This window comes from Populus euphratica, unplaced genomic scaffold, assembly GCF_000495115.2.
Source record: "Populus euphratica unplaced genomic scaffold, PopEup_1.0 scaffold22.1, whole genome shotgun sequence".
NCBI classification, from domain to species: domain Eukaryota; kingdom Viridiplantae; phylum Streptophyta; class Magnoliopsida; order Malpighiales; family Salicaceae; genus Populus; species Populus euphratica.
Genome location: NW_011499863.1, coordinates 608,832 through 679,269, shown reverse-complemented (window position 1 = coordinate 679,269; position 70,438 = coordinate 608,832). Strand labels below are relative to the sequence as shown.

The window sequence follows — 70,438 nt, the reverse complement described above, 5'->3', positions numbered from 1 at the left end:
GTAAAAAACAGGTTTTCGTTGTATAATTTTATTTCTTGTTATCTTCTTTTTCATTATAAATAGTGCATGTTGTCCAAAAATAAACAATGTTATTTTAGCCTTAATTTGTATTATTATATATTTTTCATGGCTGATTTTTATGTTATTTTTTAACTTCATTTCAATTTCTAATTATCATTTTTTGTTTTAAAAAATAGTTTGGCATCATCATGAAGTGCAAACACCACCAAAGATAGTTAGCACTAAAATTTTATTAATTAGTTTGAGAATTGATTCTTAATATGAAAATATTAAAATACTTACAAGGAATAAAATATTACGTGTTTAGTTATAGAAAATCCAATAATCTTGAGATGGTTGGTTATTCAAATTTAGATTTAAAAAAAAATATTTGGATATCTGTTGGAGGAACACTCTCGTGAAAAAGTGTGAAGTAATCTATTATTGATGCATCCACTTTGAAAGTTAAATTTATAGAATGCTTTAAAGTCACAGTCGAGGTGAATTGATTGCAAAACTTTATTTCAGGATTTAAAATAATCAATATTATCACCAGGCCACTAAAAAATTATTGTAATACTTTCACAACTATCTTCTTTTCTGAAAAAACAACAAGTATGTAAAGGATACAAAATATATAGAATTAAAATACTTTGTTGTTAAACAAAAATACAAAAGTAAGAGATGTCAATTTAATGCAAAAGCACTAATATTATAATTCTTAATCCGTTAATGAAAGGACATTATTATTGATATTATGTTGTAATTTTATGATGAACATGTATTCTATACTCTAAGCTCATTTATGAAGATATTTATAATATTTTATGTTTTTTATTTATTATACATTATTGAATTAATATAATGATAACAATAATTTTGTTGGCTAAGACATTATTGTTATTGTTAGACCAATTATATACTTCTCTTCCAAATCATGTTAAGTAAATAATAATATTGTCGTGCATGAAAAGGACTATGTTAAATCAATGACTTACATTCCCAATGACTCTTATTAGTTATTAGTTCTCTTTCTTAATTATGATATGTAATGCAATCAATGCATGGAAAGTTTTAATATTACTCTATGTGTAATATGCTAGTATTATACATAAAGCTAAAATATATGGAGTTCTCTGTTCACATAAATATTATTCACTCTCTCACATTTTCCAGTTAATTATAACGGTGCGATATTTGCAATTTTTTATTTTTTTCTCAAACTTTTTATTTTGCACAATTGAGTCTTTTTGAACCAAATTAAAGCCTAAATGCAATTTTTTTATAGGGAATAATTGAATTAAAAAAAAAACTAAAGTAAAAAAAAAAAGGTAACATGAGTGGTGCAATTTTTTTATAGGGAATAATTGAATTGAAAAAAAGAAAACTAAAGTAAAAAAAAAAAAGGTAACATGAGTGATGGATTGAAAATTTTTATTACAAATTCATTTCAATTCCACATTGTTTTTAGCTATTAAAAGACTAGTTTCTTGAATTATATAAAATTAAATTTTGGTGTTGAACTTCATTTTACTTATTTTTTAATTATTTTTTGGTTGAATGAAAAAGAGGAAACTGTTGGATTCCAATATAGAAAGAAAAAATATTTGTTACCGAGGAATCTGGCTACAAAAAAAAAAAAAATTCTCATTTGTTACCGAGGAATCTGGCTACAAAAATAGTTTTTTTTTCTTAAATTGTTCCATATGATGAGAAGAGTTAAGATTAGATGTTTTATTTTACCTTGAAAACTCTAAAAAATCAAATCTAAAATCTGGATTTTTGTTTAAGGTGGATTTTAGGTTTTATGGCGATTATTTTTTTACTTTTTTTAATGTGGACTGGCTTAATAAAGTCTTTAAGGGGTTTTCTAGGTTTTTTGGGTAAAAATAGGTTAAAATGAGTTTCTAGATAAAAAAACTAAGGATCCTATTTTTTCAATTACCAAAGAAATTGAATTTTAGAAATGAACAGATAATGCATTGTTTGCTGCTGCATGCAACACGTCAATTTTTTATCTTCTAATGCATAGGGTAGATAATGTGGCTTCTGCCCCATTCAACTTAAAAAATATAGGCCTACATGTTTGGATCTAACCTTGCAAGGCTACACGCGAGTTATTGCTTGATTAAGTTAGATGTTAGGCCTAACCTACCAGAACTAGTAACGCCTAACTTAATTTTTTTCTTATTATTTTCAAAAAATAATGTATTGTTGATATTTTTTTAAATAAGTTTTGGGTTTATATTTTAATTAGTTTATGATAATTTTGTAATGATAGTCTGTATGTTTAATTTTTAAAGACGTAGGAATAATTCATCTATAATTTTTTCTTAATTTTATATACATTATTTTTTTTATATACATTGATTTGTTTATAATTTTTTCCATTCGTGCAACCTCAAAAAAAAATTTAATTTAATTTTTATATATGTTTTGGTTTCTATTATAAATTTTTGTGTTTTTCTATTACAAATTTATTTTGAAAAAGAAATTCATTAAAAATAATAAAGTAAATTTCTTATGTTGCGATGTTAAATATTTTGATCTTTATTTGTTGCTTAATTTTTTACAGCATCTCAATATTAGGTTGGTGTTTTATTTGCGATCGTATATTTTTTTATCATATAATTAAATAAAAAATATATTTGAAAAAAATTATAATCTCACTAGAATCCATGACCCTGTTTACAAGTTTAGCGTGCGAGCTTGAGTTACTTGATTCATAGGTTTAACGAGTTCACCCATTAAACAAATAAGTTTTTTTGGTTTGTGGTCTATTGTTTGTTTTTCATAGTTCTTCCTTGATTTTATTTTTGAATATTAGATTGATTGGAAAATAAACTGCATAATTTATTTATTTTTGATTTTTTAGGATTATCTTTGTCTTAAATAAGTTTTTATTTTTAGATTGATGTTCAGTTCTATGACCATCTATTTTTATTATATAATTAAAAAAATAATTAAATTTAATATAATCCATGACACAATTTGCTTGGAGACATGGATTAATAATTAAATATATTTTTTTTTTTGAAAAATTTATCTAATTTATGGTAAGGCATGGATTAATAACTAGTATTTATTAAACCACGAAGAAATACGATATCATTGAGCTAAGTGCAGCTCTTAAATGGTTTAGTAAACATTAATGTTAAAATTTTATTGGTCACTACAAGGAGATGTTATTAAATGAAATATAGCAAAAAAAATTATAAATTACAAACAATAAATAATTTCCAAAATCTATATCCATAATAAACATTAAAGAAATAATTTTAGGATAGAATATATATATATATGAAAAGTAAGGGGTGCAATGATAGGTGGAATGTGCCGAAGCCTTATCGGAATTGTTTCTTGCAAACCCTAATTTTTTTTTTTAAAGACTAAATAAAAGTAGATGTTAATTTAGTTTGAAAAGTAAAAGGAGAGTGAAAGCGAATGGCTTTTAACTGATACAACGTGAAAAGACTTTCTTTTGTGTTAAAGAAAAAATAAATAAATCCACTTTGAGGATTTATATTAAACCACCACATAGTCAATAGCATGTTTTTTTATTGTTTAAGTTTCAACTTTGTGGATTAAAAAGAATTTTGGCAAGAGTATTACATTTTTTTTTCTAGGGGCCACAACTCTTATATGTATATTAGTGATTTGATTCGTATTTAACCATGGGTTGAATAATATTTTTCCTTTGGTAAAAAAAATAAATATATAATATTTTCTTACTTTATTTTTTAATATAAAAATTATCAATCATAAATTGAAATAGTTAGACACACATCTAGTTAATTAAATCAATATTTGATATTGCAACACTGGATATGTACTCAGATATGTTTTACAACTATATTTCTTATAATAAAGTTTTTATTTACTTTAATGATTATCCATAATAATAAAAGGTAAAAAAAAAATCATTAATGAAAGATAATTGAATAAAACCATAAATTTCAACTATAAAACAACTCAATGTTGAATGGATAAAAAAATAATTTAATATTGAAGAATAAAATCAAAAATCAAAAATTAATTTTTAAAAAATCAAAGCAAATTCAATAAGGAACAACAAATAAAAATAATTGAAACAATCTAAATTATTTTCAAAATTAGTGATAAATTCTATAAAAAACAAGCAAATAAAAATAACAGAATTCAATGTCCAATTGAATAAATGATAAAGCTTGAAACTAAAAAACATGAGTTTTTTTAAATTAAGACAGCCTAAAAAACCTTCTAAACTTGAGTTAATTTCTAAAACTCGCAACTCATGAAATCCTAGACTCGGGCTTTATCAAGAAGGTCAAATCCAAGCTAAATTAATGTTAAATAATAAAATAAAAAAAATAAATCTAAAAACAATTAACATGAAAAAAATAATAATCAAAAAAATGAAGATCAAATTATATTGAAAAGAAAACCTAAGGAGGACAAAATTATATAAAAAAAATCAATCTAAACATTATCTCAAACAAAACAAATAGCTATCAAAAAAATAATAACCAAATTTGAAAGATTAAAAAATTTAAAATTAGGTGAAATTGAAAAAAGAATTCTAATTTTTTAAATTAATTAAAATAAAACAAACAATAATAAAAAATGATATTTACCAATCTAGAAAATTATTGGTCATATAAGTCACCTCACAATAAAAAGAAGGCCGAGATGAAACCAATACCACCACAAAAGACGGTGTTTATCCACCAAACAACCTCGTGCTACCATGTAAATTGCATGCTTTAATAATATATATATATATATATATATATATATATATAAAATTTCAAAATTGCCATTAACCCATCTTGATAATAACAACAAAAAAACCAAAGTGAAATGACAACAATACCCTAGACATAAGCTATAGAAATTTCCACTTTTAAAGGCATGCAAGTCATTTCATTGTTCTTGAGAAATTAAAAAAAAAAATGATCTTGTATGGAAGCCTTGCCAAATTTTGAATCTAAGATACAATGATTATTTTACCATGCATTAAAAAGTAAAAAATCTTAATTATCCCCTTTAAATTTGGAAATGACAAATGTATCCCTGTGAGATTACCGAGTTACCCTTAATATGTTTTATTTTTTTGGGCCAAAAGGTACTTTTATTATGGACATATACAAAGTTAAAAAAAAAAAAAGCCACTAGTTTTCTCTGTATTTTTCATTTCGATCCCTTATCTTCCAATATCACCCATCTCCTAACAAATTAACCTAAATTGACTTGCAATTTGATCCAACAAATGCTAAATAAAAAAAACAAAATAAAAAACTCTATAAACAATGAGTCCATAATGTTTTGTGTGGATATTCATAATGCATTTTGCACAATAAATTTTCCATGTCATTTAGATTTTCTTATAATTACTTTATACATCTGAAAGAGTTAGGGTATCAACTCACCTCCTCCTTCACTATTCATATAAGAGGTGACTTTTTTATGTTTTTTTTAATTTTCATCATTTATTTTTTATTTTTATTTTTCAAATTTTTTTATTTTGAATGTCTCTATAAATTATTTATGTTGATGCTCAATTTTACAAGCATATAATTTTATTATTGTATAATTAGGTTAAAAAAAACAAAGTTATTAAATTTAGTGAAATCCATAACAGATTTAAAGAGTTAAGTTACGAAACTCAAATCAATTCAATATATTATTATCTTAATATTAGAAGGAAAAAAATCATCTTGAAAATTTTTAAAACCAAACTATATTTTTTTATCAATTATTTTGGTTGTCTTGGGACCTGTTAAGTTAATTGGGTTATATCAGAATAACTCTTACACAATTTAATTTTAAACTCAGATTAAATAAAAACCCAAATAATAAGATTTCAAAGTTAAACTGTTGAAACAAGTTTAATATCAATGTTAAATAATTTACCATAACATGGACGTATTTATTACATATATTTATTTATTTTGTTTGAGCCGGAGCACAGCATTACCTTGTAAACTAGTATACTCTTGAATAAATTAAAATGTAATTAGGAGCCAGCACAAAAATTTTTAGAGTGCTCCACGACTAACTACTAATAATTATATTGTAGGTCCACTTGGAAGATAAAAATGGACGATGGAAGAAAAAAATAATAAGAATATTTCTTTATAGATTCTCTCTCTCTCTTGTTCCTCTTTTATTCTTTGTCTCTATCTCTCTTGTAGAACAAATATCATAATCCCGGAGTCCTCTAAAATCCCTCATCATCGTCCTCTTGCGCAACCTCTTATCTCCACCCATGGGTGCTGACTATCACATTCAGAAAGACATGACTAATTTGTGTTTTTTTCCTTTTTCTACATAAATCTTTCTGTAGGAAAATGAATAAATATCGCACTCATGTTAAGACTTGAGAGCATTCCTCGTCGTACGGAAGAAGAGAAACTGGAAAACTAGAGAACCCGGTCGGTCACTTTCACCATGCATGCTTTTCCAGCCCAAGTGGGCTAAAAAGGGAAGCTCGCGTGCTGGATCAAGCTGACCACTGGCACAGGCAAGATGGCAAGCTCTTGAAAGCAAATTCCTTTACCACTTTTGTAGACTCTATGGCCTTGAGTTTTGACTTGAAACACTCATTCCATGCACACTCCCACACAATACGTTATATTTTTAATATCACCTCATCCCAAGATGGGAGTTGGAGATCCCTCCTTTTTCTTTTAAAAAATGTCATTGCTTTTAATTGCCAATATTTAACTTCTTAATCCGATTTTCACCATGAACTTTTCATAAAAAAAAAAATTCAATTTGGGTCAATTTTGAAAATGCCAATCATTTAATGTGAGTCATTATTAAAAAAAAATTACTGAAAAGAGAGAAGGTTTTATTGTAGCCCTGGATTCATTGGTAATGTAGATTGGAATAATAATATTATTATTTTGTCTTTCTCAACTAAAACAAAAAGGCCTTGGTCATAAAGGTAGGAAGGTAATTTTGTTTTTTCTACAATGAAATGACTAAAATATTAAATAATGTTGAACTAACTTGCCGACATTGTTTAAATTTTATTTTTTTTTGTATTGAATTCAAATTATCTTAAGCTTTCATCTAGGGGATTTTTGGTCTTGGCATTTTTTTTTTATGGAGATGGATCAAGAGTAATTTGATAATTTAGTATATATAAAAATATTATTCATATTAAAAATTAATGATGTATATTGTTCACACGAAAGGATACAGATATATTCATACTTTTTAGATGATATATGTAATTTTTTCTGGTAGACAAATATCAGTTTTTACAATGACATATGAAATTTCACAATGGTTTTTGGGTGATTAGTGTGATCAATATCCCCTTGGTTTATCGACGGTTGCCATTTTCTTCTTCTTCTTTGTTCTCTCTTCCTTAATTTCCACGCATAGCACTGTAAATTTTTAAAATAGCTCTTGAATTTATTTTTCATTCAGAATTGGTCCGTGTTTTTATTATTATTATATGTTTAATTTTAAATAATTCATAAAATTTGAATCTTCTTTCAGTTTTATCATTTTTGACTTTTGTTATTTGTCATATTTTATCCTTTTTTTCTTGTTATTTTTTAATTATTATTTTATTTGGATTTGTTTTTCAATTACATCCCTCAATATTTTATTTTTATATCAAATTTAATTCTTATTTTTTTATTTTATATCCTTTTTTTATTGAAACTTTGTTCTCGATTTAATCCATCGATATTTTGTCGATCAAGAATTTGGATTCATAATTTTTTTTGGGTTTGTCTTCTATGGAATAGTTTTATCCTTAGACCTCGAGTCACAAGTTCAAAAGGTTAATATAGGCTGATTTAGGTCTTTTTTAAAAGATTTGTTTACAATTTATTTTCTTTATTTCATCATTCTATGAAATTTTATTGATTTCATGTGCTGGATCAATGGTTAATTTAGGTTGACTCATCTCAAATTTGTTATATTCGAATTATCTACTCTCTTTTTTCAGGTCAGATTTTTTTATTTGAAATAATTTTTAAAATTAATTTTTTTATGATTTAATCCTCTTTTGGGTTTTTTTCCTTATTAGATTTGATCTACATTCTTGATTACTATTCTTTATTTTGGAAATTTTTTTAATTGATATCTTTTTTTTATCTCATCCTTAAATATTAAATTGATTAGAAATTCAGCTTCTTAATTAAGTCTGGATCCAAGATTTTATGAATTACAATTTCATTATCTTTAAGTTTTTTCCCTATGAGATTTGATTTTTATTTTTTATTGTTATTTTTTTTTACTTTGGCAAATGTATTAAATTGAGATTTGATTTTCTATTTCATTATCGCTTCTTGATTAAACGCGAGATTAGAATTTTCATGAGTTGTGAATTTTGGAGATTAACCTATTTTAGAAGGTTCACCTTGATTTGCTTAGTTTTTTATTTTTTGAGTTCATAATTTTTTCAATTTCATCCTTTTGAATTTTTTCAATTTGATATTGGGTTTTGTTATTTTTATTTATTTTTTTCTATTAAATCCCTCACTAATTTTAAAAATTAGTAAATTTATTCAACTCGGTTATCTTGGTTGTTTTTATTTGTCATTTCTTATTGAATTTATTTTGATAATTTTTTAAAATTGATTTTTTATATCATCCTTTAATATTAAATTAATTGAGAGTATTTTTTTTCTAGTTTCATCCTTCAAAGTTGAAGTTTTTTTTATATTGGGTTATAAGTTGTAGAGATTGGTTGGTTTGTATGGTTTGCTAGTTGTTTTTTTGTTTTTTTTTTAATTGACTTTTCATCTTTCTACATTGAATTTGTTCGAAATTAAATTTTATTTTTTGTTTTTTGTAAGTTTATATCAATCTCATGACTTCACTTGCATATTTAACATCCTTCTACGTTGAAATTGTACCATTTTTTTGCTCAATCAAGTCCATGCCTCAAGTTGTATTTTTTTTTTAATTCCTCTGAAATATGCATGTGTTGCCCAACATATATTTTTTAACCAATAAAATATTTAGGCTAATGGTGTAGCGCGGCTCACAAATCTAGTTTAGTCACTGAGTGTATCTTTTATATCGTGGTATAATTTTAAAAAAATAAGTTTAGAAAAATATTTGTAGTTGTAATTTAAAAAATACATGTTTTGTTTCGTTTAAATTGTTGTGAGATATATTTTTGAAAAGCATTTTTTTATGAATGAAAAACAAATTATTTTAGCGGTTTGAAATGCAAACTATACAGAGAATGAAATGCAAAAAATAAGAGTTATATACTGACCAGATAAATTTTTCTTTATGATCGGGTAAAAAACAAAACATCATTACCAAACACACCTTAAGCCTCCACCACAACAACATGATAGATGGAAGATTATGATAAGACCGTAAAAGGAGTAATGGAAGAGAGAGAGAGAGAGAGAGAGAGAGAGAGAGAGAGAGAGAGAGAGAGAGAGAGAGAGAGAGAGAGAGAGAGAGAGAGAGAGAGAGAGAGAGAGAGAGAGAGAGAGAGAGAGAGAGAGAGAGAGAGAGAGAGAGAGAGAGAGAGAGAGAGAGAGACTCAAAGCATCAAAGTGATAGTAAAGGTAGTCAATCAATGGAATCGATATCGTACAGAAACATGCGTCGAAATAGCAGTCAAAAAGCTGATAAAAAAATGGCCATGTTTTTTTCCTTACTTTAGTTAATTAAATTATATTTACCATCATTGCGAGGAAGAAGTGCAATTATTATCGCCATATGGGTTTCTGGACTTGTCATGAGAATCACACTGGAACAATTATGAGATCCTCTTCTTTTACACGCAAGCAAAGACATTGTTTAGTGGTATTTACGAAGAGAGACAGTGTTCGACACAAAAGCAAGTGTCAGCAGAACAATTTCATAAATTCAAAGGTTATACTACATTAATTATATTTAGAAAGGCTACTACTAATAAAGTGTCCCATTTCTAACAAATACGCAGGACATAATTTCCTTGGCTTGCTGTTATACATTGATGATTTTGGTTTTAATCTACAATTTGAAGCTAGAACTTAAAAGTACTCAAAATGACTAGGGATCTGATATGGTTCTTGTCTCTCTTTCTTGCTCAACATTGGTATGTGAGCTCTACTCCTGAACCTGCAAAGATCACTAGGAGACTCTGGTGGCTTGACTGACCTGATCAAAGCCCAGTTCACACCTTTGAAGAACTCGTGCCTCTTGATTTCAACAGACCCCTTTAAGCTCCCAATTCTCCTTTTGGGATTCTTCACTAGAAGCTTGCCTACAAGGTCTTGAAGTTTCAACATCTCTTCAAATTCTTTGCTGCTATTTACACCTATTCTTGGAAAGGTTAAGGGCTGTTTAAGTATGTTAATCAAGGTTTTTTCGTTGTTTTCACCTTTGAAGGGTGTTCTTCCATATAACATCTCGTACAAGAACACCCCAAGAGTCCACCAATCCACCGCACTTCCATGGCCCTGCCCTGATATCACCTCTGGTGCTAAATACTCGTGGGTCCCAACAAAGGACTTTGATCTAGCGCTGATGGGCTCAGCTACCAATTCTGTGTCAACTTCTTCGTCATAACCTTGGCGATCAATTTGTTCTCTAATTGTAGTTGTGATTCTAGGTTTCCTTTTCTTGTTGGAAGATGAGAAACAAGATAGGACAGGGTGTAAAGGTGTAGCGCAAAAGGTTAAGGGTGCGAAACTAGTGGTTTCATTCTTGTGAAGAACAATGGCTTCCAAGCTTGGTTTAGACCTTAAAAGCTTTGGGACAACATCACATTTGAAAGAAAGATCAAAATCTGAAAGCATAATGTGACCGTCTTCTCTGACAAGAACATTCTCCGGTTTAAGATCTCTGTAAACAATTCCCATCATGTGTAGATATTCCAGGGCCAAGAGAGTCTCGGCAGCATAAAACCTGTAGATGATAGTCATAATCATATTCAGGACAACGGGCTACATTAAGGAAAAATGAGAAAGAAAAACCTGAAAAATTACTACTTACTTAGCAGATGAGATGCTAAAGCGCTTCCATGGCTGGCGTTGTCTTGCAGCATACAAATCTCCACCAGGACAGTACTCAGTAACCAAGCAAGAGTAATGAGAAGCCTCAAACTCTGCATAAAGAGTAGGCAAAAAAGGATGATCAAGCATGCCCAGAATTTCTTTCTCCATCTCAGCTCTCTGCAGCTTGTTCCGTATAGCAAGTGCCTCTTTATCCACCACTTTCATGGCATAAAAGCATTGTGGCAAACCCACCACAGGGTTCCTTATCTGGCAAAGATAGACATTGCCTATATCTCCACTGCCTAGACGGCGTAGAAGACGAAAATGGTCGAGACCAACTCGGCCTGTTGCCCTTTGAAGCCGCTTTATGGCCTGCCATGCGGCTTGGTTAGCCTTGTGTGGCTTCATGCGGGCAGTGCTGCAGATTGAGGCAGTATCAGCTACAGATGAAGAAATAGAGATAGAACTTCGACGGCTACCGAAGCTGAGGTTGCTCATCCAGCTCCGGCTAGAGTCAGGTACAGTGGTGGAGGAGGAGCTGCTATCATAGTCGGGGAGGGGCTCATCTCTAGTTGCTTTGGTAGTCATTGTTTGTTGGTGAAGAAAATACTTCTGGTGATGCAGGAAGCAGCACTTCCTTCAATATATATAGCTGTATAAAAAAGCAAGAGGCAGGTACACAAAGCACCCGTGCCTTTATTGATTACCACCTCTAGTCATCAAAGAGTAGGTGAAATCCTGGTTTGAGCTCAGGAAAAGAAAGCAAGATGACTTTACCTTAATTTGGAACTAGTAAACAGGTCTCGACAACTCTAACTGTGGAGTGGCCAAATAAAAGGAAATAAAAGTAATGCCTTTTTTCCCTCTTCTTTTTGTCTTTTCTTTAGAAAAATTGAAATCTGTGAAAGAATATTTATTATAATGTCAGGCGTACAAAAAATAATTTTATGAAAATCACTTTATAAATTTCCATATTTATTTATGTTTAGAAAAGTTACTTAATAAAAAATAATTTTTAGTTAAAAAATATAATATTAAAGATAATATTTGAAATTGTAGTTATAGTTACATTTTAAAACATTTTTATTTGAAAATACATGATAATAATAGTTTTTAAAAAATTAGTTTTAACATCAGCATATAAAATAATTAAAAAATACTAAAATATAATTCTAAATAAATTATTTTTTTAAATCACAAAACATGATTTTAACCTCAAAAATAAAAAATTCTAAAAAATAAATAAAAATAATATTATCTTTTCAATATATGAGGAGGAACAATAATTTCTCCTCTTCAATTAGTTCTTATCTTATTAACCAATTATATTTCATTTTAGTGATTTAACTATTGTCATTGTTGGTGACGTATTACGGATTCCTATTTTAATCTATCAACACATTGAAGGAGCATATGGTAAAAAAATGATACTATTTTTTTAATTTTTTTAATCTAAAAATGAAAATGTAGAGTGTCTGCATAATCTATTTTACTTTATTTACATAGAAAGTTCGATCAAGTACATGAAGGATATATTATTTTTATAATAAAATAGAGAACATCATGTATTTGGCATGAAAAACTTTTTTTCTTTCAAGAAACCGTCGAAATACCATTGTCTTAGGCAATAGTTTTTCCTTATGATTTTTTGCAAAACTTGTCTTCAATTGAAACTCTCTTTTATGTGTTTATGTTTTTTTTTCTAATATAAAAACACATTTTCTTATTCATAATTTCAGAAATTATTATAATTTTAAAAATAAATTTCAATAAAAAAATAGGTATTCTCATTTTTTATATGATTGTATATGAAAATAAAGAAATAATTAATTTGAGAGAATGCATGAAAGATTCACAATTAAAAAAAAAAACAAACAAACTTGCAAATGCATAGCTTAGGATGTTAGGTTCTCCTGAATATTTTAAAAAAATACGATGGCCAACACTTAGCTATTACTTAGTTAATGCAAGTTTGAAAATATAATTACAGTTATTTTTCAAGATATTTTTGAGTCTTTTACTTATTTGATGGGATTTAAACTTCATGCCTCTCTAGATTTGAGTCTTTTACCTGCATAACTCATATATATATATATATATATATATATATATATATAATTTTTAATTTTCTAATAATGTTAATGAATATAATTTTTTTATAAATAAAACATAATTTTAAAATAAAATAATATTTTAAAAAACATTTTTATTATAATAACAAGATATAAAGCAATCAACAAGAACACATGTGAGAAATGACAAAAGAGAACCCATCAACAAGAACACGAGATGATTTTGAGTCCTGGACTTGCATAATTCATAAAAAAAACATGTATTTCTTCTTTTTCTTTTTTATCATTTTCTCCCTTCCTTTTATTGCCCCACTTTCCTCTTTGCAAAATCTTATCGTTTTCACTTTTTGTTTTTTGTTGCTATCTCAGACAGCAGGCTCTATAATTTTTTTTTTTAATGTGAGTTTTTAAATCAATTTATATATCCCTCGACTAATTTTATGAATTTTAAAATTAATAATTATATAAATTTTTAATAATATTAAAATAATTTAATTTATAATTATTAAAAAATAAATTTAAAATTAAACTAATTAAACTACCACTCAAATTTTACTCTGCCGTTGAGTGGCAAATATATAGAAAAACTCAAAGCTCCATCACTTGCCCCTTGCATCGTCCCCCACTCTATCAACACACACCTCCTCAAAAGAAAAGATTCCATCAACAGAGCACTTCTATATATCTCCTTGAAAAAAGCATAGAAAATAATTTTATTAATATCAAATCATACAAAAAAAATACTCTGTAAAAAAAAAAAGACGTAATAAAAATTTCACTCACAAACAGGGATTAACTAAATTAGGACTTTTCTTCCAAAAAAACATAACCAAACAAATCTCTTGCAATCATGGATACCATACCTCATTGATGAAAATTCCTGGTCTTCTAATAATGTCAACGAATATAAATTCATTTAAAAAAAAATAAGATAAAATCTCAGAATTCTTATTTTAATGACCATATTTCCCAAATATTGTGACATAAAACCCAAAGAGAGAATTGTATTTAGAAATTATATATATAAAGATCAAGCTATATTATAGTAGAAAATATACAAATAAATGAGAAAAATCTCATTCATAGAAGCAAAAATAATAAAAATCAATAACACAAAGGGTTGTGGCCAGCTAAAATTAGTTACTATTTTTCAAAAATAACTTAACTAATTAGATGTTAAATTTATTATTTAATAGTTATGAATTTGATCCTTTTAAAATTATTAAAAGTTTATATAATTATTAATTTTAAAGTCGATTTATATAATAATTAATTTTAAAATTTATAAAATTAATTAAAATATATGTAAACTAATATAAATATCTATATTAATAATAAAAATTAGCTAATGTCCGCTCAAATCAAGGCTTAAAATAAGAGTTTTTGCGAGAGAAAATAATAAAAAAAGAGTTCTTATTCCAAATCTATAATTCAATACGATCAATATTTTATTCCACATCACTTTTCAGTGCTTCTGAAAATATTTTTTTGTCCCATCAGAGATACGCACGTCTCAGGCATCCCTTGTCGAGCAAGGAAACATGGAGGGGATTGTAAACTCTTCGATGGCTTGGCGCAGAATGCAGCGAAGACAGGGGGGAATCACTGCAGGATTGCTCAGCACTGCCCTGCTTCCACATCAAAACATTAATTAATATATATTGTTCTACGACAAAGCACTGGATTGCATAAATTTCAAAAACTGTACACTTCCATAAATGTAACATCACGATGACATTACTATTACGTTACAATTACAGTTATAATCGCATTGCAAGACAAACTAAAAGAGTTGTTGGTTTTATTATACATCCACTACTGAAATATTAATAGATACTTATTTATCGATGGAAATAATAATGAAAAATTTTTGTGGGTAATTTTGAATGTAAATAGTAATGGAAAATGTTTTGTTGGTAATTTTTTATAAATTTCTTAATAGAATAAAAAATAAAAATTTCATCCACAATTCTATTAAAAATTCAACACGTTAATATTTTACATTGAAATTACTAATATACATTTTGTTAACAAATTCAAATGAATTAAAATCCAATAATCCCCCCTTCCTCTTTTCTTCTTCTTCTTCTTCTTACAATAAATGTTGACATTTAAACTCATTTAAATGTCAACATCCCTTAACTCTTGGTTCAATTTCTTGTGAAGCTATGCTACAAGAAGTAAACAAATTTATTATTTTTTAACCTATTTTTATTTTAGGTTAATTTATTAAAATATTTTTTTATAGTATTTGTAGGTTACTTATATATTTAAGTGTTTTATAGCTTTTTTCTAGAGAATTTTATTGTATTAATATATGATTTATATGTTAAATTTTGTTTGAAAATTAAAGAAAAATGATTTTATTTGTCATTTGTTTTGTAACTTGGGTGTTATAATTGAAGAAATAAAATCAATTTTTTGGTAATTTTTTTTTTTATGGTAGTAACAGTCAACCAAACCAATTTTTTGAGCAATGAAGTTATTCCATCATTCTAACATTTCCCTTTATTATTAATAGTAATGGTGGACTGGTTTAATTCTATCTATAATTTGATCAATTGGTTAATTCTATAATTTTTACATTTTTCTTATTGATTGATCAATTGATTAACCGGTTCCATCAATTAATTGAGACAGTAGTGAATTTCATTATTCAATCCATCAAATAATTAATCAATTAAATTTATAAATCCAGTCAGTTGACTAGTTTGAGTAAAATCAAATATTTTGATCATTTAAATTTTGAACTTTTACCAAATTATCAATAACTCTCATGATCCTATTTTTTATTTTTGCACATGAAATAATTCATCACTTAAATCTTTTATTTTTTTATTTTAATTTAGATTACACTTTTAATTATAAAAATTAATATTTAAATTTAATTTTTTTACATGCCGGTTTTTCAAGTAAGCTAGGTCTCTACATCATTGTCAAGGCTTGAAAAATATGACTAAAATCTTGTGATTCGTGGCTATTAGTATTAGGATCAGAAATTGTTTGTTTTTATGGTAAAAATTATATTTTATAAAATATTAAAAATATTTTTAATTAAAATTAATTCTAAAAATATCTTAAAATTATATTAGAACTATAGCATATTTGTTTTTGTGATAAAAATTATATTTTATAAAATATTAAAAATATTTTTAATTAAATTTAATTTTAAAAATATTTTAAAATTATATTAGAACCGTGTTTGTTTTTTATGGTAGAAATTATATTTTATAATTTTTATAATTTTTTTATTATTTTCATGTGTTGATATCAAAATAAATTTTAAAAAATAAAAAATATATTATTTTTATATATTTTCAAATAAAAAAATTTAAAATATAATTATTACAATGAAAAACACTACATTAATAGCAGAGTCAGCCAAATTAAAAACTACATATGGAGCATATTTCTCAGCTCACTTTTTTTTTACCATCTAGGCCACTAATGATTAATATTTAGAATTACGTTGATGAAGAATTAATAAAAAACTATCAAATAAAGAATAATAGAGTTCTTTTTAATCAATAGCTCTGGACTCATTCATTAAAGATTAAGCACAGTTCCAACACAGATTGTTCGGACGTCTTTTCATTATCTAAACTCAAAAATAAATATATGCATGATATTAAATATTAAGATATAAAAATTAAATTACAAAATTCTATTCAACTAAATCTTTAAAATTAGTTGAAATATTAATATATATATATATATATATATTTTATCAATCAAAACCTCTTCCTAGACTATACAACCTTCTTCCAAAGCAAATGATTTTTGAGTGTAGATAATAATATCTATAGAAATAAATCTTATATATTGTATAATAAAATCAAGTATTATATGAATAGATATATAGGAATCAAAATCTGTCAATCACTTATGTTATGCTTTTTTACATCTGAGGTCTTTCTATTTCTTCATCTGACTTAAATTCTTTATGTAACATTTAGGTTGAATGATTCTATAAAATTAAATTGATATTTCTAATATATTAGAGGTAATATAGGAGATATCTTTATTTTTCTCTCCATGAAATTTTAAAATTCTCACTGATTAACTTTTAATTTGCTACAACTATCAAATAAAATGTGAATAACCTGTTTCTTGTTCTTTGAAACAAGAAGCTTGTATAGTACATATAAGTATTGAAGTTGTTTGTTTTTGTATTTTAAAAATATTTTTTTTATTTAAATTAATATATTTTTAATATTTTTAAATAATTTTGATGTATAGATATAAAAATATTTTTTAAAAAATAAAAATAATTATTAATGTATATTTTAACATAAAAAATAATGTGAAAAACCACCGCACCGGACTAATTCTATATTTTGTTTTACGTAGTAAAAAATAGCGTGAACATGGCGATAGGAAGCAAAATCTGATCTGGCAGTATCAGTGAATAAAGTGCAATCTCTTCACTCTCAGAGTCCACTCTCAAGAACCCAGATCGCAGAGCACGAAAATCGCCAATCGTTTTAGACCCAGGTTCTGAAAATGGGCGGTAAGTTCAAAGAATCCTCTTCAAGCATCATTTCTTTTGTAACGATTGTAGTTGTGTTGCCATTGATTGAAATTATTATTTCTCAATTCACAGGCAAAGAATCGTCAGATAGTTCTAGTTCTAGTCCCAGTTTATGGTTGGCTCCAGACCCTAGTAAAAGATGGGGAGAGATTTTCTTTCTTTGTTATACGCCTTTTTGGCTCACTCTTTGTTTGGGAATTGTGATTCCTTGCAAGCTGTACGAGGTAATCAATTTAGGTCCTCTTGCTCTGCTCTTGGATCTTGAGAGAATTATAGGAAATTGCGGTTTAAGACAGTTTTAAGCAATGCTACTGCTGTTTGAGTGATGGGCTCTTAACTGAGTTGTTGGTGATGAGAAAACTGAAGTAAAAAGTTTTGAATTGATCGGAGATGAGTGTTAGTAGTTGGGTTTATGTTAAATTTTCATGAAATGAGAAAAAGAAGCTACTTTGGACACAATTGTGTATGCTCCAGAATAGGATCTGTACTTTAGTTTTAGAAGGTTTTACAATATTACGTTTTGATTATAGCTGAGTTGTCAGTACAACTTCTGATACATTTTGAGGGTTTTTTTTTTATTTGATCTCATTTAAATTTTGCATAAATAATATAATTGAATCTGCGTAGGTGAAGCCAATTTGTCTGCTTCGAAGCTTAATTTAGTTTAGTTGAGCTGAGCTGAGCTTAATCAGATTCTGCTTAAGCTTGACTAGTTTGGTGATGGATTTTTCATTTTTTCTCTCCTTTTGATCATTCTCAATTTGATGCACAAATAAGCTTATGATCCACAACCCAGTTGAAGTAACATTATTGTAAAAGTATAGTTGTTGTTACTGGCAGAGCTTTACAGAATTGGAATACTTGCTCCTGGGTTTGATCTCAGCTGTTCCTTCTTTCTTGATACCAATGATGTTTGTCGGTAAGGTAAATTTCTTAAGTATGTTATTTCCATTTTTTGTATCTTTTCCTTCCTTCAAATGTTTTTATAATCTTGTCTGAAGGTTTCATGTATTTTATTCATCTTTTTTTTTTTCTTTTCTTTTTGCATCTCCATTCTGTACCACTGGTTTTTCTTTTTCAAAAAATAATATAGATTTGGAGCGCTTTTGCAGGCTGATAGCAAATTGTGTTGGAAGGACTGTTATTGGGTCAAGGTAAGTGCTCACTATAACGTTTCAATTATGATTATCAAACATGAAACCTGATATCTTGGTTCTTAATTTATTTAATAATGCTTCTTTCTCACTGTTTTTTCCTTCATTTATAATTGTTCTGAAAAGGTATGTTACGCCTACTTTTATCCAATTTCTTTGGATATTCCTAACCCCCCCACTACTTCTTCCATTTTCTAACTATTTCAGAAAAGTCCTTTTTTTCATTTTTTTTGCATCCCAGTTCTGTGGATATTTCTAACCCCTCCACTACTTTCTGTTGAATTTCATCTGCTTATGCAGATTTAGTTTAGCTTCTTCCTGTTAATTAGGCTGTGTATACCCTAATCACTCTCTCTGTACTTATAGAATGGCATTCTAGTGTTAACATTCACCTGTCTTTTGGTGAGATCGCCTGTTGTAGTTGGTGAATAAAACACTGTGAGGTTTCACCTTCCTAGATTGTAGGGCATTGTGAATTCAAACTTCATTAGTTTGCCCCATAAACCTGAATGGGATTTGCAGTCCCTTGCAACCTTGAGGATGAATTTTTTAATGTGATTCTATGTCTGGTTAATAATATGGTTTGAGGGCAGATTCTAAAACATGAATACTGACCATAGATTGTTTGAGCTGCTAATATGCTGTATAAAATTTCATGGGGAGGTATCCGTTGACAATTGATGGTACATATCTACTGTTTTGTTGTAACATTTTCCTCCATTCTCTTTGCTTTTGAATATGCTGGTGAAATTTTCACCAGCTTTACAACATGTGTGGAAATCTGTTGATGGATGTGAACTTGGACTCTACCCTTATGTTCACGCTACATTTTAAATGTTGGCTATCGCAGAAATCCAGTTGTATTTGTATCTGGTTTTTATAAAGCTTGACTTGAAAGGAGGTTCAAGGTTCTTAGCCTAAACTCTAAACTTGATGTTTTGACAGGCCAGTCTATGGATAATCATTTTTAGCTATGTTGGAAATTACTTCTGGACCCACTATTTTTTCACAGTTTTGGGAGCTTCTTATACATTTCCATCTTGGAAGATGAATAATGTAAGCCACGAAGCAAAAAGTTCTTATTGATCCACTTACTGTACAGTCCGCTGACTTTCATCCATTATTCTCTGTAGGTACCACATACAACCTTCCTTCTGACACATGTTTGCTTCCTGTTTTATCACGTTACCTCAAACATGACAATTCGCAGACTACGGCATGCTGTTGCTGACTTGCCAGATTATCTTCGATGGGCTGCTGAGGGTGCATGGATTTTGGCTCTTTCATACTTCATAGCATACCTGGAGACTTTAGCTGTTTCTAATGTGGGTGGTAAAATGATTCTGTGTCTATTGTTATTTTCAATATGTTTGTTTAACCATGCATAAATAACTTACAATGCTGGCTAATGAACGTTTAAGGCAAGATAAAGTGGCACTCTGTTTTAAATTGTTGAATATTCAGGATTGTCTTTCTTAATCATATTATGGTGCTTTCTATGGGACCTTCTTCGATGCTATTCAGAAGCTAGTTCAGCATTAGTTAACCTCTAGTTCGGATTTAAGAAGCCATTATATTCCCAAGTGAAAATTCTAGTTCTGATGAGTTTGTGGCAGTTCATAACTTAGATGCCTGCTCCACTGAGGCCCTTTCTAGCTGTCTTTGGAAGCTGACTCCAATTTGAATGGTATTAAGTCAAGTCTGCTATCTGTTCATAAGCAGATGTTTTGGTTCTGAATGGTTTTGTGACATTTCAGAACTTTAGATGCTGTATCATCACATTATCAGACTCCATGATGTGTGAACTGGGCCTATAAAAAGCTAATGGTATAATTTACGGGAAAAGCTGATGATTTCAACTGTCATACTCATACCTTAGCTTCATCTACAAGGTTGTAATTTGCAATTCACATTTGTGCAATTCTGTCTTACAATCCTTTTTGTGCTGCAGAAGTCATGACATTTTTTTTATGTTACTGTCAATTGATTGCTAATGTTGCAGTCGTGGCATAGCAACTGGTTACTAATTTGTGAATTAAAGTGGTGATAATGATGTGTTATTGGAAATGTGCAGTTCCCTTACTATGAGTTTGTGGACCGGGCTTCAATGTACAAAGTAGGTTCCTTGTTTTATGCCATCTACTTCTTTGTAAGCTTCCCAATGTTTGTGAGGTAAGCAGCCAACCTTCAGTTAGTTTGGTTATATGTGTGGTTCTACAAATTATATTTTTGTTGTGGTATATGCTTGATAATGGGTAATGCAAACATGCTAATCATGTAGTAATTGTTTTCTGTTGAGTGATATTTCACATATTGATATGCTTCAGCTAACAGTGCATTTTGTAAACTACTCTTACATTGTGCTTGTATGTAAGCACTATCATGTTCTCGTGACTCATTAATGATGTATTTATTGTTTTAGAAAATTGCAATGCATTGTTTCTTTCAATCACTCATGTTATCTGAAAAACAAGACGATTACAGAACATCAGATTAGAAGAATCATAGAATATGAAATAATTGAAGTGATTTTATAAATGTGGTTGGATCAAAAGAATCATTACAGCTTCTAGTTTTCTCCCATGCTGAAGATCTTTAACTCTTGTATGGGGAATTGAATGATTTACAGGATTGATGAGAAGCCTGGTGATCTATGGGAGTTACCAAGAGTGGCTGTTGATTCCCTGGGTGCTGCAATGCTGGTTACAATAATACTTGACTTGTGGCGAATCTTTTTGGGGCCTATTGTTCCACTTCCAGAAACAAAACAATGCCTTCAACAGGGACTACCCTGGTTTCCTGGACATGCCACTCAAACATAACAAACTACATGGAAACCCTGGAAGGTAGCCACAGAGGCAACTCCTAAACATGGAATTTCTTGTACTTGATGTTGTAACATTAGCTGTACTTTATATCATGCCAATGTTTCGTTTCCATTTTATGGACATCTAATCCGAAGCATAAACTAAAGATTGAAAGGGTACATTTTGTAATTCATGATATCGCCTGTGACCCTGGGTGGCAACTTGTTTGTTAGATCCTGACAAAGAAAGAGTTCTGTTTTGCGAAAATCTCTGCGCCCCTTCTTTTTGGGGGTTCGTTCTTTCTGATCTTTGATTGTGAGAAGGAATTGGCTTATGGTAAGAAATAAACACGAAAATGGCTGAACTATATTCGATTATGTTTGTAGGCATCATCAGACACTAACTGTTCCCCTGTCGTCAAGATAGGAAACGTTTCGCAGCCCGTATTTTTTGGTGGGATCGAGTGTGTTGTGTTAAACACACGAGTGCAGTCCTTGAAAAACATCGTGGTGCGGTCTGTAATCCTTTACTCTCTAGTTGTTTCAATGTTTGCTTCTGTTGATTTAAAAAGGGAAGGTGTGGTTTGGGATCGTGCCTCCAGAGAGTTACTTGGATTGTTATTTAGATCCAAAAAGTTGATGCTATACTTCTCTCATCACAGCTGCTTCTGCAGAGCATTTAGTTATTAATGGTTGAAGTGCCAGATGTGCAAACTTGTGCCAAGTCCGTGTGCTTTATGTGACTGAGCTGCACGATGTACATATGCACGTGATAGTGAGGCATTGAAAGTTCTGTTATTGTGCTTTCTAATTCTCAGAGAAAAGCAGATTTAGCTGTCACATATCTGTGTGTGAGAATTTTATTGAATTGCATGATTTAGAAATATGAATTCTATATTCATTGAATCTAAATTAGTTAATTCAAATTGAATGTGTATAATTTAGTATATGACTAGTTAAAGAGCGAGTTAAATAAATAAATAAATGATTAATATACAAAAAAATATTTAGATTATAGAAAATTATTTGATATTATTATTAAATTTAGTCCGGTGAATCACCTTCCAATTCTATTTTTTATCTAAATTAAATTTAAAATTAAATCATATAATAATTAACTTTACCTTATTTAGTCGATTTAGCCTATTCAAATGCATCATCATTGACTAGTAAAAAAAAAAAAAGTCTTAAAAATGAAATTGAGATGAAAAAGATGAAATTTATAAAAAAAAAAAATTGATTTAATGTCTTGCCTAGCTGAGGTTTATAATTAAAATATATAAAAATTATCTTGACATGACCATGTTAATTTGGTTAGTACAAAGATAATTTAACAATTGATAAAAAAATTTAGGGATGAAATTAAAAAAAATGAAATAGATAAAAAAAATATTTAACTTGATTTTTTATTTAATTCGGGTTTGAAATTAAACTATATAGAAGTTGTTTCGATAAAATACAACTTGAGTAATTATTAAAAAAATAAAATTAAAAGAAGAGAAAGGAAAATAAAAGGAAAATGGGTTGACTTAAAAAAAATTAAAAAAAATAGAAAGAGGGAGCTTCACTAACTTAAAAAAAATATATAATAGATTTGAAACTAGTTTAAAGGCTAACGCAACGAGCCATATTATTATTTTTTTAACAAAACAAAAAATATGTCGAGGCTTTGGAGGTTAATTGATTTTTTTCAATTAATATTTATTTTTTAATTTTATTTTTTAAAATTAAATTAATTACACTTGATGATTTATTTTAATTTGTTTTTCATGAGATTATTTTAGTCTCATGATTTAAATTGTAAGTTTTTTTAGTTAATATTTTTTTTAATTTTATCCTTTAATATTGAATTGATTATAAATTAGATTTCATGACTTATTTAGAGGGTGTTTAAATGGAAGGTAGCTTGTGCTTTTTTAAATAAAAAGCATATTTTATAACGTTTAGAGATGTGGTTTGTATTTAAAAGGTATTGTACCTCTGATAAAAAGCTATCACACCTCCAAACCAAACATTTTTAGGTTTGCTTTTTATAAAATTATTCTAGTTTTATAACCTGGGCAAACTCGGATTGTTTTATTGTGTTTTGTTTTAAGATTTTTTTTAATTTTATCATTTAACAGTAAATTTATTAAAAACTAGAATTTATAATTTGTTTTTATTTACTTTTTATAGAGTTATCACAATTTTATGATTTTAATCATGAATTTGACAAATTAATTCGGGTTGATTAATGTTATTTTTTATGTTTATTTTACATGATATTATCTCAATCTTATGATTCATGTTACATATTTAATAGGTTAATTAAAATTAATTTGTTATTTGTTTTTTTAATTTTATTATTCATTAATGATTTGCTTTGAATTAAATTTTATAATTTATTTTAATTTATTTTATATAGAATTATTATAATCTTATAATTCAAATTATAAATTTAAAAAATTTACCCGAATGGATGCAGTTATCTAATCTACACTATACAAATTAAATTCTTAAAGAAAAACCCAACATTAACGAGAGTTCAGAGTATGTTTTAAAAATACAACGGTCAACCATAAATTATAGGGTTTCAAAATAACAAAAAAACATATCAAGGGATCACTGTATTGGGAACCCAAGGACTAAACGATATTTTGTAGAAGGGTGTGGATTATATAGGAAGGCACGTGCGAGTGTTTATCTCGCAATCCAGTTTTTTTTTTTTTTATATAGAAAAAAACAAAAATAAAATAAATGAAATAAAATGATAAGAGAAGAAGATATTTATTATTTCTCAACCTTACAAAAGGAAACTATCTCCTGCACTGCTCCCTCACTAGCTAGCTCAAATTTCCCGCTACAAGAAGAAGAGCCTAGCCTCAACTCAACCGCTCTCTCCATAAAATCTAGGGTTTCACTTCTTGCAGTTAGGGCTTCTCGGAGGTTTTTCTCTCTACTGCACTTCTCATAAACTTCTCAAAAACATGGCAGCTGCTTTCAGTGCTCTCTCCCTCTCTCCGTACACTCTCGTATGCCGCCATAACTCTACCAAACATTCCATTTCCTGCTCTACTGCCTCTCCTACTACCACTACTATAGGTCTGATTTCTTTCCTTTTCTCTCTCTTTTTTGAAATAATTAACAGTTATCTCTTCTTTTTAATTCCTTTTTGTGGTTATTTATTTAGGCAGTAGAGGAACGAAAGCGCCGCCGCGGCATAAGAGGAGTGGAAGAATGGAAGGGGCAGGGAAAAGTATGGAAGATTCGGTGAAAAGAAAAATGGAGCAGTTTTATGAAGGTTCTGATGGTCCGCCGTTGCGAATTGTTCCAATTGGTGGCTTGGGTGAGATTGGGATGAATTGTATGCTTGTTGGGAATTATGATCGATATATTTTAATTGATGCCGGTGTTATGTTTCCTGAGTAAGTATTCTGCTGCATTTCGGAGGATGCTTTAAACAATATATGATCATTTTTTGAATGCTTAATTGACAATGGAATTGAATGCATTTTGTTAAACATGCGACTGAAAAATGCTTCTTTCTGATTTGATGACTCTATATTGTTTGTGTGATGCTATGCTCAGTTATGATGAGCTTGGAGTGCAAAAGATTATACCTGATACCACATTTATCAGAAGATGGAGACACAAAATTGAAGCAGTTATTATAACACATGGCCATGAAGATCACATTGGCGCGTTGCCTTGGGTAAAGCTTCCTTCGACTTCTCACAAGTGTCATGTTGACCTTGCCCTTCCAGATTAAATTACTGTTTATATGACCTTTTTAACTATATCAAAGTTTGTGCTATTGACATTTGAGTTGTAGTTCTTAATAGGGCATAGTTGAATAGATAGTTAGATTCAATTAGGGTGAGCCAATACACTAATTGCTGCTTAGTTAATGTAGCCTTCGGCATATGGCTGCAAAGCTTGGCTGAAAAATGAATGGTAACTCTTGGCATCTTTGTTAATGCTTCGGATAGGCTGAGTCTAGGATCTTTGATAATTAGCATTTGATGCAGTTTTTTACATAAGGGACCTTGCCTGTAGCCTGCCTAAGGATTGAGGGATTGTCTCGGTACTGTTCCAATGCTAGTTGCAGTACATCTATAGTACATGTTGACATTAGTGTGCTATTAGATGAATGTGTTTATTAGTTGAGTACATTCCCTATGACCACTGTGTTGTATATCTTGAGCTTGATATATTGATATGATGGTATCAGATGGTGTGCCATGGGATAAGTGATGTTCACTGAGCTAGTATGGCTGGCACTTCATCGATCAAATGTGTTATTGATGACGATGCCATGAATTGTGATGGTGGAGGTGGTGGCAATGAATTGTTTCGATCCACAGTTTGACTGGATTTTAACTACAGGAGGTTAAAAAGAATTACTAGAAGAGAATTGATTTGATACATGGATAAGCAAAAATAAAATCTGAAATCATTTAAGGGATATGAAAAGAGGGTACATTATGACCCAGATAGATGGTGTCTACGTCACATGTTTAGAAGGAAAAGAAGCAACATTTTGTTTCTCTTGAAATAGTATTTAGCATGTGTGCCAATACTTTTTTAGATGGCAAGATGAAAAAGAAATGTGAGATTATTTTTTGCCAGGAACTTTAGCTAAGCAAGCTTAGTTAAAATGCTGAACCTTAGCAACTTTGGGAACCAGATTTGGACGATCAATTTTGCTATAAGTGTGAGGGATGCACTTAGGAAACATGAATCTAAACTTAGTTTAAGGCTTTAATAGTAAGTGGTGTTTGCTGATTCAATATTTATTGGAAAGGTGCAGCTATCTGAGCTGTATCATTTGGTTATTGTTGTAAATTGTTAGTCATGTTTTGATATAGGTATTTTGCTGTGGCGTTTTCACTCATGATAATTCTCTTACTGTCTAAACAGGTTATTCCAGCTTTGGATCATCACACTCCAATTTATGCATCATCCTTTACAATGGAGGTATTTTGTTGTGGTTCTTACTTATACATGTGCTGAAAATAAAACTTAATTTGGTTGGCTTAAGCATGCATGCATAAATAAATATGTACATGAACATGCATTGAAATGCACCTTCGTGAACTGAAGTATCCCAATATTGCTTATGGGGACTAACAAAATAGCTCATAGTATAAAGTGCTGACCTTTTATTTTTCAGTAGATTGATACTAACCACACAGTCATACTCTTTGTCAATTTCAAGTGGCGTTTTAAAATTTTTGCACACTTGCATGGCAGCTCTCTAGACTATCTTCTCTGTGTTTTATGTGATGGCAAGTCACATTTTGTAGTTCTGAGTCTCCAAGTGCTTCCAAAATGATTTTATGACAGCTCATCAAGAAACGTTTAAAGGAGAATGGGATCTTTGTTCCATCAAGACTTAAGGTGTTTAAAACGAAAAGGAAATTTGCAGCTGGGCCTTTTGAAATAGAGCCTATCAGGGTGACCCATTCTATTCCAGATTGTTGTGGACTGGTCCTTCGCTGTGCTGATGGTACAATTCTTCACACTGGGGACTGGAAGGTAAGTTTGCTTATAGATGCATTTTGTTTTTCCATCTCTCAAAGAGTTTGTAAGCTTTAGAAGAGGTTTATATTCTACAGATTGATGAGTCACCATTGGATGGAAAAGTTTTTGATCGGGAAACTTTAGAGGAACTCTCAAAAGAAGGAGTTACATTGGTAAGTCTCCAAGATTATGGAGTTTGTTACCATATTGACGTGGTTGTACATGGGAACTTAATTGGTTTCATTTTATGGAACAGATAGTGGTTTGTGTGGGAATGGAGAGAAGCTGAGGTGTAAATTATGTCATTTCTTTCATTATATAATGCTATGGCAGTTTTGGACTTTGTTTTGGAATGCTTTAGTCTCATGAAGAGTGGTTTTTTTTTTAAAAAAAAGGTCAACTTTCAAGACTTCATGGAGATGGTGTGCATGACACCTACATGTTTGATATTTTATGTCCAAAGACGTCTGTTCCCTGCAGCGTGGATAAATGATTCCATTAGGTAGAATTGAGAAAAAAGAGTTCAATCTGGAAAAAGTTAGCACTTTCAACATTTTGATGATGAGCATACATTTTATTCTGGACAAAAATTTAAAGGAACGAAACTGCAGTGACAGTATTGGTAGGGTAGTTGCTTTAGCCATCTTGTTTAAGCTTAGACATAGTATGATTTTTTTTGGGCAGAATATTTTTTAATTACAGTTCTGAGGTTGAACATTTGTATCTGACGCCTTATATTTTTTGTTTTGGTATTCATTTGAGTTTCTCATGTTATTTTCTCTTTTTCAATAATGTTTAATCTGAATTATCTATGATGCTGATTTTACCCACGGCTTCATCATGAATGCAACTTAAGGTTTTAATAATGCACTCCTCTGCTCAGATGATGAGTGACTCAACAAATGTACTGTCACCTGGAAGGACACTTAGTGAAAGTGTGGTAGCTGATGCATTATTGAGACGTATTTCAGCTGCTAAAGGAAGGATTATCACTACTCAATTTGCATCAAATATACACCGTCTTGGAAGTGTGAAAGCAGCTGCTGATTTGACCGGTAGAAAGATGGTATGATTTTCTATTCTTAGAACTAATATTATCACCTTGGTCTTCAAGTGGAATTTGACTCGCAGTTTTGATACTTTAATCATTTTATCAGGTCTTCGTTGGCATGTCATTGAGGACATATTTGGATGCGGCGTGGAAGGATGGAAAGGCACTGATTGATCCATCCACTCTGGTAATTTCTTTGCATAAATATCTGATGTGTTTCTTCTCTAAGAATTCTAAATTTCAAAGCATATCTTCCACCTCGCTCGCTCCTGTAGACCTTGTGATAACTTCTGCTGAACACTTCTGAAATTATATAGGTTAAAATGGAAGATATTGATGCTTATGCCCCAAAGGATCTGCTAATTGTCACAACTGGATCACAAGTAAGTTAATCAGCTGCCTGATTCCATTTCTGTTGTATCAATTAGCTGGTATGTTGCTGTTGTGTCAGGCAGAGCCTCGTGCAGCACTCAATCTTGCGTCATATGGAAGCAGTCATGCCTTAAAACTGAAAAAGGAAGATGTTATTCTGTATTCAGCCAAGGTATTATGATATATAATATGCCTGGCTTCATCTTTTAACGAAAATTTACTCACAAGTCGATTTCTGATTTGTTTAACTAGATGTGTTTTGTTGAATTCATAAGTCACTTTATCACTTAATAACTCAGGCATTATTCCTTTTAATCTTTGCTTTATTTCAAACTTTCCTTCAGTAATCCCTGTATGCTAAGATTATGTAGTTGGAGGTGATTTATGGTTTTTTACAGGGTGTATAATAAACCAAGATGTGATGTTAATGATTGAATCTCACAGAACTTCGGATTCTCTCATTATCTAATGATGTCCATGATATTTATGTGTTAGAAGTACCAAAAATGTTGCATAACCTGATGGAAATTTTATAAGTGGTTTTTATATTATGGAAGATGGCCAGCAATGGCGCTCCATTTTGTTCTCATTTCTTTCTTTTTTTCTTCAGAATTGATGATTGCATTTGGTTGTTTGAATTTGAACTACTCGCTTCAGAATTGATGATTGCATTTGGTTGTTCATGTTTATACTTTGAATTTGAACTACTCAAATTAAGTGGACTTTTGATTTTACACTCAACTATGCATGATATTCCTCTATCTTATGATATTTCTGCCACAGGAGTATTTCATAATTTTCTACCTCTGTTTTCCTTTTTTGTAAGGTTCTAAAGTTTAATGCTTAGGTATATGGTCATAATGCTAATCATTTTTGTAGTTTCTTGCTGAAACTACTTCCAATTAGTAGATATGTTTTCAGTTTATATTTTATTTTTCAGGTAATCCCTGGCAATGAATCTAGGGTAATGAAAATGATGAATCGCATATCAGAGATTGGCTCAACTATAGTAATTGGTAAGAATGAGCTGCTTCACACGTCTGGTCATGGGTATCGTGGAGAACTGGTGAGATCTCATTTGCCTCTCCTCAGAATCTCACTTATATGTTATTTTTCAGTTATTATCTTTCTATACCTTGTACTCCATGTGATGGTTCTGTGCCAAGAGTGGAAAAAGAAAAGAACCTTCACATACTGACTCATTGTATGAAGGTTATTTCTTCCTGTTATTTTTTGTTACCTTTTTGTTTTGTCATTGTTATATGGAGAACCATGTCGAAGTGCTGTGAATATTAATTACCTGTTCAATTCTATATTTATTGTTATTTTTGTCAAATTTCTGGAAAGTTGATCTAAACATTGACTTCATTTCTTCAGGAGGAAGTGCTTAAAATTGTGAAGCCACAACATTTTCTTCCCATACATGGAGAACTTTTGTTTTTGAAAGAACATGAACTGCTTGGGAAATCAACTGGCATTCGGCACACTACTGTGAGTTTAGTCTTTACATTTGTTTGGTAATACAACTGTGAGTTTAGTCTTTGCATTCTTTTGGTAATTAGTATGCATAAGATGATCTTGAAGTTCACTATGTTTGCCACAATCTGATGCATTTCGTGAGAGTGTAGAATCTTTCAGGATAAGGAATCATTCTTTCTAATGATACAGGATAAAATGGTTGCTATCCTATAGGTGTTTTAGAAGATCAATAGTATACATGTAGAGAGGCTGGAGAGCATTATTGTTCTAATCGTGTTGCTTTTCTCTTGTGTTCTGTCAGGGATCATTCTCCTTATATACTTATGTATCCTTTCTTGATAAATTTTCCTCGCTATAAACAAAATGTTAGCAATATGGACAACTGATACTCTTTATTTCTTACTCTATTGTATCCTGTTAATTATATGAATCCAGCCAATTTCCATGTAAATGAGAACGGATCAACTCTTCGGATGTTCTGCCCACAACACATAACCTCACTGAAAGTGTTTTGTAGGTGGGTGTTGCATGGTTTAACTTGAAAATCTATTAATGACTATTCCATCACAACAGGAGAAGACTGCTATGTCTAACGGCATTGGCTGATGACACACATATGATAGATTTATTGTACACATGACATTATATGCAATCTTGTTTTGTTGTTATTCTGCAAATGCTTCTAGTTGCAGACTATGTATTGGCTTGGTAAAAGTTACAAGCACTCTATAATTCTGTCAGGTTATCAAGAACGGAGAGATGCTTGGGGTTTCTCACTTGAGGAACAGAAGAGTTCTATCCAATGGTTTTGTCTCCCTTGGGAAGGAAAATTTGCAGGTTGGTTGTGCTAATGGTTTTATTTAATCAATTATTGGAATTTAATTGAGAGACATTCCAAGAAATCTCGTCTGGTAGTGCAGTTGATGTACAATGATGGGGATAAGGCATTTGGCACATCAACTGAGCTTTGTGTTGATGAGAGAATGAGAATTGCAACAGATGGTATTGTAGTGGTCAGGTAGATTTTGCATATTCTGAAATGACATCTTGACATTCTCCACGTGGCACTAATCTTTGTTATTACCGTAATGATTTCTTGACATTTCTATGTTACAGCATGGAAATTTTACGCCCTCAAAATGCAGATGGGCTAGTTGAAAATAGCTTAAAAGGTAAAATTAAAATCACAACACGCTGCCTATGGCTGGACAAAGGGAAGCTTTTGGATGCACTCCACAAAGCTGCCCATGCTGCACTTTCAAGCTGTCCAGTGAATTGTCCTTTAGCTCACATGGAAAGAACAGTATCTGAGTTGTTGAGAAAGATGGTAAGGAAGTATAGTGGTAAAAGGCCAGAAGTCATTGCCATTGCCATGGAGAACCCAGCGGCTGTTCTTTCTGATGAACTCAATGCGAAGTTATCTGGCAATTCACATGTTGGCCTTGGCATATCAGCATTGAGAAAAATGGCTGACGGGCATAAAAAAAAAATTCAGGTGGACAGGAAGCAACCTGAGGGATATGGCTATGCACATTTAGAGAAAACATCAACACAAAATTCAGAAGGTCCTCATATCTCTGCATCTCTGTGTTTTCATTGAGCGTGTGTGTGTGTGGGGTCAGGTGGTGGATGGGTGGCCATTTTATGATTAGCCATACATGAGCACATATGAGAAAACTAGTGTGGGTGCATGACTCACATCTTAAGGCTTGAGGATTTTTTTTGTGGGTGCATGACTCACATCTTAAGGCTTGGGGATTTTTTTTCCATCTCATGCCAATAAGCCAGTAAATGACTGGTATACAAAAAACAAACAACAATAAAGTTAAGGCTGCATTTGGAAACTGGGCAAGCTGATTGTTTTGGGTGCTCAAGCTTGCTTGTGCTTGAAAAAAAAAAAAAAAAAAAACAGAGCTTGAGCCTGGCTTGAGATGTTGGAGTCACAACTCACAAAGCTACAGAACTTCAATGTTAAAAAACTATAGACAAAAATGGTGATCATTTTCTCAATCTTAATATAATTTTGGATACATCTGACTTCCAAGTTTCAGTTGACAAAGGCAGGTTTCTCCAGTGTGAGAGCCCCCCGCTTGTATCTATGTTGTTACAGTATCACATCTAAGTGGGAAGAGGAAGTCCACGAACGAATTATTCCCTCTTCCCCTTTGTCTTGGTCTCTGATGCAGGCTTCTTCTATATTGTGTGTTCATGAGCTCTGCTAGTTTACATATCTTAGCTAAACTTAACGTGCTTTCAGTATCTGTTCTTGATGAGCCTCAAGATCATCTAGCTTATCACCAGACTAGATTTTACTGAACTAAACTTAGAACTGTTCATGACTGACATGATTGGTTTGGTGATTTAGAAGCAACTTCACATTCTCTGTTGTCATAGTTTAGGACCACTAGTTTATTTGCATATGATCTCAATAGCTTCTTGGTGTTGTGATTCAAACTCAATTTCTCTCATTATAAACTATAAGATCATTTCCTCTTGATTGGGTGAGGCATCTTTGTATCCTTCTCCAGTTATGTTACGCAGGCGAGTTTTTCTTTGGAAATGCATAGTGCCAGCGGCTCAGCATGCATATATATTGTGTTTTGACCTTTGCTTAATTTCTATGTTCTTGCAAGCAGAAGTATTTTTCTAAAGCTTGGGATTTTAAAACCAGTACACTTAGTGGTGTTCTTTTTTCCCCACATTGTAATCATGCAGTTGATGGTTTTGAATTTGAAAGAGAGCTATCTAAAGAAGAGGAGACTTCTTCAAGTCCTAGCTTAGCTGAAGGACATTCCTCCGACTCTGAAAATCAAGATGATTTCAGGAAATCATTCATTCCACCATCCCCAGTCAATGAATTGGTAAAAAGTGGTGAAAACTTGGTTCCACCATGGGAGCATGTAAATGAGCTCAAGGAAGATGGTATCATAAGCAGTGATGATGACTCGTTGGAAAATCAAAATTCTAGGTCGAAGCGTTCCAAACCTGTAAAACGGAACAAATGGAAACCTGAGGAGGTTAAGAGTCTTATTAAAATGCGTGGGGAATTGCATAGTAGATTTCAAGTTGTAAGAGGTAGAATGGCTCTGTGGGAAGAGATATCTGCTAACTTGATGGCTGATGGGATCAATCATAGTCCAGGACAGTGCAAATATTTATGGACATCTCTTGCTAAAAAATATAAGGTTTGTTCCTCCATTTCGTACATTTAAAATTTTGGTATTGCATTTTGATCTCTGTTTATTATTGTGGATTGAAGCTCGTATCTGCATGTGAATACCTCTGCTAGTATAGATTTTTGCCACAAGTAATCTGTTTTCCCGGACCAATGGCACCCAAAAATGGAAATCCAGATCATTGCAGGGGTGCTATCTGAATTTCACTAAGTGCAGTCATCTGTTCATCCTTCCTTTATCATGTTGCTTAGTGACAACCATTGCTAAAATGAACAGGAAAGCAAGAGTGACAAGAAAAGCCAAAAAAGTTGGCCCTATTTCGAAGACATGGATAATATTTTATCTGATTCAGAGACAATGGCAACAAAATGATTGGAAGAGGGGGGGAATAGTGCATTGAGTTTTCTGGAAGAGCTTTCAGCAGCCTCTTGTTCAAGCGAAGCAAGGCGATGAAGACCACAGTTGGTCGACTAGAATAATCACTGTCAGGGATTTGCAGTTATAATGCAAGCAGGAAATCGAGCTGTTCTGAAGCGTCATGACCGATGTGCAAACTATCTGATCAGAGAGGCTCGCAATGACAAACAAGAAATGAAATGGTTTTGTAGCCACAAGCTCCTCCAAAAATTGGTTAGCAGATATACTAAAGAAGAGGGACTGTGATATTTTTTACTTTGGAGGACGTTTAGCATTTTGTAAGATTTGATGCAACTCGACTGTTAAATTGCTTATTAGCCAAACTTACACAGGTTTAAATATCCCAGAAGTTTCTCACAGCTTCTGGGTGTCTTTTTGCCGGTTTCTTTTATTCAACTGAAAGAATTTAGCTCCTGTTCACTCCTTTTCTTCCTTTTTATTTCTGTACTCTTGAAAGTTCTGGTGCAAGAAAGCAATAGTTATAGATTCACAAGTGGCACAAAAGTTGAGAGCTAAGGGTGATGTCTGGTTCCTTACCAAGATTTTCTTAAGAAAAAACATTCCCCGCACAACTCGCAGATGAATGGTTCGAGTTCAGAAGTTATTCTTTGACCATGCAAGTTTAAATATAGATTTTTTTGTTTTTTTTTGTAGGGGGGAAGCACTATTAATTTATTGGCCTCAAGAACTGCAAAAAATCCTGACTAATTCAACCCTTTTACAGGCAAGAGACAAACGAGAAGCATGGTTACAAACCATCAATTAGTATGCAAAGTTACGAGTAATTAGTAGCAAACCGATATGGATCGACTAATGGTTTTAACTTAATTAGACTAATTGCAGACTTTCCATGGTAATTTTTAGGAGTTAACCACCTAAAATAGCCTCCGACTTGTGTGGTTTCCTCATTTTAATCAAAACCCTACCCCATTTCAGGTTTATATAACAAGCTCCCTTCCAAATCCTTCAACCACTTCATCATCTTTGTTTTGTCCTGCAGAGTTTCTCTATTGATCTGTCCTAGAGAGAAAATCTGCTATATTCTTCGTATAAGCAAAAATGGCACGCAAACTCATTGTTCTCGCTCTTGTCTTTGTCACCATTGTTGGGTTGGCTGCAGCTGCAGCACCTGCTCCTTCCACAACTGACATTCCTCCAGCCACCATTGTTGGGTTGGCTGCAGCTGCATCACCTGCTCCTTCCACAACTGACTTTCCTCCAGCTGCAGCCCCTGCTCCTTCCACAACTGACTTTACTGCAGCTGAGGCACCTTTAAGCAATGATTTTATCGGTACTGATGACGGTGGTGCGGCTAGTGCACCTTCTGCTGATGGTACCACAGTTGTTCCAGGACCAATGGGGAGCGCTGCAGTAGCTGAGGGTCCTTCTGAAAAAGATGGTGCCGCCACCCTCAAGTTCTCTGCCGTTGCTGGAGTTGCCGCTGTTGCTGGCTGCTTCTTCTTCTTCTAGGCTAGCTAACTATAAATCCAATAAATTCCTCATCCAAGCTTGATTTGTCCTATTTCGAGGGCACATCTTCGATTGTTTGAGTAGTTTTGTTTATTAAATTACAGTTACGTTTCATGGTTTTTATGGGCATTCCACGCCTCCATATTTTTTTGTCTGAATAAAGTGTTTCTAGTAAGAGTAATTTGTTGTGGTTAAATACAAGTTCTTTCGATATGCCAAGGAAGAAAGAGTGTTTCATGTCCATCTCATTAAATTAAAAAGAGTTTAATTTCACATCAATTTTGTGTTGGAAGTACGACAAATAATGTTTTTTAAAATGTTTAATTTTTTAAAATATATCAAAATAATATATTTTTATATTTTAAAATTAATTTAACATAAAAATTAAAAATTTTCAAAAACAGCAAGGCTTGCAGTTGAATTTGGATCATTGATAATCTTCCTAGCATGTCGAGCAACCATCGTAGTCTATGGCTTCTGGAGTGTCCTACGTTAAAAGCCAAAGCTATATCATTTGCTGAGAACTGGATTTTCGAAAGCTCCAATTATCCGATATGGATTATTTTATACAATATTCAAAACAAGAGTATTTCTTGATCTCATTGTACGAAAAGCATTTGAAGATGAATGTTTTTGGATTTGTCTAAAGGGCACTTGAGAAACTTCCTTGTAGGGTTTGCATCGAAAGAACTTAATTAAGAAAATTCCTTGTAATGTTGGATCGAAAAGAGAGGAACACTTTGCTCTTCCACAAAGTTCAACGGTTATATTGTTCTCCTCTAGATCTTTTTACAGTTTTTTTTTCTTTTTCCGAGTTCTTAAAGAGTCTTGGATGGCCGTTCTTTATAATACTTTCAAGGGGTTTGACGTAGTTAAATATTAATTCCCAGAATTGATCCTTTCTTGATCTCTTCTATGGATTTTGGAACAACTTTAAAGACTTGTTCATGTTCTTTGATACAAACAATCAATTAAGGGCACTATTAAATTGTTGTGCACAAACTTTATATATGCTAATTTTCACCCTAAACACTGTAAAATTCTTTAAAAAAGCACAAAAAATTAATTTATAATGCATTTACTGGTCAACCCATATCTATACTTATCAAACCCAACAAACAGTCGGCCCAATCAGGGGGTAGGGTTCTAAGTTTCGTGGGTCAACCCGGGTCACCTAGAGTTAATCCAGAAAAATTAAAAAAATATTTTAATATTTTATATTTTATATGAAAATATTAAGAAAAAAATCCATATGAATTTAGGTTATACATATTGTAAATAATAACGTTTAAAAGAGTATTTAAAATAAAATTATCTCATATTAAAAATATATTATATTATGCTTTTAAATTAAAATATTTAAATCAAAATTTTCTTTTATCTTACATTGAAAAAATATAATTTTTTTCTTGTAAACATGGAGTATATATATTAAAGGGTTTTAAATCACACCTCGAAAAGATATTATGTTATCATTTTAAGTTAAAATATTTAAACCAAAATTTTTTTTTAGTAAACATGTAATATATATACTAAAGGGTTTTAAATTTCACGTTGAAAAGATATTGTGTTATACTTTTATGTTGAAGTATTTAAACTAAAAAAATAATTTTTTTCTTGTGAATATAGAGTATATATATAAAATGACTTCGAATCTCATATTAAAAAATAACTTTTTCTTAAGAACATGTAATTATATATACTAATGGGATTGAAATCCCACATTTAAAAAACATAACCTTTTTTTTGTGTGAACATTGAATATATATATTAAAAAACTTTAAATCTCACATTAAAAAAATATTATGTTATCATTTTAAGTTAAAATATTTAAATCAAAAAAGTTTTTATTTTATATTAAAAAACATAATTTTTTTCTTATGAACATAGAGTATAGATACATAAGAGCTTCAAATCCCACATTAATTTTTTTTTTTTGAAACATAGAATATATATATTAAAAAATTTCAAATCTTATATTAAAAAAATAAAACTTTTTTCTTGACAACATTGAGTATATATACTAAAAAATTTCAAATCTCACATTAAAAAAATAAAATATTTTTCTAATATTTATAAAGTGAGCTTTAAAAAATATTAATAACTAAAAAAATAAGGATGTAAGAGAAAAACCACATTTGAAAAGAAAAAAACATCGGATCATGAGTTAACCGGATTATTGCACCAACCAGTCTTTTAACAAGCCCTAACTATTTTAGCCACCTAGTTGACCGGGTCTTAGATTTACCTGTCAGGCCAGTCCGGGTTTAATAATTATACCCATACTAATTTGAATACAAAAATCAATTATAATAGGGTATTCTACTTAGTGATCTCTTCTATGGATTTTGGAACAACTTCAGAGACTTGTTCATGTTCTTCGATACAAACAATCAATTAAGGGCACTAAATTGTTGTGCACAAACTTTATACATGCTAATTTTCACCCTAAACACTGTAAAATTCTTTAAAAAAACATAAAAAATTAATTTTTAATGTATTTACTGGTGAACCCATATCCATAGTTATCAAACCCAGTAAGAAGTTGGTCCGATCAAGGGCAAGGTTCTGAGTTTCATGGGTCAACTCGAGTTATCTTGGATCAATCCAGAAAAATTAAAAAAATATTTAAATATTTTATATTTTATATAAAAATATTAAGAAAAACATCCATATGAATTTAGGTTATACATGTTGTAAATAATAAAGTTTAAGAATATTTAAAAAAAAAAATCATCTCATATTATGTTATGCTTTTAAGTTGAAGTATTTAAATCAAATTTTTTTTTTTATCCCACATTGAAAAAACATAATTTTTTTTGTGAGCATGAAATATATATACTAAAGAGTTTCAAATCCCATCTTGAAAAGATATTATGTTATTATTTTAAGTTAAAGTATTTAAACCAAAAATTTTTTTAATAAACATGAAATATATATACTAAAGAGTTTTAAATTCCACGTTGAAAAGATATTATGTTATAATTTTATGTTAAAGTATTTAAACCAAATTTTTTTTTATCCACATTGAAAAAATATAATTTTTTTCTTATGAACATAGAATATGTGTACAAAATGACTTCAAATCTCACATTAAAAAATAACTTTTTTCTTAAGAACATGTGATTATATATATTAATGAGATTGAAATTCCACATTTAAAAAACATAACCTTTTTTTTGTGAACATTAAATATATATACTAAAAAACTTTAAATCTTACATTAAAAAAATATTATGTTATCATTTTAAGTTAAAATATTTAAACCAAAAAGTTTTTTATTTTATATTAAAAAAACATAATTTTTTTCTTATAAACATAGAGTATAGATATATAAGAGCTTTAAATCCCATATTAAAAAAATATTTTTTTTAGAAACATAGAATATATATACTAAAGAATTTCAAATCTTATATTAAAAAACAAAATTTTTTTCTTGACAACATTGAGTATATATACTAAAAGATTTCAAATCTCACATTAAAAAAATAAAATATTTTTCTAATATTTATAAAGTGAGCTTTAAAAAATATTAATAACTTAAAAAAAAAAAAGGTTGTAAGAGAAAAACTACATTTGAAAAGAAAAAAACATCGGGTCATGAGTCAACCGGATTATTGCACCAACTAATCTTTTAATAAATCCTAACTATTCCAACCATCTAGTTAACCGGGTCTTAAATTTACCTATTAGATCAGTTAGGGTATTCTGCTTAATAAAACCAATAATCCTCCTAAATGAAACATCAACAATATTATATAATTATTAAAATCAATCTAATCTATTAAATATTGATTAATTTTTAATTAATTAGTTGATTAGGCTAAACTCAACCAAGTTAATACCAATTTTTTTACAAAAAAACAAATCGAGATTATTTTAATAAAAACAATTAATTCATCGCAATCTCAGAAGCCTTGAATCAGTCTAACACCTATTCAACATTATTTGCAAAATTTCTCTTGTTCGTTATATAAAGCTACTTTCTTTTTATATAGAAACATAACCGTTTAAGAAAGATAAGCATACAAAAAAAAATAACCACGTTACCTACAGCTTCAAATTAGTTGAGGCGCCACCACATTAATAAAAAAAATAATAATAAAAGTGCATGTTGAACATTAATAAATAAGTCATCCAGAAAGCTTAAGAACTGGGTTATGGTGACTGTGGACTTGCATTTCCAGCTCATTGTTAATAATTATTCTGGTTACGGCCTCATGAATCGAATCATATCATAGTATAAGATCTGACTCGGAAGTTGACCCGGTCAAGAAGCTGAGTGCTAAGTTACATGGGTTGACTCGCGTCAACGAAAAAAATTAAAGGAATTAATGCAAAATCTATGTGCAGCTTCTCTCCAATCCTTCTCATCTGTATCCATGCAAATCATAGGCAGGAATTAATTCAAGGAAAGCCCTTCAAAAGATGGAATGGCCAGTTACAAGCTGCATCCTTTTCTTCAACTCCCCTTCTACACGCATAAACATACAAAAATATGGTATAAATTAAAGAAAAGCAAGGAAGTTGGTAGAACTTGAAGAGCAACTTTGAATGCATCTTTTCTCCCCCAGTCTTCAATCACCAGAAAGGAAAGTGACCCATCAATTTTTGCAGCTTGTTCAAACCTTTAAAGCTCTGCATGTGTCCAGATCAAACACAAACCAAAACTACTAATCATCAAGTTGCTAAAAATTCTTTAAAATCAATATTATTGCAGATGAACAACAAGCTTTGTGAATAACAATTCTTTAAAATCACAACACAAGTTGCTAAAAACTAATTAATTATATTAATGCAGCTGAATAGTGCAGGAATTCTAAGAGATTTGCAAGCCAAATTAGAAAAATATGTTATGAGCCAAGCTAATAGCAGATGAGGCAAGCTAATTGTCATCTTTTCAATCTTGGTTGCTAATATGATTGGGGTGTGTTTACCATTATTTTCACAAACTGAAGATGCTCCATGAAGAAACCAACCTCTTTGCAAGCTCAAAAGATTTAAATGACCTGAAGACAACATTTAAAATTAAAAGAATACACGATCCTTACCTTGGCTTGAAAATTTTACGAAAGCAATGGCCTCATCTACTTGGATTACAGATACCAGATCTCTTGATTTTTCAAGCTTCAGAGAAAAAAAATTTGGGCAGAAAAATGGTTCTTTCCTTTCGCTGATTGTAAAGTTACTCTATATATAAGCCGGGTCTCATCCGGATTCGACTGGGTTGCCTGGATTATGGATCGATCTGTCAGTTCAATTGGATTTCACCAGTTTTTTTTTCCAGTCTTTTACCTAACTCGAATCAGTTTAATTACTGAATCAACCGAATCTTGGATAAACCTGCCGGCCGATCCAGGTTTAATAACAATGAAGCGAACACGACATGTACTTAAAACTCTAGTGTTAAGAAATTAGACCGAAGTGCCTACGCAGTAAGACATAAATTGTCTAGGCGTTGACCACGACCCATTATTCTTTTACACAGTGAATTCTCCGAGTGCGGTCAGGTTCCTCCTCCTTGCCTGTAAAATACTAAATTATTGCAGCCACGGCATTCTTATTCTCTTTTCATCACTTTCTCTAGTTTGAACTTTCTTTTGTTGGATTTAGAAATTCGTCAATACAACTTCTTCCTCGGGTGATGGAGATCGTAGGTCCAAAGACCTTGTAAGCGGAACACGGCCTTCAAATTTATAAATAGGAATGTTTAATTCTCCATTTCGTATCGAGAAGTATCTGTCATTTGCATGCAAAACAAGTCAACCTGTTCGCTGTCATCTTAGGTCGATAGTCTAACATGGTTAACGCTAGAGAATTTGAAGTTGTTTTTCGCCACCTTGATGAGAATGGTGATGGGAAGGTTTCACCATCTGAGTTAAGTCGTCGTCTAGGTTTGATTGCAGGAGAGTTTCTCGTGAAGGAGGCAGAACTTGCTGTAGAGTCGTTGGACTCAGACGGAGATGGCTTGTTGGGATTGGAAGATCTTGTTAGACTAATGGAAGCTGGAGGTGAAGAAGAGAAGTTGCACGATTTGAGAGAGGCTTTTCGCTTGTATGATATGGATAATTGTGGGTTTATCAGAGCCAAGGACTTGAAAACAATGCTTGGTAGACTTGGAGAGTCAAGATCAATTGATGAATGCGAAGTGATGATAAACAAGTTTGACCTTAACGGGGATGGTGTTCTTAGCTTTGAAGAATTTATGATTATGATGAAATGATGTTCTTAGAATCTTATGTATTGTATTATAGCATATCATGCTCTTCACCAGTTGTTTCTTTTATGTGATTCTTGGGTTCTTCATTTCTTGTAAGTTGTAAACATAATGAAAGTTTCTTTTATTGTTTAGAGGTCACATTTTTCATGAATTTTCCTTTTATATTTCATTTGTTATAACGGTTACAGATGAAGAAAATCTGTGAAAGAAAAGTACATGTAAACTTCTCCAGGGCTGTGATGTATTTGTGAAAGTTGATGAATACGCAGCCTGGTCTGTTTCTTGATCGAGGACAACAAAGTCCAGAAATGCCAGCCAAGAAGCCAACTGTTGTTAAGCAATCGGCATTATCAATGCACTTGTTCCAACATCAACTTTGTTGTCTGCGATCTCTCATTCTGTTCTTTAATTTCTTGTTCTTGTTTTCTTGAGGTATATTCTTTTTTCCAGCTTAAACTAAAAGTAACCTTTCATTTCCTCTTCTTGCCTTTCTCCTCTTGTGGAATTTTAAAATTAAAGAAAGAAAATTGAAGCATCGTGAAGAAAGGGCCTTCTCAGTGAAAATGGATTGCGGTGTTTCAGCCGGTGAAGCACCAAACTCCATGTTTACCAGGAAAGTCCTGCCAAAGCAGATAAGCCAGCCAAAAACAGCTTGGATTCTGATCTATCAACCATGGAGCTGCTGGTGATGGATTCTCAAGACACTGGTGTTTCAATCGATGAGATACTGAATTCATCTTCGAGCAGTGAAATGGACAAGGTTTCTATGCCATCCTCTTCTAATGGAAGTCCAGTCAATACAAATAATTCTACTGATGAAAACAGTCTGGAGTCTGTTCAGTCTTTGTCAGCACCACCTTCAACAAATTCGCAGGCATTGGTGTTTCGGTCAATGGAACACTGAAATCAGACACGAGTAATGGAACAGACAAAGCATCTATGCGATCTTCTTCCAAGGAAAGTCTGGTCATTACAGATGATCAATTGGTTGAAAACAGCTTGGATGTTGATTAGACTTCCGTAGTGCTTCCCGAGACAAATTTCCGTGGCATCGATGTTTCAGTCAGTGAAACACTGAGCTCATCAAGCAATGAAACCTACAAGGTTTCTAATTCATCTTATTCCATGGAAAGTCCTGTCATTGCGGATAATTGCCAAATACAATTTGAATTCTGATTAGTCTTCCGCAGCATCACCAGTGAAAAAATCCCAGCACATTGGTATGAATGGTTAAACTTCTGTGGCAACTTGATCAATGATTCATATGCATTTTTCAAAGCTTAGTCAAAATTATTCAGTAAAATGTTCAGATCATGATTTCGTGAACGTATGTCCCAAGTAAAAAGTCCGTATCATATGAACCTCTGCATACTGGAAAACGAAATCAATAGATGTTGACTACTCTATGTTTTCTACTCTCTTTACAATCTAATGTTCAATTTCGCAGTTCTTGGTTTGGGTTTGCAAGCTGCTTATATAAATAAATCGTACTTCCATTTTTTTGCAGTTAGCAACAAGCCTCGCTAGGATCAGACTCTGATGATGTTTTCTTCAGTGTCAAAGGTGGTAAGATATTGTTCCTCGTTTTCTTCAGTGTCAAAGGTGGTAAGATACTGTTCCTCCTTAATTTCTTCAAATCTCTTTCTTGTCTCGATATCAAGTGCAAATGAGTTCAAGCATGCTCCAAGAATTTCAGGTTCCATGACCTGAAAAACAGCACCCTCCACAAGCTCTATGAGAAATAAATTTTATTGATCTTATACCCTCTGTTCTATGCGGTTAGCTCTATCACGTGGCAGGAAGGATAATAGCCAGAAAACACATCAATCACCCAAGAGAATTGCCACTTTCTGGCAATTTTCTGTTGGTGAAATACTACTCGTTGGCAGTTGAGATCAGGTTTTGACCATCTCCAATTTTTTGTTATTAACATTCAGGTTATAGCAATGCTTCGTGCCGCCAAAGCAGCATGAAGGGATCACCCCAACTTGACGAAATAAGCGGGTTCCAAACAGGAGCCTTGTCCAACGTAGGGAAGGGAGAAACATGTTGAGCTAAAGATGGCAGCCTGCCATGTATAACCTAAAGGAACTTCAACTGTGCCTAGAGAATACCCTCGAGTTCTCAACAGTAGAGCGCCATATGTTACTGGCAATCTTAAGCAGGAAAACGCAGTCAGAGCTAACTGCTGCTTTCCATGTTGGAGCCCAGGCCATGGTTCCCAGGAGAGGAAAAGGCAAACCCCTCCTAGAAGTCAAAGATAGCCAAAAGTCGGGTACAGCGTAAATTGGTTTGAATGCGCCACGCACAAAATGGGAAAGCCTGCGTTTCTTACCTGGTACAGCACAATAATTTTGACTGTATATAACTCATTTTTTTATAGCATTTAACTCATTTTTTGATAGCATTTGTGAATGGAAACAGTCGTCGCCACCTAGTAAACCACAATAGTTTTGACTGTATATAAGATGACAGTGGAGTTAATGAAGAGAATTAACCATAATATTAGAATTGCTTCATTAAACAAATCGAAGTTGCCAGTACAAAATTATCTCAAAAAAAGAAGGGGAAAAAAACCTAGCAATGAATGTCCGAGAGCCTAGGATATTTTTATGGAGTAAAACCAAAAAACAAAATGCACTTCTCTGAACTCAATTTACAGAATACATATGTATATTGAACTGATAAATGAAAGTAGGGGTGAGAAACTGCTAGCAAGCAATGCCAACTCTCACAAATTAATCACATTTTGTCTATCTAGAGGAGCGACACATTGCCACAAGGATTGAAAAGCTGGAATTTCTTTTGCATCAACCCCAAGGGTGGAGAGGTTGCGTCCATACTCCTGGTAAATTACATGCACATAAGTCCACTAGAGCAAGATCATTTTAATTCCAAAACAGACACCAACTGTTCCTCTGTGTGCGGAAGTGCCTAGCTGTATGCATGCTTGTGCTTACGGGTGTGTGACCTTGGGTTAAAGACAATGGACAATGCTCACCTGAATATCAAGGAAATATTGCATACATAGCTTGTCAGTATCAGATACAGTGGGGTCTGAGACATCTGAGCTCACTCCAGTTCGTCTTTGGGCACCCTTCTTTAATCTCTGGAGTGAAGATTCTGTCTTCCTAGCCTGAGCATGACAAACGACATATTAAAGTCGAGAATCTCAAAATAAAGGCCGAGTCAGAAAAAAACAATTTAATTCAGACACTAACCACATTGACGATTTCAGCAACCATGTCATAATAACGACCAGTAATTGCAGTAGCAGCACCATGCCGTAACTCATTCATAGTCTCCTTAGTCAAATATGGGCTATGTTTCTCTGTATCCAGAAAATCCTAGAAGCAAAGTCATGGGGTCAATGCAAAGTTTATAATAAAACTAATCCATGATGATATCAGTAGGTTTGAAGCTCATGTTAAAATATATTGACATAGGACAAGCTACATGCCTACATCTACAGAAGGCTGGAGCCAGAGCCCAAAAAAGAGGAGTCAAGGCAGAATATGTAATGACTGAAGAATTATATAAGAGCAGAAATCAAATAGTAAGTAGTTTAACAACATTAGATCTAACAGTTAATATTAGTGAAAGTAAATGAATTTTTTTCTTCGAATAAAAAGTGAATGAGTTTATCAAGCCTTGAAAGATCAGGTACTACCTTGTAATGATCATTTGTGATGAGCAACTGAGCCAAGCAAGCATTTGCACATGCATGATTATTAATTCAGTGGGAGTGTTGTGTCCATGGTCACCCATGCACATATACTTCGACAGTGTGGAAGGAGGTCTCACAGACTAATGAGTTTACCAGCCACATCTAAGGAGTGCTATTTAAAGGGTAATGCAACAGTTACAAGCAAAGAAGAATATATATACCTTCTTTAATGGAGTTAACAATCCTGATACGTAGAGTGAATGTCTGGTAGGAATAGGCTTATTAGTCATCCTGAAAGTCGTAGCAATTGCCTTCACATCTTTCAAGCCCTGTGCAAAAAACTTTGTTACTAAATATTCAAAACACTAATTGAACTGAGCCAGGAATAATGTTTCAATATGTTGAATTACTAGCAATGAAGAACTTTTATGGAAATATCACATCTAGAAAAGATTCAGAGAAGACTCAAGGCAGAAGGAAGCCAAGCATTCTCAAATAATGTCAATCCCAATTACAGCTCACCTTAACAGCCTCATCAACCAGTGACTCTGTGATTGCATTGATAACTAGAGGTATTAAACCATTTAATGACTTCCCACCCTGTAAAATGCTTTGTTTTACTAGATCGAGTATGTCGATGGAACATGAAGATAGAAGCTGAAGTACATCATCAAGGTAACCTCCACAAACCTCTGTGACCAGACAACTTATATCATGAATAATCTGCAAATCAAAGAACCTCTATAAAAACACTGGTTAAGCACAAGCATGATCATTCATGCATATGACATTAATACAGCTAATAAATGTGGCAACTATTATATAGGAATGTTTTCTAAATCACAGTAACAAGACAATTAAAACATTTCATGCACACTACTATCATCACAATAAATAGTTATAATATAATATAATATGGTGCAGGTTGCTTCCTTAGCTGATAAAATAAACTAGGTAAAGAAGTTACTCTCTTTAGCATCATTCTTCAAGTAATGTGAAAAATAAAGTTTCAGTAGTGGGATGAAGGTTCACAGAGAGCAAGTCTAACTTCATGTCTCACTTATGCAAATTATATGTCTCACTTGAGAGCAAGGCCAAGCTTTATATATGTACATGTACAAGGGATGGTTCGCACCAGCCAGGTACACACTAGACTGCAAAATGGATCGGAGTAGGGTGTGTAAATCTATGACATATCAAGAATACAACATTCTTCTGATCGTGATTCCAAGTTTCATATTCATGTCACAAAAGAGACAAATAGTAGAATCATGACATGACACTTACATAGAGAAAATCACTGGGAACAGCTGAAGCTGCCCATTCATATCCAGAGTTGGAGCTGGTATTACCCGTCTTACGAGCATCCAGACCAGATGACAACCAATTTGAGAATCTGAAAAACATTTGTGAGTAGTTACTCAGCAAAATGATTATAGATACTCTTTTAAAAATATTAAAAAAAGAAAAGTATTCAGTCATATAACAGCAGTCAATCATTGATACATCATCTGAATGGACTCCTCCATTCTCAATCAAACTGACCTTGAAAGAAGCTGCAATGTTAAGCGAAGAAACTTGTCAGCACATGAGAAAATGAGAACATCTTCTCTCCAGCAAGATCTCAGGCTCTCCAAAAGAGTGATACTTTGTTTTAATGTTAAATCTTGGGAATTCCAATGGCCAGAATGTGAATTGTGAACCGGAATAAGACTGGTTGCTGCAAGTGCAGATTCCAGAGCACCAGCTATTTCCTGGAACCTGTCTTAATCAGATGCAAGATCAGCCTCGTGACATGATGTACTAGTGCACAAAATGAATTTAGACCAACAGCAATGTCGGCTCAAAATAAACTTTGAAAGACAATTTCAAGAAGCCATGCTGCATACCTCAAAGAGAAATAAACCCCAACATTCCATTGCTTCATGAACTCATTGTAGATGGCTTCAGCTCGAAATTTAGTAACAGAAGATCTGGATGGACAATAGCCTTGCATGAAAATTGGATGTGATAAGTACAGTGAACATCATATATTTTTTAATAATCAAACAGTATAATCATATCAGCCGGCAACTCTCTTAGTCCTAAGGGAGTAATATAAAACAGAACTAAGTGGGAAAAAAAGTGTCATGTGCTACCTTCAAGATGAGCCAAGAAGTCTAGACTTGATTTGTAATTCATCAAGAATTCAGTTGGTCTTCCAGGGGAAAAGGCACCTGGTTTTCCCTTTTGAATTGCAGAGAGAACCTCTTTCAGAATTGAATTAGCCAAGAAGTCAAAAACATGCAACCCCGAATTTTCTGAACAGAAATAAAAAAAAAAAAAAAACAATAAGTTGCATTCAGAGTGAGCATATTTATGTGCATGTCTTCAGGATGAAGGGGGTAAAGGTTATGAAAAAAGTATATGCACCAAAATGAGAGCAGGATAAATTGCAAGTATACAAGTAAATAGAAATTATTCATCAGGGGCTCAGCAACTTCAATGCTTGATGTAAAAATAACTGTTCATTGAACAAGCATGTACCTAGAACATGCAAGTTAAACAGAGTGACTGCGGGGGAAGAGTTAACACCAAAAAAAATCACACAAACTCGGACAACTTGGCCTTCCATGCAATTGAGACCAGTGACTATGGTAAGAAGTAATGCAGCTTGGAACAGAGGCACCACAAGAGAAAGATGTTGACAAGGATTGATAACTCAACTCCAGGCCCAAAACAAAACATTAATGTTTTTTTTGAAAGGCCAGATAATTAGAACGAGGCTTCACCAGGTTGTAGGGGTGAAAGTGATAAAATAGATATAGAAAATACCTGCAGAAGATATTTCCAAAAGGAATTTACAGTCCTTGTTGATACATGTCTTGATTTCTTGATAATCACTTTCAAGTCCATCTCCAGATGCCCCAACAGCCACTCCTGATGGTCCATGTGGAATGATCTTCTGTACTAATGGAGCCACAACAGTCGTGCGGAAGATATCTTCTGCGCTGCTGGTGTTATCAATAGCCGCATATGCACGTAAACAATTATAGATTACACTTTCATCCCGGTGTTCCAGCCCATCTACAAAACAATGTCCCAAACTTGCGTCCAACAATAGGCTCGCACTTTGAATCCTCTTCTCCATGTTCTGAATGAAAGGGAGGTTCTGTACTGGCATAACAGAGAAAAGACATGAGCACAAATTGTACAACCTCCAACGAAAATATTACTCACTTAAATACAATTTATGAATTGTACAACGTTTGCTTCTACAAGCAAAAAAAAAAAACATTAGAATAAGAAAAACAGACCTGTGCATGAGCAATGTAGAACTTAAGTCGATTCATCTCGCTGGCAATTCTCTCCAAAAGCATGCTTTGAGTCTCTCTCACATTCGTTCCATTCTCAATGCTGCCATTGCTCACAACATTCTTTTCCACCAAATTCACATCTCCATTCGACCAATCAGCAGGAACACTAGGTAGCTCCTTTATCAATTTCTCAACCTGCACTCGTCAAAATATACAACTAGGAATTACTAAAAAAATGAAACAACAATTCAGTATGTTGAAAAACCTAATAAGCAAAACAGACCCTTTAATTATCAATTCCAATTCTACATGCTTCTAAGATCTAGCATCTTTCCACTCTACAAAACGCACTCATTCTCCAAACGAAATTCCAATTCTACACAAATTGTAGTTAGATCTAGTACATTAGACAGTATTTCCAAAACAACGGAATCCAATCAAACGAAACGATCTTATACCTTAGAAACAACATGAAACGTATCCAACAGCAACTCCAAAACCTCTCTGGTGGCCGCCGCCTCCGATCTCTGCTCCAATCCGTTCTTCAAAGCCACAAGAGACGACTCCACACTCCCTCTAAACCCTTCAATCTTCTCTCGGAGCTCCAATAACGGAGCCCGCATCCGAACGACAGCAGAGTCCACATCAACAAGTTTGGTACTTAAATTAACAAAATCCGCGTAATCACGGTTGATTAAATCGATTAGTTCGTGGTTTAGGGAAGTTAAGTGTGCTTGGAGTTCCGATCGGAGAGTGTCGAAGGGGACAAAAGTTCGGAGCTCCGAAATGTAAGAATCGGAGTCAAAATTTGGAGAGAGGAAAAGGTCCGGTTTGAACCATAATGGGTGGGAATCCAGTGGGTCCGAGAAGAGATAGGCATTGGATCTTGAAGGTGGCGGTGGTGGTGTTTGGATCGGATCCACTGCCATTTTGGATGCACGTAGAGAGGGAGAAATTTCGTGTGATATGGTTTGTTTAGGCTATTTATGTAGCGAGAGAGAGAGAGAGAGAGACAGGTGGGCGTTCGTTTATTTTGTAGAAAACCTAAACTTGATCCTCCAACTATGTATTTATTATCAATGTAGTTCCTAAATAGAATAGATTTTTTCTTCTTCTTGTGATAAATGAGATGATTGCAAATTCCCCGAAACTTAATATTATGTGATTCTTTTAAAAATGTTATTAATTAAAAATTAACTATAGGGAAGGTCAGCACTTTATTACGGGTCTTATTAAATTTTTTCTAGTATAGAAAATATACATAGATAATGATAATGATAGTATTTTTATTGAAGCAAGAAGAATTTGGTACTTAGTCATTGATTTTAATGGATTTAATAAGCTTAATTAATTTAACAATATAATTATATTAAAATCTAATGATGATAAAAAAATATCTAATAAAAAAATTAAATACTTGTAAATAATATGAAAAGATATTTTCTATTTTTAAAATATTTTAACAATTTTATTTGATAACAAAATAAAAATTAAATAAAAACAAGATAAATTTATTAAAAAAAATAAAAAAAATCTAAAACTCAATTACTAGAAAATAAAATATTGAAAAATCAATTTAAAAAAAAAACTAAAGAACTTGACTCTAGTTAACATGCAAAACTCACATCTCATTTGTGAGATCGAGACAATAGCATACAAAAAAAAAATAAAGATCAACTCTTAAAAAAACTAATTAATGAAAGGCAAAATTTAAAAAAAAAAAAACAATAATAAAACATTGAAAAAAAAACCTTGAGTCAATTGGAGTTAACTCAACTAACTTATTACTTAGTATATGATATTAGGATAATTCAATAAAAAAAAAGTGATGCAAATCAAGAAGTCGAAGGCCTAATAATCTAATGTCAATAGATAAAATAAAATAAAAAACTTAAAAATAGATTGAAGTCAAATCAGGTTAATTTCAAAATTCATAACCCGGGTCATAAGATTGGGTTACCCCATAGAAGACAAACCCATGAAAACCATAAAGAAAAATCCCCAATCATCCAAAATTTAAAAACAAAAAAAAATAGTAATAAAAACAATGAAAATCAAATCTAGCATAAAATAAAATAATAAGAAGCGAGATTTAAAAATAAAATAATTCAAGAAAAAGATAAAATATAAATAAAAAGAATGAGAATCAATTCAATTTGGCAAGTTAACATTTTTATGCCAAATTTTATTTTTATTCCATTTCAATCTTTAGGTTTAAGAGAAGAAAGAAAAAGTCATTGGATAATGCAACAATAGAGAAAATTGTTGGTTGGCTTTATTTTAGCGATAAAAAACATTTAATTTTGATATTAACAAGTTTCTTGCAATGAGAGAAGTTTTATTAAAGTGCTTGTTGGCTTTTATCTTGCCTAAAAAATACATCAAGTTTAAAAAAGATTTTTGAATTCATGTTGATTTTTTTTTAACATATTTTTGGTTAATTTAAACTCATAATAGGTTTGTTAAGTTTTTTAAGGTGTTTCTTTGGTGTTTTAAAGTTGAAAACAAGATTATTTTTTTAAAAACAGGAATCAAAAACAAGATTTTTCATACATTTGAGATGGCTGACGATAATTGAATAGTTTCATTGGAGTGTTTTTTAGCCTTTATCTTTCTCGAAAAGATAGATGAGGCCCAAGAAAGTTTTTTTAAATTCAAGTTGATTTTTCATTTTTTTACAAATTTTTGGCTAATTTAAATCTAAAATTGGTTTATCGAGACTTCTAAGGCATGTTTTTTTGTGTAATGAGTCAAAATCTGACTTTTAGTCACTTGAGGTTGTGAAAGAACCATCTCAACCCAAAAACTTAAACTATTAGGTAGGGTCGTGAAAGTTTTTTGGGCTTGAAACTTGAGTTTGAAATGTGCATAGGCCCACATTATATTGTGCTTAATTTTTATCAAATAAATGAGGATGGTGAGATTCAAACTCGTGACCACTTAGTCATCAGAGCTCTAATATCAAGTCAAAAAATCATCTCAACCCAAAAGCATAATCTGTTAGATGAGTTTTTAAAATATGATTTATATTATTCTTTAACACACTGTCTCAAGTGAAATTCCTTTGGGGTTAAAACATGCACAAATCCACATTACCTCGTGCTTGATTTTTTTATCAAATACATAGAGATGATAAGATTCGAACTCGTGATTGTTAAGTCATTAAGACTCTGATACTATACCAAAAAATCATCTTAACCCAAAAGTTTAAGTTGTTAGGTCAAATCTCAATATATAATTTATATTATTTTCTTACAAAGATGGCTAGTGAGGAAACCAAATTCGACATGTCGTCTGCTAATCAAAATAATGTGATTTCTTTTTTTTTTTTTTAAAAAAAAGTTGGTTAGCAAATGTGTTACTATATCTATAACAAATTTTTTTTTTTTTAAAAAAAAAAGGTTAGACTCTTGTCTACCCACACATGCATGTTCATCTTTCTTGCTTTCAAGCTATTTCTGTCAGCTAAAAGCTCTTGGGTTGTCTTTTCACATTATATATTAATTAAATTATTAGTTTGTATCTTTTTTAATTAACATTGATGTTTGAATCAAGTCGTATATATCTCAATTAATTCTATAAATTTTAAAATTAATGATTATATAAGTCTAATAATTTTAAGATTTATAAAACTTGAATTAGTAATATTTAGGAATGTTTCTAATACACTTTTAAGTTTATGGACTCTAATTTCTCTAAAATTTATCATTGTAGAAAAGCAAGAGTTCCCAAATATTCCTAACCAAGCCAAAGCATATGACAATGCTAGCAGAATCCATGAGTATGCTTGACATAAATTCCCTCCTCTAATTAGGGCATCTCATTACTTGCACAAATTTACTTTGAAGATCAAGGTCGTGCATGCATATGAAAAAATAAGTTTTTCATATCAGAATTTCATTTCAAGATGATAGAAGTATGAGATTAAGTTTGAGATTCACTTCTTCTTGGTTGAAAGGGTCATTATGCTAGAGAATTTTGATTGATCACGAGTGTATACTTTCTATTAAAAAGCCATAAAAGTTCAAAGATAGCAAAGAAAGACAAGTTGTCAAGGTCCATGCTTTGCAATTGAAACAAAAACTACCACGAAAAAAACTACCACAAAATGTTAAACTAATTATTGTATAATTAGTATTTTGTTAAAATCAATATCAAGCCATGTCACTTTACTATAATATTAGATACAATTAATATTAGATACAATTAACTAGTCAAGCCTTATATTTATCTCTAGAAATCACTAGTTTAAGTACTAAAAACTTCAAGACCACTGAAAACTTACCTGATCATTAACTTTAAAAACTCGAAAAATTAATCAAGATGCACGTAAAACTAATTCAAACACACAGTTACCAAATACACACACAAACAATCCAATCTATTGCCAAGGTCTTCTATTTTTCTACTCTCACTATTTCAGATGTTAATAACTTAAAATTAACAATAAATGTTAACTCCAATACAAGGGGGGGAGGCAACAAGACAGAAGCTTCACGCTCTTTATACCACCCATCCCCCAATTTGAGACACGGGAAAAAACATGATTTAGCAAAACCTATACTTCGCCTTACAGGCAAAATGGCAACTCGACCAGTCCTAATTGAGAGCGGCAAAATTACTTGAGAACCCACTTTAGGAGGGGAAAAAAATTAAAAGAAGATAGGAAGCTTTTGTACAAAGGAAAATTTACATAAAATAGCTAAGGGCCTTCTTTCTTCTAGAGCCGCCTTCGCCATACAGTTCATTCCATTGTAGGAGCTCTGTCATGTTTACCGACTCTGATGAAACACTCGCACATACCTATTTAAATACAGGGAAAATATCATAATAACACTATCAAGCAGATTAACAAGAAAAATAAGTCTTTAAAATTTGGCCATTGTTTTTACCCGTTCATGAGCATCTTTGAAGTCAACCATGTTTAGGGGCCGGACATCAGAACTCCTGCTTAATGCTGGGGCAGGTTTACCCTCTGCTAGAGCTGCAGCCCGTTCCTATAATCAATTGTGCATGCTCGATCATGGATGAAATAATCCTAGAACAATATAATTCTGCTAATAAAACTAGAAGGGCATCTGCCCAGCAGCAGTAAAACCCAATACTCGGAACCACCAAAGCAAATTTTCATTCAACCTAACTGACAACAGATCATTTTATCTGGTATCTATATTTTACTTGCCTCGTTGAAACTTAATTTGAGGACCATATATTCGTGGGCACTTTATGAGAAAATGTGGTTATATAAATACACTTGACACCTTTTTTTCTTTTCTTTTAAGAACACATTATAGAGTCTTAAATGGAGGTGTATGGAACAGGAGAAAAGGACGTTCCTACAATAATTTCAGGGAGAACATAATGTAAATGCATCGAATTTAACCTAACAGATCTTTGATGATGAAGAAAAAGACAGACCTTCTTTTCCTTTTCCAATATCTCTTTAATTGGTCGGTGAGCAGCAGCTACACATAGGTTCTGCCATATAACATGTGTAGATGTAAGACAACCACCAAGCTTGACAAAAATCATTTCACATATCAACTTGTTAAGGGAAAGAACAAAAGCTAGGACCTTGAGGTCACTTCCAGAATATCCATCAGTCATACTAGCAACAGCATCAAAATCAACATCAGGAGACAAGTCTTCTTTCGCTAAAATGACTTGGAGTATCTTCTCTCTATTTGGAGCATCGGGCAAATTTACCATCAATCTGTTCAAGTACATGAAATTGAATTGCATTAGAAAAGCACAAGCTTGTAGGTACAAAATTTATCATATGCCAAATGGACTCACACACAAGATGCAGGTTCTCTAAATCTGAACTAGTAAGCTTGTTGTGAAAAAAATAAAAATAAAATATCACCTTCGTGGCAACCTTCTAATGACAGCCTCATCAAGGTCAAAAGGCCTATTAGTAGCTGCAAGTACAAGAACTCGTTCTGTATCTTTTGTTCGCAAACCATCCCAATTCACCATAAATTCATTTTTCATCTTCCGCATGGCCTCATGCTCCCCCGGATTTTCTCTCCTTCCCAACATGCTGTCCACCTATACAACACAGCCAAACCACAGAAAAATATTTGATTTCATATTTCAAAGGGAAAAAAAACATGTGCAAAATGCTGAAAGAGTTATATGAAGCTTGCCTCATCAACAAAGATAACACTGGGGGCAATTTTACTGGCTAGCGAGAATACAGCTTTGACATACTTCTCACCCTCACCAAACCACTGTAGCATATGAGATTAAAATGAGTTTTTGGATCAGAAAATAAACTCCACATAGAAATTGAATAAAGCATGCTATACTCTTAACCTTGGATGTGATGCTGGACATTGAGATGTTGATGAAATTGGCCCCAGCTTCAGTTGCCACTGCCTTTGCTAGCATAGTCTTTCCAGTTCCAGGAGGTCCAAATAAAAGTATGCCCTTGCAAGGCTGCACACGGAAGATCAGTGTGAGCATATATACCTTTCTTCATATACATATCACAGCCTAATCCTATAAATTAAAAACAAATATCAAAGTTCCTTTAAATGAAATAACTAGTTTCACTGAATACAAAGGTATGAAGAGACCTTGGTTAATTGTCCCTTGCAGAAAAGTTCTGGCCTTTGTAAAGGAAGCATCACCAACTCTATCAAGGTGTCCTTGACATTCTCAAGAGCTCCGATATCATCAAATGTAACTCCAATGTCATTAGGCGGAATGACATCAACTAAAAGCCTTTTCTCAAATTCATTTTCTGTCAGGACATCCTGATTGAGACAAAAAAAAATCACTACAGAGATCAGCTCATGAAACTTTCCCAAATAGGAAACTAGGTAGCTATTTATAGTCCCGGGCTTGAAAAAGTTGGTGCCTGTGACTAAACTGCTTGGTGTAGTATCTGCAAGTGAATCTACATATCACCTTCAGTGACTTCTTCAAGCTTTTAGATTCATTTTGGATAGCATGCAAGATTCCAATCCCGTGCTGTATGCTGCAGAATTGCAAAACAGTATTGTAATCAACACAGTAACATACTTGGAGTCAGGAGAACGATACAAGAAAAAACATCAATTACCTCTCGCTAGACAAAACGAGCTTTGCATCCGCATCAGCATCAGCATCAGCTTCAGAATTCTGCATTAAATGATGACTCAGTCCCCACCCAACTACCTTCTCTGCACCTGCAATGCACACCAAAACATGAGTTTTTGGAAAGATCACTGGAAATTGTTAACATTGCAATGTGGTAAATATAAAACTTACTTTCATTTGTGAGTGTTTGATCCTTGATGCATAATGTCTCCAGTCCTTCACATTCCATTCCACACCGGCCCAAAACCTATATATGAAATAGCATGCAATTAGAGAGATTCCATCTCCAAAAGCCTTACTTCTTAAGCATGCACCACCATTTCAACATCCATCATAGTGCTTTACAAGCAAAGAAATTAGATGGTTGTGAAAGAAAAGGTTTATTTCATCAAAAATTTACTGTTTAATCCTTATCAGATTGAACACACTAGTTTACCCTTTAAAAATATCATTCAAGAACACAAAAATAGAACATTACAAAGAAGAAAGGGAGCAAAATAGCATATACGAGTCAACATTTATCACACAAAAAAAAAAGGCAGCTCCATGTCCTTTCTCAATATATGAGAAAGCAGAAACTTCCGATACAAACAAAAAACTTTTAAAATCGCAACTTTTTAGAACACAAAAACTAGATGACTTCATGCCATGCATTGGATGCATAAGAACTTTCTTAGAGAAAAACAACATGTTGCCTTTCTAGAGAACGATGGAACAAAGAACAGGAAAAAAAAGACTAGAAATGAGGAGAGAAATCATAACTGAAATCAAGTGAAACAAGCAAAGCATATAGCTGCCTAATAATTTTCCTTGAAAGATGTTCTGCAAGTGAGTCTGTAATGTAGCCACCAGTAGGATATTATTACCCATCTACAGTGACTAATATAGAATACCACGTATCTTTGTCTGACCTTTGAGTAGTATACAATAAAACCTCATAATCCATTTCCTCCAACTATCATCAAACTCCATTCTCCTAAGAATTCTCCATATCAACCTTCTCACACAATCCACCACTCACCTATACAAATATCCAAGTTTATTGACTACTACCATGGCATCAATAATTTGCCTTCATTCCACCTACACATCTCTCAAGGGGGCAAAACATCATACCAGTTTCTCAGGACAAGAATAGAAGAGGAGGGAAGCTGTGGAGAGAAAAATTATGTTTGGAGGAACAGAGTTTGAAGGAAATTGAAGTGCAAAGAAACATAAATTTGTTATCGTTCCTTTTGTGTTAAAGAAAATTTATTGTGCGGGAAAATGTTTACTCATTTTCCCTCACACATCCTCTCCACTTTCAAGATTTTGGTTTTTGGTAGGCTATAGTTTAACTTTTCTTGACCTTAACCTTCTCTTCTTCTCAAAAAGATCATAAAGTAACTTCAATCCCTCATTTCCTACCCCCTGATTTCTTCCATCCCACTTTCCACCCCCTAGACATACTTTAAAGCCAAAGCTAGGATATAGTGTTCAGACATATGAACTTGAAAACTAGAAGACAATGAACAGTTGAAAACATTCTTCAGAAACTCAGTGTTCAACCGTTTGACCTGAAAATCAACTTGGAAAGCACAAGACTATCACTCTAGCTTTTCCCCCCAAAAGACAGGATTGATATATCTACTGAAGGCTGATGGTTATGTTAGGGACTAAAATGCACCACAAGGTTCAAGCAAGCATCTCATGCAACAGTGAATTATATAATAACACAGATGGATAACACTTTCGCATGCATGAATCACTGACTAGTCTACTATATACAAACACCTGAGTTATCTAGCCAAATGAGGCACAGTCAAGTAAAAATCAGGCACAGAAACTGAAGCTAAAAATGTTGATCAACAAATAAAACAAAGCAGCTACAAACAATGGTATGGGGATGGATATCTCACAGTGCACAGGTTATTTAGATTCCCCTTCATTTTAAGAGTTTCAGAATCTTGACCCAACTGATGCTTCCAAGATGCTAGAAGCGCTTCATCCTGCATCAATTAACAAGCTTCCTTAAGAAACTGCACATAAAATTTTGATCTAGTAAAATAAAGAAAAAAATTGCTACCATCACACAGACCTGTGGCATATGAATAGCTACTTTGTTTGGAAAGAGCTTAGTCAGAAGTTTTGTTGCCTTTGGCACTTCTTTCCCCCTGTCACCAAGTCTTCCAAAACTATCCTGAAAATATCAAAGGCGCCAAAATCAATCATCAGAAAATCAATAGTATAGATCAGTCATAATATAATTACTTACCATCAATTGGCCACATATATGCTTGTCTGTGTGAGAGATATAGAGAGAGACAAGGGGAGGAAAAGAGAGAACTTCACACAGGAAATGTTATACAAATGATAAATTTACTTCCTAGAAAAAGAAGTTCAAAAGTTCCATCCCTTTCCACTAAACATCTGGAAACCAGTACTAAAATGAAAAGGACTCTAAACTGACTCAATGCCCCCTCCTCGATATAAAAATGTCCCAGGAATGCTGATAGAGGCATAAAAAATTCGCTCCAATTGCATGTTCCTTCTTTACCAACAAATTCTTCATATTAAAAAAATCAGTGATGTACTATAGCATGGGCTAGACATTAAACCTTTTTTTAGCAAACATGAAAATTATTTTAGCTTGATATAAATGGAATATATTGGTGATGCTTAAGACTGCTATTTTGAACAAACCTACACCAAAGCCAACAGGAATGAATTTATGACAATGCCAATCATCCACAGAAAAAAGTAAACCTGCAAGCACCTTTTTTTTTCAGCATTCCACTCAGGAGCATAGAAAAGCACCAAAATAACTTTCAAGAGGCATTACTAATTTACTTTGCATAGAAGATGAAAATCTCCCTTTTCCCACATAAGTAAAAAAACCATACATACTGCAAACACAATTAAAGAACAAAAAGTTGAGAGAGAGAAGGAATACTTGTTGCAACTTTAAACAAAAATAGAAAACAGAGTGGGGGAGAGAGGGAAAGATAGTCTCACTGGAAAAGCCAAATCAAGCAGAGCGGTCTGATTGCTGCCAAATTTTGTGAAAAGAAGACCACCAGGATGTGACTGCAAGGGAAGAAAGCACTGTGGCGTAAATAAACGACAAGATTTGTATAGCAGGACCATAAATAATACAATGCAAGATTGGAAGAAAAATCCTTTCCTGTGCAACATATAAGCTCAAATTTTACAAGGCCCACCTAAAGTACATTACAAACAGCACGAAATTGACTAAACATATAGTGAGCTACCAATTATTTGTTCTTTTAGAAAAAATAAAGGGATCCTGGATAAGGATTAGACTGTGATACCTATAGCTCCTAGGACCTAGACGTGTCAATCTTTGTCAGATGCAACATGCCACTTCCTCCACCTGTTATGTTATGGAGCTAAGCTCATAGAATTACACGCATTGCCTAGATAGCACCTTAAATTGGACAAATACTCTGTGTAGCTAAGTGGGTCTACGGCTTCATAGAGTTGAATTGACTCAACTAACAATTTCCAATCATATTTTAGAGATGCATAATGCCCTCAATGTACTTGCCAGACATATGAATCTCCATTAACCAGTATTGGCTCATCATTGTTATTGATGACAGGCCTTTCATCAACCATAAAAGCTAGTATCAGACTAAATTTTAGCTAACAAGGGCACCCATCAAAGCATTATCATTCCCATTTGAATCCATGACTTTTAAAATGAACAAGTGATCCATGTTTATAAACTTTATTCACACTCTGAAATTTGTTTTTATCTAAGTTGTTGTCAAACCCAATCCCAATTGCAAAAACTGGCGACCTGTTTTTTCTTTAGACTTTATGATAGATTTACAAGTATTTGAGTCTAAATATAGCACTAAAAGTGTAAAACCAATACAGAAAGGGAAATATTCATATTTGAAAGAATCTATTATTAATGGGAATCTGAAGAGATGAATACTTAGTTTGGACTTTTCAATTTCTAGCCTTAAAAAAAAAACAGTCTTGTGCCTGGAGAAGCTTTTGTGGAGGGGACAATCTGTATGCTATTTTAAGGAGCCAAAGGTGGATAGTATCTTGTTTGGAAGTTGTAATCTACAGGCACCCATAAAATACTTCTATCTTTTGATTGAATTTGAAAGTAACACATGGCGTGATTATCTTAATAAAACAATCTAATGTTTAATAATTAAAAGAATATTAATAAATACTTCTATGTACAACCACGTAGAAATGAACCACAGCCTGAAATAGTGACCCTACTAAGCCTACCCCCCTCGCACCACAAGATGGGGCAGGAGGAGTATGGGGATTAGCAAACTGCATACCACAGTTTGCAGGAAACAGTGGTCAGCCCATAAAAGTTATGACATCAGAAGGAAGCCCTCAGCTCATACATGATACAAAAATACCCAAAAAAAACATGCATGTAAACAAATACTGTGGTATAAACTTTCTAATTTCTATAGCAACCTCATGTTTATGACTTTATTTAAAAACAGAGGAACTTAAGCCAGAGATGCCTCAACTTCATCTTTGCACTTCAACAAACACCACCACAAATTCAAACAGGAATTTAGACTCAGCACCTTTAATCTTTATAAAGTTGAAATTTCATGCATGCAAAAAATAAAACAAGTAAATAAATATTTGCATTGACATTACCTTTTCTTTCCTATTGTCATTTTGCGTGTGTGAACCAATGACTACAACATTATCAGGAAGCTTTTCAAGTCTGCTTTTGAATGTAGAATATGAATCAGAATTCCCTATAATAGATTTCTCTGCATCTTTCATAAACAAAATAAAAGGAGAATTTCTGCTCTCGCTGTGAACAGCCTGAAGAAAGAGTCAATAAGGTTTATAAGACAATGAAATGGGATATAACATGCCAGAACAAAATGAGTTCAATTACTTAATAACTAAATTATTGCTACCTCAAACAATGTGTTAATGAGTAACTTGTCCAAATCTTCCACAGCAGTGTTCTCCAAACGAAGATCAGCAACTGGAGAGAAAGCAAAGGACATTTTCAATTACTTAAGAGTTGAAAAGGGAAGAAAAGATAGAACCATTTATCAAGTCTATGCACATGGCAATGTTTATGACCCAGTTCAACATACCATTGCAGAAATATCCATGACCTCCCTCACAAACATCTCCAAGATCAACACCATCATGTATTGGTTTGTCAAACCTCACACCAATTTTTGACAAAGGATTGTCCTCAAAAAGTAACACAACTTTTCCGCGAGTCCCATAAGGTGGGCCCCTATATCAAGAGTTAACAGGAGATCAATTGTTAAACATCATGCTGCATCAACAACAAAAAGGTTGAGAATACAAGGATGACAGAGGAAAACTATGACCAGGAAAGATAATAAATACGGATATGATGAGTTTCCTATTTCAGTAAAACAAGTGAAGATCAATCACCAAGGAGACAATACCACACAAAGGGGAGTGAGGGTTAAGCTGCCAACATGTTAATCAGGTTATACCTTTCCTTTTGCCTTTCTCACCCATAAACGATAATGCCTTTTCCATCTTTTTTCTTTTAGTTTCCTTCTTTTCTTTTCTTTTTTCTACATGCTGGTTCTTCTGTATTCCAAAGGGAATGCTGATCTGAAACACTAGATATAATATAGCTCCAATTTACCAAAAATGGATATGCTTCGCCATGTTTGCATTTATATGAGCCTTGCTTTTATAACAGCTTGCTATAGCCATTCTTGATCATGAATATTACGACAAATCCGGGCCTTAACATAATACAACTCCGAAAAAAGTATTAAAGCTCTCTCAAATATACACTTCTTTTGTTCTTCAAACATACACTCTTTTATTTCTTAACAGTTCAACTCCTAGTCAATTAGGGTTCATGTTAATGTTGTAATCAAATCCAATATCATCTCTAGTCTCAGTCAAAAGTGAATTCAATTCAAGATCAATTTCTTATCAATTTCGTCAGTGCATGTGTTTTGGCATCCATGAAGAAAGAGTAACTTGTTAAGTGAATTATAAACTTCAAACAACTGAACAGAACCATCCTCAAAGCTTCTTTATCTGTCCATTTTATCTCAAACACAGCTCCTAATTAAGCCAGCTACTGGGGCCGCTCCAGTTATCCAACAAGTATGTGGGGCTGTTTATTTAGTTATGCAAAGGTAAACTGTCCTTTCTTCTAGGAAGACTAAGATTTTATCGAGAAAGAACACAAACCACAAGGAATAATACCTACTGCAAAATGGAAGACGTCACAAGAAAAGAGAAAAGAAGACAGAAAAAGAATAATGTCCGCTGCAAAATGCAGAAAATTGAAATAAAGAGTTTGCCAACCCTGAAGAATATCACAGCTAAGAAAAGATCTTCTGAAAATTCCAAAGCCAGGACACCAAATAACTATTCAATGCCATATTAGCAGCTTAAATATAAAACCATTCTTGAGAACTCTAAAATTTCTCTCCATCCAAATTAAGTGCACGATAACAAACCTCCACCCAACACGAAATATCTATGGCACCACAAATAACAAAATGTATATCCCCCAACCCTCCTCTTTTTTTTTTATCTATGAATTCTATCATCTGACCAAATATGTCAGTTTCAATAGTATTTGAATGAGAAGAAGATGCCATCATGGACCAATAATTGCAAATTTGGTATACAAGAAATAAATGGTTAGGGAAGCATTATAAATTGATCAGGAGAAGTACTGAACTGTTTGAATATCAGGGCAGTTCACATTCAAGATACCACATAGCAAATGATCAAAGCAATAACAGAGAAGAAAAGGATGAAGGAACTGTTCACACTGACTGTACCTTGATGATGATGCTGTTTGATATAGACCACTAGAAGATGAGCTTGTGAATTTCACTCTATCACCTACATGTTAATATTTGGAGCATCTTGCTACATCAGAGTTCAACAAAATCAAAAGATCTAGAATGTGAAAGAAAAGAGGAGGACCAGCTAGAAGGCCTCTCTTGCGATAGCTTAAATACCTTTTTTAAACAAGAGATTCCTCGATGCTCCTGCACCTGAAGAAGAAGGCAGGGTGTCTTCCATCTTTGTTTGAGATTCTAGATTAGTAGGTGCATTTAAAGAGCAAGGTGTGTCTGCTTCACTGGCTGATAAAATCACACTCTTTGATGCATCAGTAGTCACAGGACTTTGTTTAGAACAAGTGCAGGATTTTTCTGCATTAAATCCATCCTTCATAAGCTTAGATTCCTTAGAAGACAAACCCTACATATTCACAATTGAAGATTCAGTCTCTGATTAGTCTTCATAAACTACAGATAGAGAGCTATAATAGTCAAGCAGATGAGTTTTAGCTTACACCCAAAAATGAATGACTATCAAATATGAGCAATTTAGCACCAAAGTAATTGGCAAGTGCTTTTGCCAACATCTCTTGATATATCTCAGAACCTACAAATAGCATTCAACAGAGAGAGAAATCAAGTTAGCATTTCATCTCTTACAAAGGTTAACCTTTACAAACTCTAAAACATACCAATTTAAGTAAAACAGCCACACACCTGCAGGACCAGAAAGCAAAATCCGTGGATTGACTGTAGTTAGTTCTGAGGTATATTTTGCATATTTTTTGTGCATCAGGTGTATAAATGAAGCTGCAATCAGCACATTTTTTGTATTCTCACTGCAGAAGAAAGACGGCAAATGCAAGATCATCAACGTGCAAATAAATAAACAAATATACCATTTCTAATTCCTGCTAAAAGATTTGCATGCTCAAATGAACAATGTGTCCTCCCACTTGATTAAGATTACAAAATTTGTTGGCAGTATGAGATATCCAAGGTAAAACAACCATCGAATCAAAATTAAATGCAAGGTGGTAATCGCCATTGAATCAGAATCGCATGCACACATGTATTGCATTGTTTATTTTCATACAACGCATAGCAAAACATTTTGCAGAACACAGAAACGAAGGATAAATACAGCCATATTGGTCACAGCATCATAAAGGTCATACAGCTCTGGATAACAAGAAAATGTGGAACTTTTGCTTTGTGCAATTTAAACCATCCATGTCACATGACCCCTGATCATGGGCAGGGTGATCTGTGCAATGCATGCAATAAGTTGCTGTATAATATAGCCCTAAAAAACAAATTGTGCATGGTAAGTCAAATAAATACTCCTTTCACAAAGGATGCCCTCCTTGTGGTATAAAAGGAACAAAATTCACCTCCACAACTCTCACATAATTCCACCATAATGGTGTACATGTCTGATCAGACCATCCCTATGATTGAACTTTCCTCTAAGGGATTGTTTGTGCAAGGTATCCTTAGTATCAGTGTCTGAACAAGGTACTAGTCCAAATATTCAACTTTTTCAAACCCAATACCCAGGTTTACAGGGATGCATATTCAAGCTAGATAGAAGTGTGTGATCTGTTTGTTTATTTCATTACTTTGTTTCTTTGTTACTTTATTTCGTCAGGTTTATCAAGCTCAAAAGTAGGGTCCCCACTCAAAAAGGAATAACATCCCTGTTTAACATTATACTTAGCTTCTCTTAGTTCCAGACATCCTAATCATAAAATGCCCATGGATCTATTCATGTTTACTTGGTTCTTCTCATTCCCATGACTACCATCCCTTCCTTTCACTATGAGACATTCCAGATCTCAAAGTCTAGTCTTAACATATATACTGATTTCCTATATGCTCTATCCCCCAAATTACGCAGCTCCATGGATAGATCCATCATTTTCTTGGAAATTTACGTGGGAGACCTTGGGTTTCTAAGCCATCTAACAATAAGGGGGTTGGTTTTTTCACCCTTTCAGTTCTACCATGAATTTCCATGATAAACAATCATTGGTATGGAATTTTATTAAAAAATAGAAGGACATGAATAAGGAATAATCCATTAGCAGACTTTTGCAATAGTGTCAATAGTGATCAATAAAATCCGATGGCATATGAGCATTAAGAGTCATGCCTAAAACAAATGCAGCACCAAGCTGAACTAAAACCGCAGCTTTCCAGTTTTCAACACTCAAATCAGAATCACATTCTAACATCGGGAGAATAGACAGTCTAAATGCACATAAAACAGCCAGATACCGTGCAATCATTTCTCTCTGACAGCTAGCAACAACAACCCTATTCACATGTTGTGCTATGCAAGTAGAAAGTATGACAATAGAAGTTTTAACATTAAGTCATAACAGGAATCTAAGAAATGGAGAGAAAAAATTGCCAGCTCGAATACTGCCAGAAATAACATGAAAGTGTACGCTAAAGATAGCAAGAGAAAATTATACCTTAAATAGTAAGGGAAATTATCAAATGAAACTTCTATGTATTTTCCATCAAGAATTCCAGCATGAAGGTCTTCTTTGAATGCTGCACATCGCAATGACATAACTGAGGTCGATGCCAGTTCTGAATCCTTCATCCACTCGTTCCTTTCTTCCAATACCTGTTTACAGATATTTTTGCTCAATTTTTGTTTATAACTAGATGTTCGAGCTAACATCCTGAAGAAAGGCCCTATCAAATCATTCATCCCAGAGATTTTTACATTGCCTGCCTCTGTGCCAGAGTCCTGGCCGCAATCATGAGGAAGATCATGGTCGATTGCTCCAACTTCAGCAGCTTTATCACTCCCTAATTTTGGAGTTGAATTGCCTTCCATGCCATCAAGCTCGACCTCCGAACAATCATGAATGACAGACCGAGCGGGCACATCACTATCGTGGTGTATTTTACTGGTAGTCTGTCCTGGAGACTTCCGGCATGATAAATCTGGCCTCAAGCTTGAAAGGGATGCTAATATTGATGCCCCAGCAACAGCTGATGGATCTCCTGACCTCCTTTCAAGTTGCACAAGCTTTCCCATACTACTATGAACCTCAGCACTCTTAACTGCAACCTCAGTCAAAAGTTGCTGAAAAATCTATTTTCAACAGATATTAAGGAAATTATCAAGTGACAATGAAACAACAAAGTCTATTGTCTAACAATTGCAAGCAAAAGAACAAGATAAGACAGAAGGTAAGTGGGCTAAGAGAATCCACAAGCAAGAAAGATTGAACCACTAAAATGAAGTAAAGGATACAAAAGCATGGTTCCCCAGCACACCAAAGGCAACCTCATCTCCTGAATTAAGCACACAGATCCTTTTGACAGCTGTCCCATTTACTTGCACTGTACCCTTGCTCCCTGAGGTTTCTAGCACAGCAACAGCACATCCCTCGCGCTGGTCATGTCCACAAACAATGAGTACTCAAACTGCATATACATATTCAGGAGTTCACCTCCACAAGAACTATTAAATAAACAAAACACCACTTTAATGTACTAATCCAAAACCCTCCAGATAACAAACATGCACACTGCATTCGCCAAAACATCCTACAAAATACCTTAACACATAACCAATACCTGTGTGTGTTTAATCTTGCATTGAATCGTGCCCATTGCATGGTCCTTCAACAGAGAATCACATTGTTTGGTTGAACCAATCAAATGGCTCGACTTGCAGATTTTTATGTTCTGATTCTGCAATCCAAACACAATCAGCATTTCTAGTCAAACTTCAAAATCAAACGTTTTGCACATAAATTCTCAATTTCGACGTTAAACACACACACAATTGATACAATTTAGTAAAAAATAATCGCAAATCGAACTACCTGAGCAGACTGTGACAGCAGCTTACACCAAGGCGTTTCGAAACCTGAGTTTTGCTTATGATATAAGCTCCAAGTGGAAAACGAACTCCTTGGCTTCTCCAGTACAACCGGGGTAGAACCTTGTAATCAAATCCAGAAAAAAAATCAACCAAACAACACTTAAAATTCAAATTTCACAAATTCATAAAATCCAAAATTTAGTACAAAGCTTAACACTTGATTGAAAAAAATGAAAGTAAACTACCTTCAGCGATCGGTGTGACAACAGCCACCGCCGGCGTCACCGTCTCTTGACCTTTCCCCGAAATCAAAGCGCCTCCACCGCCACAACCATTAGTCGGAGCATCTCCAGGTCCATGGTCGTCGGGATCCTCCTCCGGTGGACTTGATTCCTTAGAATTTTCCGTCGTCGGCATCTGTTTCTCCGTAACTCCACCATTCTCTCCCTGAAATCCAGAGAGACAAATCAAAAACTTTTTCCATGACAACACCAAAAAGTTCTTACAATTTTTTCTTCTTTTTTACCTTAAGACGTTTTGGTGATGGTGGCTTATTATTATGATTATGATTATTATTATCCTCAGAGGAAGAAGATCTCTTGCTATTACTGTTATTATTGTCATCTGAAGAAGATATCTTAGCAGAAAGAGATCCACTTCTTGTGGAAACCATGATTTATTTCTTTTCTTTTTATGTTTGGGTGCTTGTCTCTCTCTTCCCCTCACGTAGCTTTATTTTAGCTAATTGAGAAGCAAGACCCTCGATGCTGAATTATTATTATTATTTTAAGGAAAAAAACAATCATTTTTGTTTTCATTTTTGGAGAGTAAGTAGCAGTAAAGTTTTGAGGTTAAGAATATATTTTAATCCCTAATATTTTGTAATATTTCATTTTGGTCATTTATGTTTCTGAAATACTTCAATATCAATCATATTCCAAACAAAATTTAATAAAATAATTTGGGAATTTTCCATAAAATTGTTAAGTTTTAATAAATTTTTAGATTTTGATAAAAAAAATTTTATATAATTACATGTAAAGAAATTTAAAATGGAAAGATGAGAGAAAAACGAGAAAATGAAAAAGATATTCTGTTTATAAGGTTTGTTTTAAGGTTGCTCAATTTATTTCACTCGATCCCCGACTAAATAATATGCATTAAATAAATAATGATTAGAGCAACAAATTCGTATATATTATTAAAAAAATGGCTTCAAAGGCTATCGAGTACATGTTAGGGTTTTATTTTTCTATTTGGAGCTTTAGTTCTCTTTTGCTTAGCATCTTTTCTGAATCAATGATAGAGACTTTAAGACTACAGGAACCAAAGTGATCATAGTTGAATCTATAGGGATTAGATTGTAGTTTATCCAGTAAATAACTTATCTCCTCTTTCTTCCCTGTGTTTGGTTTGGTGCCCCGAAGCTGCGTGTACTGTGTAGTTTTGCAGCGTAAGATAGCAACTCATGAGCGTTTGTTTCCGGTGCAGGTTAGCAGCAACTTAGCATAGCGGTTTGGTTTGGTTTGGTTCTTCGCAAGGAAGTAAAGCGTCTCTGTATTTTCTGTTATTGGGTTAGTGGTTATTTTTAAATTATAATTTATTTTAAAATATATTTAAACAATATTTTTTAAAAAATATATTATTTTTCATATTAGTAAATCAAAACTATATAAAAATATAAAAATACAAGGCAAGTTAGGCAACAAAGACTTGGGTTTTGTCTTTTGGCTAATTTGTTAGGTTATTGTATTTGATTTTTTATATCCTAATTTATTTCTTTTTCTTTTTTTCTGTGGTAAGACTTTATCTTCGATGGCTGCTTATGTGAAAAAACGTGTGCATTAAAACTATAATATACTATAACAAAAATCTTTAAATTTGAGGCAACTCCAAATTCTATACCCATTACAAATCAATTTTTTAATTTTTTTACTAATACAAAAATCACAATAATTTAAAGAATATTATTGTAATTAAAAAAAGGCTCCTCTTTTTATTTATTTTTTAAAATTTAAAAGTTATTAAATTTATTTAAATGTACCAGGTAAGCATAAAAGATGTATCTTAAGATTATTTAAAAAAGAGATTCAGTCTCAATTAATATGCAAAATTGATTAAATTTAGAATAAAAAGTTAAATTGAATCTAACATATATTTTTTATTTCATGCGAAGATAATTGGGTTTTTTAAACCATGAGAGGCAAAAAAGGGAAAAAAATCTTGAAAAGATGGTAATGGGGGGGTGACGTTATCATTTTTTAGTGTTTGTGTTAAAAAACAACGGTCAACTCTTAATTACAATATGATGCTGTAGTTTAAATAGTCGTTGAGCGGAGTTAGGGGAATTTATGGTGGGTTGGCTTTTTATGCATGCAACTGGCATGAAAGTTACGGTTAAGGTTTATGGTGGTTGTTTCCTGCATGCATTCACGTGGGATGTTGAGAGTGCTAGCGTGCGCGTGCTCAGCAGAGGCGGAGACTTGGGTTTTTTTTCTTTTCTTTTTTCTTTTTCTTTTTTTTTTTTGTTATTGCTTATGTTGACGTTCAGTCTTGGAAAGGTAAGGTTTAGATAGACTTTTGGCGGTGTTGAATCGTGACCGTCAGATTTGGATTGGACGGGGTGCTGGAAGGCTGGACAGGAGAAGTGTGGCCCGCCCGTTTACAGTTGTGATAGCTTTTTCTTTTGTCAGCTGGCTGGCTTCGGAAGACCGGGAGTGCAGAGGAAATTATTTTTTAAAGTTTTTTTTAATATATTAAAATAATATTTTTTAACTTAAAAAAATTATTTTTGATATAAATATATTAGAATTATTAAAAATAAAAAAAATAAAAATTTTAAATTTTAAATTTTAAATTTTTTAAACACGGTAGAATCAAATAAAAAAATAAATCTTTTGTCTCTTGTTTATTGGATAAGGCTATGAACAAGAGATCAACTTCTCATGAGGCAACATCACCATCTGACCTGATGGTACTAGCCGTCTGGTTGATGGCAAAGGGATACGGTGCATTTGCTTGGTGTACTGGTTTAATAATTTATTTAAAAGAAATTTTTTAAAATTAATTAAATTTTTTTAGTAATTTTTTATTATTTGTATAGATTGATATTTAAAATAAAAAATATGTTAAAATATTATGCTTGGTGTACTGGTTTAATAATTTATTTAAAAGAAATTTTTTAAAATTAATTAAATTTTTTTAGTAATTTTTTATTATTTTTATAGATTGATATTTAAAATAAAAATATATTAAAATATTTTTAAATATAAGACACTTTAAAAACTAATATATTATACTCTCAAACAAAATTATTAATTTTTAATCACCAACATTCAAACATGAGGTCAGTCTAAAAAAAATAAAAATATAAATGAATGGTTTGGTAGTCTTTGTTTGAGCAGCTGAATTATAGTTTTAAAAAATATTGATTTTTTGAGCTTTAAATTGATTTTTTTTATGTATTTTTATATCATTTTCATATATTAATATTAAAAATTAAAAAATATTTTAATATATTTTTAAATAAAAAATATTTTAAAAAATAAACTTTATCATAATTTCAAACACATTTTTTATCTTTGATAAGATATTGAGTGTGTTTGACTTCTAAGTATGTGCTCGTTAAAGTGTATAATATTTTGTAAGAATATTTCGATTGAAAATATATTTTTATTTTTAAAAAAATACATTAATATATTAAAATTATTAAAAAAACATTTTTAAAATATCAATTGAATATTTTTTAGGTAAAAAATAATTTGAAAAGCACTTTATATATATTTGATATTGTGACAGTTTTTGCAATTATATTTTCAAAAATATAAGTTTTAAAAAAGCTATAAATTATAGATTTTAGCGAAAAATTATATCAAACTATTACATTTATTGATTAATTAAATACTTTTAAATTCACAATTAAAACAAAACATATATCACGTCATAGTACTGTAATGCATCACGAAAATAAACATAACATTTGAAATGTAGGTTGAAACAGGAAAATAAAAATATTGTTTGGAAGTGCGATTAGACTGCATTTTTTTATATTTTAAAAAAATAAATTAATATATTTAGCATTTTTATTATTTTAATAATATAAAAAATAAAATAAAAACATCATGATATTTTTTCAAATAAAAAACACATCAAGAGTAAATGCATTAAGGTGATTGCTGCATTGTATAATTAAATATATTAAATCACTCACTGGAATGTTCTAAACACATATAATTATTTGGTTACTTGGTTACTTGAATTAAATTATTATCAATAACATAATTTAAATTCAAAAGCTTCTAAAAACTATGATAAATTATTTAAAAAGCATGAATTCTTTCATTCACAGAACAAGAATTCTGAAATAACACGTCTGAAGAAACAAGAATCACACTACATAGGTTTTTTAAGAGTAGATATAAATATTATATATTTTTTTAATATGGATTTAACAAATAAGCAAAAGTAAGATATAGATCACACAGGCTTCTCTTGCCTCCAAGCACAGTGAAACTGAAAGTAGATA

The 70,438-nt window shown here is 32.2% G+C and overlaps 7 protein-coding genes and 1 long non-coding RNA gene across 9 annotated transcripts; 4 read left to right on the top strand and 4 right to left on the bottom strand.

The window, feature by feature from the left end:
• Positions 1–9,797: 9,797 nt before the first annotated feature.
• Positions 9,798–11,680, bottom strand: PID2 (AGC (cAMP-dependent, cGMP-dependent and protein kinase C) kinase family protein). Its single transcript, XM_011025745.1, has 2 exons — positions 10,948–11,680; positions 9,798–10,860 (listed from the first exon to the last, which is right to left on the bottom strand). Exons 1-2 carry the CDS (start codon positions 11,535–11,537, stop codon positions 9,984–9,986), a joined length of 1,467 nt encoding a protein of 488 aa, XP_011024047.1. The 5' UTR covers positions 11,538–11,680; the 3' UTR covers positions 9,798–9,983.
• A 5,692-nt stretch (positions 11,681–17,372) lies between these two features.
• CPI1 (cyclopropyl isomerase) lies at positions 17,373–21,835 on the top strand. Its single transcript, XM_011025744.1, has 8 exons — positions 17,373–17,531; positions 17,625–17,776; positions 18,393–18,476; positions 18,665–18,706; positions 19,652–19,762; positions 19,840–20,031; positions 20,781–20,878; positions 21,336–21,835. Exons 1-8 carry the CDS (start codon positions 17,525–17,527, stop codon positions 21,526–21,528), a joined length of 879 nt encoding a protein of 292 aa, XP_011024046.1. The 5' UTR covers positions 17,373–17,524; the 3' UTR covers positions 21,529–21,835.
• Positions 21,836–24,280: 2,445 nt separating this feature from the next.
• On the top strand, positions 24,281–33,927 carry LOC105125338 (uncharacterized). The gene is made up of 17 exons (XM_011025742.1): positions 24,281–24,593; positions 24,682–24,916; positions 25,080–25,203; positions 26,412–26,468; positions 26,838–27,029; positions 27,110–27,187; positions 27,898–28,080; positions 28,172–28,252; positions 28,383–28,448; positions 28,517–28,609; positions 29,378–29,503; positions 29,815–29,928; positions 30,658–30,753; positions 30,837–30,934; positions 31,033–31,481; positions 32,632–33,101; positions 33,369–33,927. The coding sequence occupies exons 1-17, from the start codon at positions 24,479–24,481 to the stop codon at positions 33,462–33,464; spliced, it is 2,673 nt and encodes an 890-aa protein (XP_011024044.1). The 5' UTR covers positions 24,281–24,478; the 3' UTR covers positions 33,465–33,927.
• LOC105125339 (uncharacterized) lies at positions 33,758–34,763 on the bottom strand. The gene is made up of 2 exons (XR_842226.1): positions 34,702–34,763; positions 33,758–34,638 (listed from the first exon to the last, which is right to left on the bottom strand). It is a non-coding gene; the product is annotated as an uncharacterized LOC105125339 (long non-coding RNA).
• Positions 34,546–35,175, top strand: LOC105125340 (anther-specific protein BCP1-like). Its single transcript, XM_011025743.1, has 2 exons — positions 34,546–34,658; positions 34,722–35,175. Exons 1-2 carry the CDS (start codon positions 34,569–34,571, stop codon positions 34,977–34,979), a joined length of 348 nt encoding a protein of 115 aa, XP_011024045.1. The 5' UTR covers positions 34,546–34,568; the 3' UTR covers positions 34,980–35,175.
• Positions 35,176–40,597: 5,422 nt separating this feature from the next.
• On the top strand, positions 40,598–41,329 carry LOC105125337 (calcium-binding protein CML38-like). The gene has a single exon (XM_011025741.1). The coding sequence runs from the start codon at positions 40,780–40,782 to the stop codon at positions 41,200–41,202; it is 423 nt and encodes a 140-aa protein (XP_011024043.1). The 5' UTR covers positions 40,598–40,779; the 3' UTR covers positions 41,203–41,329.
• A 2,354-nt stretch (positions 41,330–43,683) lies between these two features.
• Positions 43,684–49,192, bottom strand: LOC105125336 (conserved oligomeric Golgi complex subunit 2-like). The gene is made up of 12 exons (XM_011025740.1): positions 48,621–49,192; positions 48,163–48,357; positions 47,681–48,017; positions 47,005–47,166; positions 46,756–46,855; positions 46,412–46,627; positions 46,154–46,262; positions 45,389–45,589; positions 45,088–45,195; positions 44,421–44,546; positions 44,201–44,335; positions 43,684–44,044 (listed from the first exon to the last, which is right to left on the bottom strand). The coding sequence occupies exons 1-12, from the start codon at positions 49,089–49,091 to the stop codon at positions 43,931–43,933; spliced, it is 2,274 nt and encodes a 757-aa protein (XP_011024042.1). The 5' UTR covers positions 49,092–49,192; the 3' UTR covers positions 43,684–43,930.
• A 3,370-nt stretch (positions 49,193–52,562) lies between these two features.
• LOC105125335 (uncharacterized) lies at positions 52,563–66,695 on the bottom strand. Of its 2 annotated transcripts, XM_011025739.1 has the most exons (28): positions 66,440–66,694; positions 66,159–66,360; positions 65,915–66,033; positions 65,664–65,780; positions 65,338–65,478; positions 64,801–65,175; positions 64,541–64,698; positions 62,778–62,899; positions 62,576–62,667; positions 62,238–62,481; positions 62,055–62,118; positions 60,354–60,502; positions 60,168–60,238; positions 59,896–60,069; positions 58,243–58,314; positions 57,326–57,427; positions 57,147–57,236; positions 55,420–55,495; positions 55,232–55,337; positions 55,078–55,147; positions 54,744–54,923; positions 54,481–54,603; positions 54,312–54,395; positions 54,029–54,213; positions 53,737–53,875; positions 53,581–53,640; positions 53,055–53,159; positions 52,563–52,965 (listed from the first exon to the last, which is right to left on the bottom strand). In XM_011025739.1, exons 1-28 carry the CDS (start codon positions 66,584–66,586, stop codon positions 52,852–52,854), a joined length of 3,681 nt encoding a protein of 1,226 aa, XP_011024041.1. In that variant the 5' UTR covers positions 66,587–66,694; the 3' UTR covers positions 52,563–52,851. The 2 variants fall into 2 exon arrangements, with proteins under 2 accessions (XP_011024041.1, XP_011024039.1); XM_011025737.1 differs by having other exon boundaries at positions 64,541–65,175; positions 66,440–66,695.
• Positions 66,696–70,438: the final 3,743 nt, after the last annotated feature.

What these genes read in the sequence shown, in the direction of transcription:
- PID2 (XM_011025745.1), bottom strand. Translation starts at nt 11,537, where the DNA reads ATGACTACCAAAGCAACTAGAGATGAGCCCCTCCCCGACTATGATAGC. An exon ending in TTTAGCATCTCATCTGCTAA is followed by an intron (nt 10,861 to 10,947) that starts GTAAGTAGTAAT and finishes TATCATCTACAG; the next exon opens with GTTTTATGCTGCCGAGACTC.
- CPI1 (XM_011025744.1), top strand. An exon ending in CATCTTGGAAGATGAATAAT is followed by an intron (nt 19,763 to 19,839) that starts GTAAGCCACGAA and finishes TATTCTCTGTAG; the next exon opens with GTACCACATACAACCTTCCT. An exon ending in AGCTTCCCAATGTTTGTGAG is followed by an intron (nt 20,879 to 21,335) that starts GTAAGCAGCCAA and finishes AATGATTTACAG; the next exon opens with GATTGATGAGAAGCCTGGTG.
- LOC105125338 (XM_011025742.1), top strand. Translation starts at nt 24,479, where the DNA reads ATGGCAGCTGCTTTCAGTGCTCTCTCCCTCTCTCCGTACACTCTCGTA. An exon ending in TGATTGATCCATCCACTCTG is followed by an intron (nt 28,253 to 28,382) that starts GTAATTTCTTTG and finishes GAAATTATATAG; the next exon opens with GTTAAAATGGAAGATATTGA. An exon ending in CTGGCATTCGGCACACTACT is followed by an intron (nt 29,929 to 30,657) that starts GTGAGTTTAGTC and finishes TAATTCTGTCAG; the next exon opens with GTTATCAAGAACGGAGAGAT.
- LOC105125340 (XM_011025743.1), top strand. Translation starts at nt 34,569, where the DNA reads ATGGCACGCAAACTCATTGTTCTCGCTCTTGTCTTTGTCACCATTGTT. An exon ending in CTGCTCCTTCCACAACTGAC is followed by an intron (nt 34,659 to 34,721) that starts ATTCCTCCAGCC and finishes TCCACAACTGAC; the next exon opens with TTTCCTCCAGCTGCAGCCCC.
- LOC105125337 (XM_011025741.1), top strand. Translation starts at nt 40,780, where the DNA reads ATGGTTAACGCTAGAGAATTTGAAGTTGTTTTTCGCCACCTTGATGAG.
- LOC105125336 (XM_011025740.1), bottom strand. Translation starts at nt 49,091, where the DNA reads ATGGCAGTGGATCCGATCCAAACACCACCACCGCCACCTTCAAGATCC. An exon ending in CGTTTCATGTTGTTTCTAAG is followed by an intron (nt 48,358 to 48,620) that starts GTATAAGATCGT and finishes TGACGAGTGCAG; the next exon opens with GTTGAGAAATTGATAAAGGA. An exon ending in TGTTAACTCCATTAAAGAAG is followed by an intron (nt 44,547 to 45,087) that starts GTATATATATTC and finishes CTTTGCTTCTAG; the next exon opens with GATTTTCTGGATACAGAGAA.
- LOC105125335 (XM_011025737.1), bottom strand. Translation starts at nt 66,586, where the DNA reads ATGGTTTCCACAAGAAGTGGATCTCTTTCTGCTAAGATATCTTCTTCA. An exon ending in TAGCTATTCATATGCCACAG is followed by an intron (nt 57,237 to 57,325) that starts GTCTGTGTGATG and finishes TAATTGATGCAG; the next exon opens with GATGAAGCGCTTCTAGCATC. An exon ending in GCAAGGGACAATTAACCAAG is followed by an intron (nt 54,604 to 54,743) that starts GTCTCTTCATAC and finishes TTCCGTGTGCAG; the next exon opens with CCTTGCAAGGGCATACTTTT.